At 45.7% G+C, this 72,089-nt stretch overlaps 2 protein-coding genes and 1 pseudogene across 2 annotated transcripts; 2 read left to right on the top strand and 1 right to left on the bottom strand.

Annotated features, from left to right (window-relative positions):
• Positions 1-8,878: 8,878 nt before the first annotated feature.
• LOC150002272 (taste receptor type 2 member 40-like) lies at positions 8,879-9,933 on the top strand. Its single transcript, XM_090286912.1, is given in 2 exon segments — positions 8,879-9,518; positions 9,521-9,933. Coding segments are annotated over 2 exon segments (1,053 nt in total).
• A 31,198-nt stretch (positions 9,934-41,131) lies between these two features.
• Positions 41,132-42,039, bottom strand: OR2A5 (olfactory receptor family 2 subfamily A member 5; annotated as a pseudogene).
• Positions 42,040-64,336: 22,297 nt separating this feature from the next.
• GSTK1 (glutathione S-transferase kappa 1) lies at positions 64,337-67,875 on the top strand. Its single transcript, XM_090287621.1, has 8 exons — positions 64,337-64,506; positions 65,030-65,111; positions 65,296-65,424; positions 65,740-65,840; positions 65,995-66,030; positions 66,816-66,932; positions 67,260-67,353; positions 67,617-67,875. Exons 1-8 carry the CDS (start codon positions 64,435-64,437, stop codon positions 67,664-67,666), a joined length of 681 nt encoding a protein of 226 aa, XP_090143747.1. The 5' UTR covers positions 64,337-64,434; the 3' UTR covers positions 67,667-67,875.
• The last annotated feature ends 4,214 nt before the right edge of the window (positions 67,876-72,089 follow it).

The following is a 72,089-nucleotide window of genomic DNA, read 5'->3' on the forward strand; positions in this document are numbered from 1 at the left end:
TTTAATGGCTTAAGAAACACATGCTCACTTCTTGCTCATCCGAAGCCCCCCGAAGGCCCAAGAACTCCCAGGGTAGCTGCTCTCCACAGGACATCACAGGGACCCAGCATGCTCAGAGCCAGTGCTCCACCAGCTCAAACGAAGCCCCAGGGGTCACCTTAGCAGGGGACACGTCACACTTGCTCTTCTGTGCATTGGTGAAGATGTCACAAGTCTCCTACTCACAGCCCAGGGGCCAGAGCTCATGACACAGCCCCACCTACCTACCAGGGGGTGGGACATGCAGTGACTTCCATGCCGTATTGGTGCAGCGTTCTTATCTCTGCTCCAGTATCTCCTCGAGTTCCCAGTCCCAGCTGGACTAAAACTCTTTCGCAAGATGTGTGCAGAAGGAGGACAAGGGGAAGACAGGTTCATGTCTTCCTTTAGTCCCTCATTTCCTTGCAATCAGCTGCCTAACACTCCAGCTGCCTCCCTACCTGACCCCTAGTCAAACAGAGCAGGTGGCATTGCCTTCTTTAGGGATCGTCTGGATAGGGCCACCCCTCTTCAGAAACGTAGTGGTTTACACTTGTCAAAATAAAAAACCCTCCTGATCCTGGTGGGGGGGGGGGGGGTCATAGACGTGTTGTCTTGATTAGAGAACTCATGAACACAGCATTGGAACACAGAAAGGCGCACAGTGAAGAATGCGCATTTAAGCATTTTTAAATTCCGCAGACATTGATCAACACTCATGCTACACCTGGGTTCTTGACGTTTCATACTGGTGGCTTTATTTCCTTCCACGCCCCAAGTCCCAGCCGCCTTGGAACAGAAAAGAAAGAACCAAGTGCAGAGTGCAAGGCATTAACAGTGCCAAGCACACGGACCACGGGGGAGAAGGAGCCTCCTAGGTGAGGATGAAGAAAGCGGAGTGAAGGCAGGACAGAAATGAAGAAAGAGCGGGCTGCCCGGGTTTCCTGTATTCACTCCTAGAAGGGCAGTGGGTGGCTCTTCGAGGAGAAGGGGTGCTCTGGGATCTGTGCCCTCGCTGGGAACTCAGCCCATCCTTCGGCGACACTGCTGACCTCCCTCACAGAAGAAGGACAGTGGAGACCTCCCTCTGTGACCCCTGAGAAGCTTCCCGGCTTGCTCCATCACAACCCAAGGCCTCGTGCTCCCCCTACAGAGCTCGCCTCCTCTGTAGGCTCTGGGCGCTTCCTGAAGCCGCTGCCTGCGATGGCCGTACAGGTGCGCTGAAAGGCACGTCTGCATTCTGGCCCTCCCTCCTCCGCTCTTCCTCTCCTTCCCGCTTTTCCTTCTTCTCCTCTCCTTCCCTCCGGCCTCCCTCCCTCCCCACGTTCCCATCCCCTACCTCCCTCCTTCCATCCTTCGCCCTTTCTTCAACAAACTACTTACTGCGAGCCTAGCATGTGGCCAGGCACGGTTTCCTTCATTTTAAAAATAACACTAAATTACATGCAAATCCTAGGAAAAAGCACCTGTCCCCAGGTAGACAGCTACAAATACAGGAAGACAGAATCCAGCTTCCATTGGGTCCTTCTGCCCACCCACCTGAGAAAAACAAAAGTCCCCAGCTCCCCAGATTCCGTTCTTGGCCAGACAATCCGGGGTAAGAGTTTGGGCCTGGAGACAGCACGCACCTGCAAGTCAGCCTAAACGACGCCCCACCTGCCAGCCCTACAAGGCGCTCGGAGTCCTTGGTCAAGTTCATTCCTACTTGGCACCTAGGGTAACAGCCCTCACTGCTCCCTGCCCCTCCCCATGGCACCCCGGAGGCCTGGATCACTTCTCGACCCGCGGCTCTGTTGAGGGCTGGGCCCTCTTCTCATGCTGTGTTTCCCAGGCCCCTTTAATGATGTTCCCTTGCATTATACTCACTACCTGCTGTGTTTTATCTTGTCTCACTCACTCCATCCAAACAGACATACCAACGTCTCATCTCCTGCACAAAACGCACATCTAATTTGGGGCTCCGTAATCTCCCACCAAAAATTGTCCCTCACCCCAAACCACTATATCTGTCTTTGCAGAAGAACTGTTAATAGAATATATTTGTCATTATGGAATTCTTCACATGGACATTGTAATTATATATCACATGTAATAAAAAAAAAAAAAGTAGGTATTAATTTGGGTTTTAGCCTGATGATCACCACTCACCGTTTTTAGTTTTAAGCGGGGCCGGCTCTCCAGTGTTCTGGGTCCCAGAAAGGACGGAGGGAAGCAGTCTTGTCCAGCCAACGGGGAGAAACTTGGGTTTAGACATCTAATTGGTGTCCTCAAGAAGCCCATGGAAGTTTTCTGTTATAGTTCAAGGGTTTAGGTAGGCCAGTCACATGTTGGGAAGCACGCTCAAGTCTGACTCAGAGCTGCCGAGACGCTCGCCGCCCGTCCCTCCCCGTGGTGGCCACACGCCTCAGCTCTTCCTGCCAGCGCAGGTTTGAAATGGTGTCCACCTGTTCGTCCCCATGAAAGCGTCCACAGCTATCAGTCCGGGTACTTCCCCCTTTCCCCACTCTCTTCTCTCCTTCCTCTGCCTTTTCCCCCAAAATTTCTAGATCAGAGGAAAATCAGCCAGTGTTCATCGGGAAGTCATGGGCCTCTGAGCTCCCTGCCCCCAGCCACTCGGCTTCCTGGTACAATGAGCTCAACACTCAGCCACCTCTCCCCATCTAGGAAGGGGGATCTTTCCAGCTCAGGGAGTGAAATCCTCTCTCCCCCAACATCACTTGTGCTGGGTTCTACGAGGGACCACGTGGTGGCTTCCTCCCTCATCATTGCCTTCAGGTTCACTGTTGCAGAGTTCCTTTCCCCAGCCGTGAGCAATCCTACAGGCAGGGCCCGGGGCTTTCCAAATGTGTTGGGAATTAATACAGCGTAATTTTTAGTTTTTTTTAAAAAAGTGCATTCCTATTGTGACCTCTCTGCAGCGAGGCCTGAGCCGCTCAACTCCTCTCCAGCTCCAGCTACGGGGGAGCTGGGGGGAGCCCTGCTTTGCTCCCACCTCCTTTCCCACTTGCTCAGCTGCTTCCAGGTCCTGGGAGGAGGCAGGGGAAGAAGGACGCAGAAAGCACAGGTACGACTTGCCGGGTGCTGGTGCATCGGGCTGCTCGGCCCCTCTGCTTGGCACATGCCCACGTGCTGACTGTGGAGGGCAGGCGCACGCCCTCCTCAGAGGTGTCCTCGTTCTGACGTGAGAACCCTGTGGATACATCACCTTCCGTGGTAAACAGGACTTGGCACACGTGATGAAGTTTAGGGCCTTCCGGGGGGAAGACGATGCTGGATTATCCAGGTGGACCCAAATGGAATCACGGGTCTTTGTAAGAGGGAGGCAGGAGGGGTGGAGGTGGAGGAGAGGGGCCGAAGTGCAGAGCGCCCACAGAGGGCCTCACCAGCAGGCCGAAGGCAGGTGCAGGGGGGCTACCCAAGGGGCGTCACTCGTGTTCCCATAGTGAGCTCAGCCGGTGTGCGGCCTTGGGCAGCTCCCAGCACTCCTGACAGCCTTCGAATGGCGAGCTCTCAGGCCACGCACGGGACTAGTGTACCCTGGTATTCTGATGCTCTGGAGTCTTCCGAAAAGGCTCTGTAGTCCACTCAAGTTAGCCTAAGAAATAGAGTTTTTCCAAAAATAAAGACTAACTGATCTGTTAGTAAAAGAAACTTTACTACAAGAAAATGCCTTCTCTGAAAGCTGTCTGAAAGGATTCTGACCATGAGTAGAAAGATTCGGAGCTCTCCCTAAAAGTAGACAGGTAAAACTTCTAGCCAGCTGCCTGAGACAGAGGTTTTCCCCTGTTTCCCCCCAGGCTTGTATTTAGAAGAAAAAAAAAGAGCATGCGCGCCCACTAGTGGAAGAATCGAGCAATTGCTCGATTTGTTCAAGTAGAACTCAAACTCCATCTGGTGGTGGCAACAACGTCCGCTAAGCTTTAGAGCCGTCACATAATGAATTTGCATTAAAGAGATCACTGAAAACTGCAGGTCTACAGAAGCCAGGGGCATAAATGTCTATGGAGTAGCCAGCATTTAACGCAGCATAAAAATAAACGAAGTCCAGGAAAAGAATCAAACCTTGGTTTTCTGAACATTTTTCGTTTGCAACCATTATACATAACGCACATTGCGTGTGATACTGATGATCTTACTTTTAACATTTTTTTTTTCACAATCTTCATATTTTTGTCTTGGGAGCGGTTCTAAGACAGAAAAGAGCTAGATAACTTTCTCCATAACATTTTAAACTAGTTGCGATGCTTCTTCACGGAACTATCCAAAGTGTCGACCCAAAGGCCAGTCACGTGGTAACGACCTCCTGCTTTAGCGCGTGCAGAGGGTTTTTCTATTCACATGATGTCCAGGAGTTGGCTTCGACAGTTCAGCCACCCTGCTTTGAATTTTGCTCTGACTGACCGCGGCCTCCGTGCGGGGAGCAGAACGCTGTGGCATGTTCCATTTTCAACATCCAGCAGAAAGCAGATCTGCGTCCAAGACGCAGAACGCAATTCCTGCCAAATAATGCAGACGGGTAGATGGAAGTCCATGTTCTTACATAACTCGCCAGGTGGAACTTCAGTTTCATCGCAAGCCCAGTCTTAGCAGCATCTATCCCAGGAATACCATTCTCTATTAAACCGTTACAATGCTTCCTCTAGCAGAAAAATGAATTTCTTAATTACGTCCTGGGGTGTGCCTGTCGTGGGCACATTGTCTAAAATATTTTCAGTCATGTAAAAGTCTTCAAAATCGCCGTGCATAAATAGGGCTTCCACCTAAATATTGCTGAATCTGCTCCCGCATTGGCTGCAATAGCAAGGTTACAGTGTTTAAAACTACTCACACAATGTAGCTTTCACTTCCGAGCCGTATTTCCAGTACATTGAGAGACAGTATTGCTGGTCACAGTTACATTTGCACGTGTTTATCTTTTCAGGACATGATTTTCACTACATTCAATAGACACTCTTTTATGACTTGCTATCAGTAAAGAATTGGGTGCCTCAGGCAGTTTTGTTTTTTTTTTTTTTCCGCATAAATACAAAACTGTTTATTTTTTTAAAAACCAAACAAGCTTTGTTGACATGACTCTCTTTGCAGCTCATTAGTTTTTTCTCTTTAAGATTTTATTTATTTACTTGTTTTTAGAGAGGGGAAGGGAAGGAGAAAGAGAGGGAGAGAAACATCGATGTGTGGTTGCTTCTCATGTGCTCCCAACTGGGGACTTGGCCTGCAACCCAGGCGTGTGCCCTGACCGGGGAATCGAACTGCAGCCCTTTGGTTCTCAGGCCGGCACTCAATCCACTGAGCCACACCAGCCAGGGCTCATTAGGTTTTGATCACACATCTTTTCCGCATCTGGGCTTTGTTTTTACTGTCTTTTGTTTCATAATAACACCCAGGCTGTTTTCCCTATTTACGTACCCTGCCAAATAAGCACATGGAAATGGTCGACTTACGCAGTGGAGCACATGACCTCTAGATCTGTCTTCTTTTTCCTACTTTTATAGAGATTTGGGAAATATTTTGCTTTTCTAACACTATAAAGTGGAAGAGATTTTCACAGCCAAAACCTCGGTTTTGCAAAATACGGTGATTGTTTTCTATAATTCAACCTCTGGATCCGGTCTCCGTCCACCTAAGAGGAGAACACAGCCCCTGAGCCTTCTCCAGGAAGCCATTCGGTCACTCCCACAAGGATGCCCGTGCCTGGTTCCTATTGCCCCAGAACTAACCCTACAGCCCACGCTATAATCCAAGCAGGTGTAATCCAAGGGCTCTCCACCCTCCCTGGCTCCATGTCAGAATTGCAATGGGAAGCTTTGGAAATGCCAGATGCTTAGCTTTTCTCCAGAAAACCTACTCAGAATCTTTGAGGGAGGGACCTGGGTATGTGCGTTTTTTAAAGCACTTCAGGTTAATTCAGGCGATCGTAGACAGGGCTGAGAAGGAGAGATCTACAGAAAGTCTGGAACTGGTGATGGATACCTACCCGCAAAGCTTACTCAGGCAGCAACAGCAGCTGCTCTACAACCAGCCACGACCCCAGCATCTAGCTCTGCATTTGTAAAAAGGTAGTGCAGGGAGACAAGGGGAGGTGGCTGGAGTTACAGGTGGCACCTAGAGAGTTGCCACAAGGCCCTCTCAACAACTCACATGTGCTCCTCACCAGACAGGCCCATCTACGAGTATAAATGCCCCCGAGAGCCAGGGAGTGTTGGCTGGAGAAGAAGCAGCAAGCCCAAAAGGGCATATTTACTACAGGAACCAGTAAAATAAAGTGACAGGCTTCCTGTGTCCTCCTTCGACACCAGTATCCCGGAAGAGCCGGAGTTGAAGAGGGAGGATTGGGTGTCCCAGGACCCAGCCCGCCCCCATCCAACCCAAGTAAATGGGGTCTCATCTCAACCTGCGCCTGGGGAGAGAGAGAAGGGAAGACTGAAACCAAATATGAAACTGAACTGAGCTGAGCGTTAATAACCAAAAAAGACTAGAGAAGACGGAACCCGCCTGAGCGATCGCGATGGAATGCAGGAGATGCAACAGCCCAGAGCTGGGCACCAACTGAAGGAAAGAAACTTGCTCGTGTTTATCCCACTGAGCTGGCGCTGCTCCCTAAACCAATTATACCCGTGTTTTCTCAGGCTTGGCCACTGTCATTGCAAGGTTTGCTCAGAATTTCTCCTTCCTGTCCTCCCTGGCAGAGAAGGGCAGGGGGCATGTCTTCCAAGGCCGCTCCTCTGTCCTTGCCCCAAAGCCCCCGTGAGATGACCGCCGGCCCCCTTGGGAATCCACCAGCCCATCAGCAAACATCCAGGCGCTGCTGTGGGCTGCGGAGGACCCAGGCGCCAGGTTGTAGCCCCTCCTCCACCTCCGTGAGGGTCAGCCCAGGTGCGGGGCCCCTTTCACAGAGCTGCTCCTCTGACCCTCCTCTCCAGAAAAGCATGTTCCAGTCTGCAGGGTGGTGCTTGAGAGAGAAGTGAAAGGAACATGGCTCCTCCAATCACAGATTCTCCCAAATCTGTTCCCTCCTGCACCTGCACCAAAGCTTTGACCTTAGTAGCCAAGAATCTGAAACCTTTGGTGTCTGGTACCCCCTACATCCCACACGTAGATTTCCCCTCAGATAAAGTTGCCTCCGTTCACCTCTTAAAACCCGAGAAAGATATGAATGAAACCAACAAAAGATGGTATCAGAACAGTGGAAATCAGCAATCACGTGCGAGAAATCTGGGGAGATGTTATTTATGACCATCTGGCCTACACCGGGACAAACTAAACCCAAAGATGTGTGTGGTGCTTTGGGACCCATGGAAGCTGCTGACAAACACAATTTTCCTCATCAGCAGAAGGGGGAGAAGTTACGGGAGACGCTGTTTCCCGCTTCTAGCCGTTATGAATAAAGCTTCTGGGAACGCTCGTCTGCCAGCCTTTGTGTCCATGCGAACTTCCATTTTTCTAAATAATGCTTTCTTGACTTTTGCAAGTATGACTTAATAATGCAAGACACTTTTCTAATAAAAATAAACCTAGCTTCTTTATTTGGTGGGTTGGTGAAACCTATTTTTATCGTCCTTCCCTTTCTGTTATAGAAAGTATGATAGGGGACACACCGGCACGAGGCATGGGGGTGAGAGGACACAAGGAATGGGTGACCGCTGTGGCAAACTGGAAAGTGCACATGTGTCTGGCTTCAGAAGGGCAGTCACGATTCCATGGCAACTGATTCACCACGCAGACCCCGTATTGTCAAATCTCATTTTCAAGAGAAGAGAGATTATTTTTTACCCCGCATATATGTAATCTCCTAAGTTGAAATGCTGGCCAATAAAAAGTATAGTTAGCACTGGCAGACCAACGCTGCCCAACACTGCACAGTACGAGACAAAACACCACGGCCGGCTCGAGGTGGCCCAGACCCCCTGAAGCCCAGCCGTGACTGGCTCTCAGTCCCGGCCCAGATTCTGATCGACTAGATCAGGAATGAGTTCTGGGCACCCCCATGTTCTTTAAAGCACCAGAGTTCATTCTGTCTCACAGCCAGGGTCTAGTAGGGAATCAAATTCCAAGTTACAGGATTGCCTCACATTTTCCAGTCCCAACACCATGCTCAGAACACTCCGAAGTCTTCCCAGGCTATCTGTCCCTGATTCAGGGCCCGAACAGTGATGTGGGCATCAGTAAATTACAGCTGGTGATATACACACACCCAATGAAAATGTGGCGGTTGCGGCTTTCTTGTGTCTAGTTAACCCAACTGGCATCCACTATTGGCTTTCCTGTGTACCATTTGAGGACATTATAACAGCTGGCCTTCCTGGAGGAAATGTGATTCCAAGTCAAAGATTCTCATGTCTGAACTGATGGGAATTTCTTATTCGTAAACATGCTAACCATAGGAATAAAAACTCCCCGAATAAGGGAGACAATACAAGAAGCAGAAGAAGGCAGATCAGAGAATCTGGCAGCATTTTTACAAGTCATGTAGCAGGTAACAGGTCATGTGAGACAAGTAAAAAGGCCATAAGGCCACGAAGACTCCTCACCTGGGGCTCTTGCCCTGTCAGGTGGGTATGGACTTAAAGTAAATAGGCAGGAAGGTGCTGTGACAGATACTGCCTCCAAGTCTTTCCAGTGAGCTCCTGAAAGCCCAAGACAGATGGTCTTTATGAACAATGGAAACAGCCAGTAACCAGATCCTGTCACCATTTGCATTTCAAGCCTCTAACCTGTAGTTATGTGACAAGCAAATGAAGAAAAATTAGAAACAACCATTAACTGAGAAAAAATTACAATCACATTGAGTGAGGGTCAGAAGACTGCGGAGCAGGTACCAGTTCTTGGCAAGGAAACCCAAAAGCCCGGGCCCAAAAGGATGGCAATGGTGAACATAGATGCCATGAACAAAGGCATATCCAGGGTTAAGGTTGTCTTCACCTTGGTGGTCTCTGGAATCAAGTGCATCACTGACATCTTCGGGAACATCTTCATCATGGCCATCCATGGGGCCAAGCAGGCCAGACGCACAAGGCTCCCTCTAGGTGACAACATTCTGTTGATGCTGAGCATTTCCAGGCTCTTGCTACAGACTTGGGTAATGCTGGAGAACACCTACAGTCTACTCTTCTGGGTCACTTATAACCAAAATACAGTGTTTATACCTTTCAAAGTCATTGTCATGTCTCGGAACTACTCCAACCTCTGGCTCGCCACCTGGCTCACCATCCTCTGCTGTCTTAAAATTGCAAACTTTACTCACCCGTTGTTCTCCATGACAGAAAGGAAAATCCTGATGCTTCTGCCTTGGCTTCTGAGGCTGCCGCTGTTCATCTCCTTAGGCTTTAGCTTTTCCTTCTCTAAAGACATCTTCAACGTGTATGTGAACAGCTCCATTCCTATGCCCTTGTCCAACTCCACTGGGAAAAAGTACTTCTCCGAGACCAGTGTGGTCAACCTGGCTCTTCTCTTTAACCTGGGGACCGTCGTTCCTCTCGTCATGTTCACCCTGGCGGCCACCTGCTCATCCCCTCTCTCAAGAGACACACCCTACACATGAAGAACAATGCCACTGGCTTCAGGGACCCCAGGATGGAGGCTCACGTGGGGGCCATCAGAGCCACCGGCTACTTTCTCATTCTCTACATTTTCAATGCAGTGGCCCTATTTCTTCCTATGTCCAGCATCTTCAATGATAACAGTTCCTGGAATATTGTGTGCAGAATCGCCATGGCTGCCTACCCGGCTGGCCTCTCGGTGCTGCTGATCCTGGGCAACCCTGGGCTGAGAAGAGCCCAGAGGCGGCTTCAGTCTCAAGTTCATCTTCACCTATTAAGACACACTCTGCGACTGGACCTGGTCCAAGCAGCTGTGCTTTTTCCTCACCTGGACCTCTCTTCCTTGCCCATCTTCTCTTTCCTAATCCTGCTCTGACACTCCTCCTCGAATAACTGAATCCTCTCATAAATGTGAAGCTGAATTTTTAACTTTAGATCCTTAGCAGAAATAGCTGAGCAACTCTAAGATGGATTTATGAAAGCTTGATCTTTGCTCACTCCTATCCTGCCCTGAGTTCCTCTCCACTTCCCCCTCCCCCGGGCCCTAAGGAGAGGGTGACAGATATCTTCATTTGCCTGGGATGACCTCTGTTTGTGCCTACTGTGACTGAGCACCCTATAATTCTCAAGTCTACCTTGGCCTGGCCACCCTACTTCAGGCGCCTTACTAACCCCCAGTTAAGGAAGAGGAGGGAAGGGAAACCAGATGCCTACGGAGAAGAGGGCCCAGGGAAGAAAGGCTGGCCAAAACCCTCAGATGCTGCAGAGGTTTCCAGGAAAATGAAGGGTGAAGTAAAAGCTCGGGATTTGACGTCCAGGAGGCTACATACACTCTTAGTGGAGTGATAAAGTGGAATTCAGGCTACAGGCGTCTCCAGAGGTGATGGGAACAGTGAGCGCGTCTGTGAAGACCGGCCATCTCGTAGGTTGTTTGGAGAGAAGGATGAGATCCAAGGTCGCAGGTGGATATGTGGATAGTCCAACGAGTGCTTTATTTTCCCAGATAATAGCGGACAGAGTGAGAAGAGAGAAAAAGGAGAGCAAAAAACAGGGGGGAGGGGGGAAAGGTGCAGGAAGCAGGAAGAAGACAGAAAGAGGCCCGAGTTAAAGGTCTATTTGGCTTCGCTCCTGACTCTGTGACAGCGTAAGTGACACCTGTGCCTCTGGCTTTACCAGTTCTGGGTCACCTCAAAGCAACTGGTGGGGCCGAGGCAGGCTCCCTGGGAGCGGCTGAGGGAGGAGGAGGAGGAAAACAGGCCTCTTCTGTGTCCCTCTTCAGTGTCCCTCTTCAGCACAGCACCGTGAGCACTGCCTCAAAGGGCAGTTCACAGAGTGACACCTCACCCTCCAGGGACCCTGGAATCAGGACGGTGAGAGTTGGGGTTTTCTTGTGGTGGCCATTTTTTAAGTCAGAATCACTGAGGAAAATATGAAAAGAATGCTGCTGATGATACCACACCTGAGTAGCTCCCGAGTGAAAACATAAGGTCAGTAGCGAAGACTAAACTCCGAGCTCCCAGCTCTCAAACGCGGATTTCAGAAAGAGTCCGGGGGCTTACTTAACTGAAAAGGAAAACATTTAAGAAAAGGCACTACTTTAGTAGCTTTCCTAAGTGAAATTTATATGATTGCTTGAAGTGGGTACACTTGTTATAGTAAGACAAATAAGATTTTGAGTCTTCTCCCAATTCCTAAAAATAGAGAAGTATGTATTTCTCCAAATAATGCACACAGACATACTCAGGGAGGGCATTCTAGGCACCAGAGAGAAAATGGAGACTTGACTTAAAGTCACCACGTCACTGATATGAACCACGCCAAGACTGAAAAACTGCATAATCCTTCTGCGTGCTTTTTAAGAGGAAATATTCTCTCATTGTTTCCGAGAGTGGCAGATAGCTATCGAGAACCTCAAGGACGGGATGCCCTTATCAATACCGTATGTGCACTACCTTCATCCAAATGAGGTTTTCTCCAATCTCTCTCCCTCCCTCCCTCTTTTCTTCCCTTTTCCTCCCTTCCTTCCTTTCCTTCCTTCCCTCCCTCCTTCCTTCCGTTCTTCCTCTTTCTTCCTGTAAAAGCTTCCAGAATAAGCCAGTATATGCTGTCTTCAAATTGCTTGGCTTCAGACAGAAATCAGAAGTCCTAAAGGATTCGTTCTGCAAACTCTACGGGACACCCCTGTCCTGGGAAAGGCTGCAGGTTATGCAGTGAAGGGTTGCTTCCGCCACAAGGTCACTCTGGACACACGGCACAGCTAAGAGATGGTTGCCGTGGGATTCCAATGTGGAAGGCCCCTCTGATAACTCAGCGCGCACTAAGCACTCCCCTGGCTCCCGTTTTCCTGTGAGCGCGCTCTGCAGGAATTCTCTTTTATTTTTGACTTGGAGCTCCTAGGGCAAAAACATCTACTGAGGAAGGGAAAAGAAACCCGAAGTTCAAGGAACCAAGTCTGGAGCTGGGGGAGGGCAACCGAAAGCAGAAGCAGTCATGGCGGGAAAGGACGGGGGCGGTGCTGGGAGACTGAGAGAGGGAGCCCCCACATCCCGTTCAGTTCCCCTCTTCCCTCTGGACAGAAGTGCAGTCCTCGGAGGAGAGCGGGGAGGAATGGGGATTTCTGACATCCTCAGAAAGGCTGGGTTGTGGGAGGAGGAAGAAGAATTAACGGGTGGGGAGCCCTCTGGAGCCCTTCGGGAGACAGGGCCGGAGCTGCCTGCTATGGCAAAGGTGGAGGTTGGAGGGAAAGGCTCATCCCCGGGGTCCTCTGCGGGGAGGGGACTGGTTACGTGGTTAGAAGGTTCTGTTGGGAGGAGGAGGACCGAAGCGTTTTGGAACCCGGCGCAGGGCCCGGCAAGGGCAGGCCCGGGCAGAAAGCGGCGACTGAGCTGAGCACAGAAGGCGTGGGGGATGAGGCCGCCCCAGAACGAACTGGAAACGAAAGTGGGGAGGCGCTGAGTTCTGGAGACAAACTCGGCCCGTCTCCGCAGGGACAAGCGCTGCCCTTAAGTTCCTGCAGGGCCTCGGGGGATCATCACCGCCGGCAGCGGAGCGCAGTTCCCCCGGGAGCCCTGAGGACGCCCTCGGCGTGGGAGCCTTCGCTGGGCAGGGTGCCACGTGCAGAGGCGCTGTGGCCGTCAGCCAAGCTAGCCTGTCCGCAGGCCTCGCGGGGTGCGGGTGGATTTGTCTATACGTTTCTGGTTTGTCTCATTTGGTTTTCCTTTTCTTTTCTTAAGTGTCTCAGAAATGTTCTGCCCTCTCTCAGTTGCATCAGAAGAAATTAAAAATGGTTTTGAAAAAACAGTCCAAAGAGAAAAAGAATCAACAGTCCCCTTGGTTGGGTTGGGTTGGGTCCCAGTGCGGTGGCAGCAGCGAGAAGGGTTTCAAGGACAGAATTCCCAGGTGGCATAGCAATGAAAAAACTCACCTGGGCCGGGGCAGCCCCGTCCCTGCCCCCCCCCCCCCCCCCACGCGGTCGCTGGCAGCATCGCGATGACTTCTGCTTGGGTCCTGGCTCTGATACTCGCCGGTGTGTGACACAGGCACGTTAGTGCATCTCCCTGAACCTCAGTTTCCGCTTCTGTAAAATGGGAAGAACAGTAACAATGATGCTACCTGCCTCCTAGGATGACCTGTCCCATGCTGAGAAAGGAGTGTCTGGCCCAGGGGAAGCGCTCAGTAAATGTCAGCTGTGAATACTGCCAAGGTCGGGGTGTGAGGCTCAGAGGCAGGGTTCTGGGAGACTGGAGAAGGTGGGGGCCCCCGCTGGCCTGCACACATAGAGAGCCAGGCCTGACCACAGGCTCAGGGGCCCGACACGGCCATGGATCCCACAGCAGCCCAGCCATCCAAGTCGGGGTGGGGGGGTCTGGGCTCCTGCACCCCTCCTGGCCACATCAAAAGACGTCTAGTATTCCAGGGGTTAACGTCTGGCAGTTATTCGAAAGTGCCTCTTTTGAACAAAGCAGGCGCTGGATCAGGGGTCAGCACACTTTCTGTCTAGGGACACATCGTGAATATTTTAAGTTTTGGGGCTCCGTGAATCCCTGTCACAAGTACTCAGCTCTTCTGTGGCGGCACAAAAGCCCCTGGAGACAACATGTCAATGGATGGGCACGGCTGTGTGCCAACAAACTGTCCTTTACGGACAATGAGATGTGAGTGTCGTGTAATTTTTACGTGTTGCGAAATATTCTTTTAGTTTTTTTCAACCATTTAAACCTGCAGAAAGCATCCTTAGCTTGTGGGCGCTACAAAAGGAGGCATTTGGCCCATGTATTCGGGTGGGATTTGAGCCCCAGGCCACAGGTGGCTGACTCTGCACTCAGCACTCTCTCCAGCCCGAGGAGGCACTGAACCTCCCACCACCGTGCCTGTGACCCCGACTGTAGCCAGACACTTGTCACAACTTTGCCGTGTTTTGAACGTTGCAACGGTCCGAATATTTTTGCCACTTCCCATTTCTCCAGCTTTCCTCTACCCCTTCCCAATCCCCGAAACACCAGCCTTCAGTTCTCTGTAAAACAAACCAACAACGAGCGCCCTGGGCCCCTCTCCCCACCACGAACTCATTAAGGACCGACACAAGGCACCAAATGTGCTTTTACCCAAAGCTTCAAGAGATATCACCCTGAAACTAGTTGATAACAAGGAGTAAAGGTTGGTAAATGGGTCCCCACAGGGTCCTTGGGAATGTTCTCAAGGCCACGACACCTCTAGCCTGAAATGCACCCACTCCTGCGAACACCTGCTGCCAGACTGACCACCAGCCTGTGCTCCTCTTCCTGCGTCTTCCCAGCGGGGCCATGGTTTTTTCTTCCTGCTCCGATGGCTGAGTAACTGGCCGGTTTCTTAGGTGGTGATGGGGAACCCCTAGAGTCATGTGTTGCTTGGGAAGAACACAGACTTTGGTGTCAAAGACTGAGATTTGAGCCCCCACGCCAGGTGATCTTCGGAAAGTCAGGAAACCTCTCCCAGCCTCAGCTTCCCCTTGTGGAAAACAGCGATGGTTATAATATCCACGTCACGGGGTTGTTTTGAGAGAGCCAAAGGAAAACATATATGTGGGCATAGTAAAATAGGAACCACCATACAAAGATGAGTGTGTTTATTCAGTCGACAAAAGTGTATTAAGTGTGTGGGTCACGCACCGTACTGGATGCTAGGGACTTGAAGGCTAACACAACAAAAGTGTCACCTCCGAGAGCTCAGAGCCTGGGGAGAAGTGACTCACTAAATTACAATGTGGGGAACACTTTGGTGGGGGTTTATGTACTGTGGGGTCAGGGACGTACCTCCAACAGCCACAATTAAAGCTCCTCTCCAAAAAGTAAAATAAATAAAATAAAATAATAAAACAAAATAAAATAAATCCTGATCTTCTTGCTTTATCTCCTTCTCGTATGGAAAGGGGGAACTCAGGACAGAACTTACTGCCTGAGCCTCAGTGGACCAGTGAGGAAGGATTGGGGCGGAGGGAAGATGTCCCTCTGAGCATCCTTAGAGAGCCCCTTCACAGCCTGCAGATGCAAAAGAGAAAGGGTCCCCTTACATCCAGCCCTCCCGAGGCAAAGCTGCTGTTTACATCTCCTGCTGAGAGCATTCAGAGACTGCAAATAAATCTGTGGTTTATTCAAACCAGATGCTGGATAATAAACTATGGGTGGTGGCCCTGAGTGCAGCTGGCACCATGAGTGACAGAAATGATTAGCAGGGAGGGGTGGCAATTCAACCTGAGAAGACGGGACAGACACCCCAAGGGATCCCAGTGTAGTTTCTTGTCTCATTTCACTGCTTAGTGGAGCAGGACTTCACATTTACAATTCTACTCGTAAGTGCAGTGAGAAAAATTTCCTTGCCTTTGGTTCCAAGACCCGGGAAAATGCCTTGGAAAAACTCAGACTAGCCCGTTGGAGACCATGTCTCTACAGGGCACCCAGCCACCCCCAACATCTCCTCCTAACCGTGACCTGGTTCCCCAAGGAACATGGTCTATCCACCAGGAGGGTTCTGTGGGGCATGCAAAACAGAAGCTACATTTTGTACCAGTCTTTTTCATTAAAATAAACAAACAAACAAAAAACACACTTTATTGGATACAAGACATAGAAAAAGCTATATATATATATTTAATGGATACAAATAGGAATTTGGAGATAAGTATATACCAAGAAAACGTCACCACAATCTATGCCATAAACATCTTCATCACCTCCAGAGTCCTTTTTCTATTCTAGGGAATTAGAGTAGTTCAACAGAAGGAGGTCTTTTAGTCACCAGTTAAATGTGTAGGCTTGGACAATAACAAGAATAAAAAAGAATTATATTTGCACTATGAAGATCTATGTAATCCTCAAGATACACCCAAAGATGAAGTGGGGCTTGATACCAACTGTCATTTACTTTAACTGAGACGATTCCTTTAACTGATACAACAGTCCTGTGAGTGGGTAATGTGTCTTATGTCTTTTATAATAGCTAATATAATTCTACGTGAAATGGGAACCCAACAAGTCTTTGCTAAATGGAAAAAAGTATCGGTAGTTTGTAATTCATTATCTCTCCCCCTCTCTCTCCCTCTCTTTCTTTCTCTCAATAGATAGATAGATAGATGGCAGGTCACATACTGCATTATATTATATCCACAAAGATTTTTAAAGTATCTCAAGGTCATACACCTGAAAGAGATATAAAAAATTAGAGTATCCAAATTCTTCAATTATTCCAGCTCTATGAATTTATGCTTCTGTACAGTCTTTCTCTATGAAAGCATCTTCTATCATCAGTTTCTACCCAATGAATTCTACTTTACTAGAAAAAAAAGTTCACAGTTAGAATTTAATAGTTTGAAAATTGCTATGAATTCACAATGCCATGAATAATTCATATAGTTTGAATACAATGTTTGTATAGGGCACGCGTGGGTAAGCCTGAAGATATGAGAACCATATTATAACTCTAGTGAATGAAAACACCTAAATGAATTAATTTATGTCTTATAGCTGCTTTTGCAGTGACTCATGAGTTTCAGGAAAATGGCTTTATTGAAAAAATAGCTTACAAGAAAGTAAAATAACCTAAGAAGGAAAGTTGAAGACCCATGTGACAGCACTTGGGACTTTTGCAGGTATCGACCTCACGGAAGTATCAGTTATGAAGACAATGGCCCTTTAGGAACAATGGCTCGGACAAAACTGGGAGAGAGTCCTGGATTCCTGGATTTCTGGAAATCTGATTGCATTTGAAAGGGCTTCCATAACTGTGCCACTCTGCCCACAGGATTCACTGTCCAGAACAACCAGCCTCTTAGAAATAATCTCTGCCCAGGCTGGTGTGGCTCAGTGGATGGAGCACCGGCCTGCGAACCAAAGGGTCACTAGTTCGATTCCCAGTCAGGGCACATGCCTGGGTTACACATCAGGTCCCCCAGGTGGGGGCGTGTGAGAGGCAACCACACACCAATGTTTCTCTCCCTCTTTTTCTTCCTCCCTTCCCCGCTCTCTAAAAATAAATTAGTAAAAAAATAAAAATAAAAATAAATAATCTCTGATCTCCAGACCTTGCGGAGCACGGATCAGATCCCTGTGGTACACATGACGCTCAAGGGAGACCCTCCTTCACTCGGCACATCCTTCCTCGGGAAAACCTGGAGCCAGACTGATGAGGTAAAAGTCTGGCATTTGCTACTTTCTGGTATGCATATAAAAAAGACCGATAATGAAGCTTTCTTCACAGGTTTGTTTTTATGACTGAAGGAGGTATTCCATGCAGAGTACTAACAATGAGCAGTGCATAGCACTGGGGAAGTGATTAATTAAATGGTAGCCATTATTAGTACATAAAAGCCCATTTTGTTTTTATAGTCAGTAAGTTCTGCTGCTCCCAAACAGTAATTAAAAGTTGACTTGACCAACTGATGTTTACAAACCAGAATTTTGTATTTTAATTTTACAGATTTTACTACATGATTTTTCTAAATTACTAGGTCAGGTTGTCAAAGTCAGTGCAATAGCAAAGCTTCCTTTTTAAGAGAAATTGTATCACTTTCCCTCAGCTGTGCAAAGAATCAGAAGTTACACTACTTTTATCATGTTTCATCTTGGCATAACAAAGTTATTTTTTAAATAGCAACTTTAGTTTTTTGTAAATTTTTTAATAGTGTTCCATTGATGTGCATCTCCGCAGTTCCTCATTCATGTGAATTTTTGCAGCAAGCTGTCAACATTCCACAAATGAACAAACAATTTATCTCTTCTGATGGTTTTATTAACCATGGAGAAATTGCCAATTTTTAAAAACTGCAGTCTTCCAGACTTTTTCTGCCAACCTCTGACTCTGAATTCCATGCTGCTTTGGGCCATATACTTGACCTAGTTTGGTTTACTAACGATGGAAAGGTATTTTGATATCATTAACTTTTTCAAAAGATTTAACCTTTTCTCGGCAACTTTGCCATGTTTTCTTTGGGGTCTTTCTCAGCAGTGGATGAGCGCTCGGTCTGTGTTACCGTATTGTTGGGGTGGCCATCCACAGGGAACTCCTGAAGAGTGTTAGGAATTACAGTGAATAGTGGTATTGCCTCTCTGGTACCTGACGGTTAAGTCATTGTCACTTAGCTCTATATGATCAGTTTGGTATTCATTTTTAAACTGTGGAATTAGATGCATAAATTCACCTTTCTACCTTTCTTCTGCACCTTCCAATGTACCTTTTTTTTTAAAGATAGAAAACTATTTAAAGCATTGTTTGACAGATAGAAGCTCATGTGTCTAGTCCATGGGTTATATGCTAGCTCAGTGGAGTGGTATTTAAATGTATTATTTTTTGTTTTCCCTCGGTGTCTTATGTTAAGATTAACACATTACTTGCTCTGTTGATTAATCTCCTGTGGTATTTTAATAAATGAGACAACCTTGCCTTTACATTAGGTGCTGATATTGACTATTTTCTAGTGGGTCTGATCAATGGAATTGTTGGTTTGATGATACATTTAGGCTTATTCGTTGAAGTTTTTGTACTGACATGGCTTTAAAAGAGGGTTTATTTTGTGTGTGTGTGCTTAGAATTCTCTCATTTTGGTGAATTATATGGGAGTGAAGAACAGGAGAACTAATATTCGCCAGTGACTTTTTAAATAGGCGAGGTACTCGGCAATAACACCAGCCAGACCACCCTTACCTTCCTGATTCCAAACATCTGGATGCCTGTTGTTTTATTGTATATATTTTATTTATAATATACTAACTTCTATTGTATAATAATGTAGTAATTTAGGGAACAACTTAGGGGCCATTTTTCCCCAATATCTAAAGTATACATTGACCAAGCAGTGTTACAATTAAAAAAAAAAAAACAATTTCTTCCTAGTCATTGGGTCATACCTGTACATGGGCCAATCCACTAAAATTTGGCCCAGTAAGCTCCCTTCAGGAATCAAAACAGAACAACCCCTGATGGCGTGAAAGTACAAACCCAAAATCACAAGCATAACAAGACCCCAAAGTGGGAACATATAAACAAAACTTGGGTCTGTAATTCCATTATTCCAAACGAGTGCTCGCAAGCAAGTCTTAGTGTGTTATCCCCTGCCAATGGACACCACAAGATGTCCAAGCCAAATACAAATGGCATGAAGCCCAAGTGGCAGGGATAGCCTACCAACCAGTACCACAAGTGGTCCTAGCTGGACCCAGGTGGCACAAAGCCCAAGCAGCAGAAATAGAGGATCCTTGGTGTGCCCGCCAGTTTGACTCACCCAGCCTTAGTGTCCACATGCTCCCCAGAAACCCAGCTCCTTCCACCAGCCAAGCATTTCAGACAGCTGATACATTGAGAAGCGGAGGAAATTCCTGAGAAAAGCTCTCGGTAGCCGCTGGGAAACCCTCACCCCCACCCCCAGTTGGGGTTGGCCTGCCACAAGCAGCTGGGACCCTCGCCTGGGCCCTCCCAGACTTACCAAGGGCCACAGGATTTCCAAAACTGTAACTAAACAAATGAAGTTTTGGCAGCCTGCCGCAAAGGAGGCCAAACCCATGAGGCAGGTATGGGGGCAAAAGGAAAGAGGTTTTATTCAGGTGCCTCACAACATACAAGAGTGGCGGAGTTCTGTCACAAAGACCGTCCGATTTCCTGCTCAATCAAGCTCATTGTTCTTACAGGGATGGGGACGGGAGGTCTTTTCTTCTCTCTCCAATTATCTTGCTAGCTTTGGGTGGGATCAGGGCCTTAGCCATTCGTAGTTCTATCTTTTGGCGCTCTTCCTGTAAGAACCCTCCACTGCCGCCCTCTCGGCCAATGGGAAAGACTCCCCAGCACTCCTAAAGACTGTCTAGGGTAACATCCTGATTATGAGAATTGGGGTCAACTAAGGAAAGTTTTCTTTATATTTTTGGAAAAAAAAAATCCCCTTCACATGGTTCAGTTCTATTTTCTATGATTCTGGGTACCTTGAGCCACATTTTAAAAATATATTTCTCACATTTTTGAAAAGAGAACTGGGGTATCTTGAATAATGGGTATGAGAACTCCTTTACCCCCCAAAAATATATATATCCTTATAAAAGTTGAAATTGGCATCTGGATTACCAAATTTGTGAGAAGTGAAGAAAAGACTTACTTGCCAGGAACGGATGTTGTGGGGCACAGCACCCAGTCATGTCTGGGTGCCGTGTCCACCCCTCTGACCCCTTGGCACCTGGCTGGTGAAGCTGGTGGACACAAAGAAAGTTCACCTGGTTCCAGGCCTCATGGGGACACTGGGGAGATCCCACAAAACATGGGCTCCAGTATAAGCCCTGAGCATGTTCCGGCCTCCGAGACCCCAGGAAATGAGCCAAGAAGCCGCAGAGCTAGTGCCAAAGCAAGATGAACTCCGGGGACTCGGAGGTCTAGCACAGTCCTAGCATCATGGCAATCAAGTACCAAACATCTGCTGCCATTGCAACCTTCCCAGGTGCTAGTAAGCCTAGAGCATGTGCTCGCTGAGGCCCCACCCCATGCCCTTTAAATCATCTCTTCCTTGGCTAGACATGCAGCCTCACCTTTCTCAGTCATGTACCAGAGAAGATGTTACAGGTTTCAGACTAAAGTTATCTGAGACAACACTAGGCTCAAAATGAGCCAAAAAAAAAAAAAAAAGGAAGAAGCTCCCCCAGTGTCCTGCTCTATTTCCATTTGTTCAGTCCAAATCCAGGATCTCACTGGGCGATTTGCTATGTCAGCTTCGAATCTCAAGCCATGGCGGCCATTTTTCACATGGCGGTTGTCACCTGGTCATTTTCCCTGTCAACTACAATAAAGCCCCACCTGGCCCCAGTTACAACGCTGCTCCTGCACCTGCCTCGAGCCATGATGATAGGATGCCATTCTTTCCAGTGATCGTCACCCGGTCAATTCCCCTGTCAGCCATGATGGTGCCCCACCCGTCAGGGATCATGCTACTGCTCCTGTACCTGCTCTGGGCCCAGATCACAGGATGTTCCACCAAAATCAGCACCTTTACCATCTGGCTGTCGCATCCAGCCCAGGAGGCAGTGCCCTCTACCAAAGGCCATGGGATCCTCTCTGGGGATCCTCCCATCAGTGACCTCAAGGACCCTCCAAAGAAATCCATGCTGTCTGCTCCTAATTCCATGATGTGTGGACACTCGAGAACCATCCACGTTGTTCCTCCAGGGCCAACATTTTCTCCCTCTGATTTATCTCGTAGCAGGTAGTCAAGTGTGAAGTTGGGACCATCAAGAATCAACCCATTTCCACCCTAACCATGGACTGAACCTGCAACCTTTCGGAGTACAGAACAATGCAATGCCACTCTGACTCCCTCATACTAATCTCTCACAATTTGGGGAATGATAGAAAAAGCACAGGTGACAATGGTTGGGGCTGTCTCCAAGGTTCCTCTTGGCTTTGTGAAGAGCACAGTGGGAAACTTCATCTCTGTGCTTGCTTTGCATTTGCAGGTATAGATTAAGCCAAGCCCCTGATTTAATGCATAAAGCTGCCAAAGGAAAGACGGCTTTCAAGTTTAAAGCATCCGAGGCTGGTGCCTCTAGCTCTGTCCTCCTGGCCTTTGTCCTAATGCTCTCTTTTAAGCTTGAAATTATTTCTCTCCACAGAAAAAAAAAAAAAAAAAAAAAGAATCAACCCATTTCCTTGCCAAATTATCTAGAAAAGACGGTCCAAGAAGAGCCCCTCAAAACCAAGAGGATCACACAGAGACCAACAGATAAAATGATCAAAAAAAAAAAAAAAAAAAAAACCTAATAGAACAGCGAGCACGCGGTGCAGAGCCCACGGAGCGTCTGGTGGCAGGGCCTCGTGTTTGCAAGGGAGAGAAAAGCCTCCACGCGACCTCCGTGCCTGCATGTCATTGTGTCGGGATGCTCTGGTCCACCTTTGTGCCTGCAGTGACCTAGCACACCATTGTGACATCATTCCTTCCCGTGGGAGGTAACCCAGAGACGAGGCTATCAAGGAGAGTTGCGCTGTGAGGTCTCCAGAGGGCTCTTGGGCCGTTCCACCTGTAGAATGGTCTCACCCCTTCGGGGAAAGCCCGCTTCGCGCCGGGGGGAGACAGTTCGGGTGGAGACCATTCGCTACAAGGAGACATCGACAGTCCACGTGGAGACCTCGTCCCGCTGAGTGGAGACCTCCTCCCGGCAGGCGCGCACCACTTCCCGGCAGGTGGAGACCTCCCAGCGCCGCAGCGAGGGGCTCTCCCCCTCAGGGAAGCAGCTCCCTTGCGTCCTCGAGGTGTCTTCCCGTCACGTGGAAACCTCGCAGCGCACAGAGACGTCCTCCCGCCACGTCACGACCTCAGTGACACTGGCTGTCCCTGAATAGAGCAAGACTTGCTCAGTGGAAACCTGCAGCCGGGGTGCAGACGACCAACTCAGCAATGCTGTGGGTGACACTGACACTGAACTGGATGGTGTCTAAGACCGTGTCCGTCACTGAGTCTCTAAGGCTACATCCATAGATGCTGCGCTCTAAGAAAAAAGTAGTTTCTCGGGGCTGTTAAATGAACACGTGGTTATTTATAAAGAGCCAATAAGGGTACAAAGGGTCCTACCGGCAGCTTCGTGAATCAGCTGTTACACCTAGACCAGAAAAGTGACTTGAATAAAGCGCAAGTTTGAGACATTTTTCTCTCAAACTTGTGTTTGCTTAAAAACAGAGGACAGAAGCTTCATTATCGCTTTTTGACTACCTAGCTATGCAGAAAGCAGAGATGTGAATCCAGTTTCCTTTTTGCAATTAAAAGGTAACCGGTTGGTGATTATAATACACTTCTTGCAATTTAGTAACCCTTAAGTTGACGCCTTCTGCAAAACCTAGATTTTACATCTATAGATATAGATATATATTTTAACTAGCACAGTATTTGACACATCAGAGAAGGAAAACTCTGACTCCAAAAAACCTCCGCTGCCTTGCGGCATACCTCTTCAGGGGAAAGGCTAAGGGAGTAAACCCCGACAGAAAATCCGGAGCCGGAGTCCCTAAGGCGGTTTGACGTTGTAGTCAACACCGGCAACTCCTGCGGCGCACCTGAAGCCAAGCTGTATCGACTCCGTCTTTCCCTTGGACCCTTCAGCTGCGAAGAGAGGGGGGGTCTGCTGCATGGGCAACAGCAGACCCTCCATATCACCCTGCCCAGGCTTTGTAGCTTCACTGGAGAGGACACTCCAGCGTCATCGCAAGATGTCGATTCAACACGGGAGGAGACAGATACCGTGTCACTCCCAAGTCGGACTGCACAGCCATTCTCGGCGGTGCAGATAGACTCTTAAGAAGCTACACCATCGTCTCTCGAGACGGACGGCTGCCGAGGACGACGACGATTTGACACAAAGGAGGCTCTAAGGAAAAAAAAAAAAAGAAAAGGACAGTAAGGTTACCTCCTCCAGAAAACCTGCCTTAAAATACCCCCTTCTACACTCTTACATTTTTAGCCTGTAACTATGGCCCTGCATTTAGAGGTTGTGGGTTCCTTGGGGTAAGAGAACCAGTGAAATGGGATAAGTGGTACAGATAAAGTCAGATAAGGTAGAGCCAGGTCATATAGAATTTTAGCTCAAGAAAAGAGACTGAATCTTATTCTGCATGCAATGGGAAGCCATTGAAAGGTTCTAAGCAAGCAAGTGACATGTTATGATTTACATTTTTAAGAGATCAATTTAGCTTCTGTGTGAAGAATTGTTTTGCTTATGTGCATGGATATTAATGTGTAGTCCTAGCCCCGAGTGCTTATGGGATGTCTGAAGAACAACTGAATTGATCCGCAACAGTGGTTCTAAACTGGGGGAAATTTTGCCCCACAGGGGACACTTGGCAATGTCTGGAAATATTTTTGTCTCAGCTGTGGAGGTTGGATGGTACTGGCCCCTAGTGGGTGAAGTTTTGGCTTGAGCAGTTTGGTGTATGGTGTACATCACTAAGCATCTTACAATGCACAAGTTATCACGTACCCAGCCTCTGACCACAAAGAACCACTGGGTCTGAAATGTTAAAAAACTTAAAAATAATAAAATAAAATAAATACCTTATAACACTTCAGATCTACCACTGACATCTAGGTCCCTAGAAACTATGACAGTTCACACTTCCCGAAAGCACAGTCCTGGGCCCCAGGATCCGCGTCCGAGCACTCCAGAACAGCTTCAGCGGGGATGATGCCCAGTCATCTCCCATGGGCTCCGCCTCCGAAGGCCGGGGGTCACAAGCTCACACAGCCCTGCGGGAGGTGTCCTGCCCTCTCCAAAGCCTGAGGAGGCTGCAGCCATGCCCTCTGACCGCACCCCATGCGGCTCCCGGCTCTGAGACGCACTGGGTGAGGGCCATGCGCCCAGCTTGCCAGGCTCACGGATGTTGGGCAAGGACACGCACCACGAAAGCCTTCAGACCTCCCATCGGGGGGCTATTGTCCACGGGCCCCCGCCAGCAGGAAGCAAACAACAACGTCCACGCCACGTCTGCCACCGCCACCACCACTGCTGTGGGATCAAGAGGAGCTGCCCCACCTCCCCAACTTCCCTGCATTTCTCTGGACCAAAACCTGGTCACCTGGGAGAACACTGAGCGTCAGTGTAACAAGAAGTGGGAGAATAAAACAGAGCATGGCTGACTGCAGTGCCACTCTGACTGTCCCTTCCTTGTCTCCACCACACACACTCTGTCCTTGGTAACTCAAACTGGACAGTGCCTGCTAATAACAACAACGTGGCTCACCTATTTGCCTCCCCCAGAACCTGTCTGTCCCCCATCTTCTCTGACATCAAATATTGATCAGGAAACAAGAGACACGTTCTCACTCTCCTCTTGCTGCTCCCACTGATGTCACTGACGTGGACACTACTCCTCCTTTCTGTGCTGCCTCACTCACATCTTCTCCAGGCTCCAGAATGAGATCCCTCCCACCCACCCCACCCCACCCCACCCTCCCGGGTGCAGTGCCTTGAAGCCAGCACCCCTCTCCGTCTTCTCCAGCAGCCCATCAGCATTAGGGAACACAGCACAATCTGAAACCATCGAACTGGCCAGCAGGGGGACACAAGTTTCCTACCACCCTAAGCATACATCTGGGGCCAAGGATGAACAGTAGGCTAAATACCCTGTAATGTTGAAAAAAGTAGTACCATCAGCACAGAGGTATGTACCTAACTTCTCCCGCAGCCCAGCAAGCCAGAGGCAGAATTAATAGCCACGTGCCCTAACCTAAACCATAGCACTGGCCCCCAAACCACTGCTCAGCCCCCATAATGGGCCCCTGATGAAAAATTCTCAAGCCCATACTCTCATCAGCACCGGACTACCCCTTATGGGTTCTGCATCACCTGTGTTCCAGCGCACAGCACCTCTGCAAAGTCAGTCCTGCTGTGAGAACCTCTACTACAGAGATTTAATTTTCGGGCTGTGATTTTCCATCCTCATCGTGTCTCCAGGAAGAGCCACTTCTGGTCGCACGTGGCACTACTAACTCTGAGAACACAGCACCCAAAGGCAGCATTTCCTCTGCCGATGTCTCCACCCATTGACCTAAAACATTCATCAGGAGAGGGAGTGGGCCCAGAAACCACCTCTCAGCCCACATCTGAAGCCAACGATGGGTGACAGCCTAAAGAGTGTCCAATTTTGGGAAAAATGATACCACGTGCACAAAAATGTGGGCCTAACTTCTCCTGCAGCCCAGCCAGCCAGAGGCAGCAGAGCGCTCTCGGGTAGCACAAGTTTGCAATGGCCCGATCCCACTTCTGATACTGCTGTCAACACCAAGCTTGCTATAGGGGACACATCCACATCCACTGACATGTCCACTACTGCCGGCGTGCTGGTGTTGGCACTGCCACCAAGATGCCTCACACAGGTGACGGCAGCTCACCAGTTGCCAGCGTATCTCTAGATTCATGTGTTTATGGAATCTGCCTCTCCCGTGGATGGTGGGCTCAGTAGGTCCATCCCAGACCAAACTCCTTCACCAGCATCCAGAGCTTTTACATCTCATATGGTCACATAAAGGGGACCCATCTGGCTGCTGCAGGAGGAGGAGCATGCACTACCTCAGTGTTTGGATGCACTGGTAGTCCCGCCTTAAATCCAATCATCTGGAGCCCACCTGTCCATAAAGCAGGAGTGTGATGGGAGGGCGTAACACATATGGCCTTTATTACATTGGTTTGTTCCCTCTCTTCCCACTTTCCTGAGAGTTTTTATTACAAATGGATGCTGGATTTTGATTAATGCCTTTTTTGCAACTATGGATATTATCATATGATTTTTATCCTTCATTTTGGTTATGTGCCACATCATTTTAATTGATTTGCGAATATTGAACCAAACTTGCATCCTAGGAATAAATCCCACTCAATCATGGTGTATAATCTTTTTAATTAATCTATTGCTTAATTCAGTGTGCTAATATTTTGTTGAGGATTTTTGCATCTAACCTATAATTCTTTCTTTTTAGTGTCTATATCTGGTTTTGGAATTAGAATAATTCTGGTCTTATAGAGCAATATTGGTATTCCCCCCACCCCTTGAATTTCTGAACTAGTTTGGGAAGTATAGGTGTTAATTCTTTGAAAATTTGGTACAATTTACCTTTGAAGCCATCTGGTCTAGGACCTTTGTTTACTTGGGAGGTTTTTGTTTGTTTGTTTGTTTTGTTTGTTTTGTATTACTACTTTGATTTCATTGGTTTTAATTGATCTGTTCAGATTTTCTTTCTTTTTGATTCAGTCTTGGAAGATTGTTTCTATAAATTTATCCATTTCTTCCCGATTTTCTAATTTGTTGGCATATACTTGTTCATAATGTTTACTTGCAATCCTTTGAATCAGTTGTTAAATATCTTCTTTCATTTCTAATTTTATTTGAGTGTTCTCTCATTTTTTCTTCATGAGTCTGATTAATGGTTTAGCAATCTTATTTATCTTTTTTAAAGAACAAGCTCTTGGTTTCATTGTTAATTTGTATTTTTTAGACACTTTCATTTATTTCTGCTCTGATCTCTATTATTTCCTACCTTCTACTCACTTTGGGATTTGTTTGTTGTTCTTTTTCTAGTTCTTTCATGTGTAATGTTAAGATGTTGGACAGTTTTCTTGCTTCTTGAGGTACGCTTGTATTACTATGAATTTCCCTTTTAGGACTGCTTTTGCTGTGTCCCATAAATTTGGGGGTTTTGTGTTTTTGTTTTTGTTTTTCATTTGATTCAAGGTACCTTTTGCTTTCTTCCTTGATCACATTATTAACCCATCCATTGTTTATAACATGCTATTTAGCCTCCATGTGTTTGTGCATTTTTCAGGGGTTTTTTTTTTTTCTTTTCTTTTAACTGATTTCTAGTTTCATACCACTGTGGTTGGAGAAGATGCTTGCTATCATTTTAATCTCCTCAAATTTATTGAGACTTGTTTTGTGGTGTAACATGTGGTCTATCCTGGAAAATGTCCCACATGCACTTGAAAAGAATGTATATTCTGCTGCTTTGGGATAAAATGCTCTGAAAATATCAATTGAATCCATCTGATCTACTGTGTCACTTAAGGCTGCTGTTTGTTAATTTTTTGTCTGCAGGATCTACCCATTGATGTCAATGGAATGTTAAAAGTTCCTTACAATCACTGTATTTTTGTGGAGCTCTTCATTTATGTCCATCAAGTTTGTTTTATATATTTGGGTGCTCTTATGTTGAGTGCCTAAATATTTACCAAAGTTACATCCTATGGTTGGATTGATTTATCATTATGTAATTTTCTTCTTTGTCTCTTATAGACTTTAAAGTCTATTTTATGTAAGTATTGCTATCCCAACTTTTTATCGCTTCCACTTGCATAAAATCTTTTTGCATCACTTTATTTTCAGTCCATATGTATCTTTTGATCTGAAGTGGGTCTCTTGTAGACAGCATATATATGGATGCTGTTTTCTTATCCATTCAGCTACCTGTGTCTTCATGGAGCATTTAATCCACTTATATTTAAAGTAATTGTTGATATGTATATCTTTATTGCCAGTTTATTATACATATTTATGTTCCACTTTTTTCTTCTTTTTCTTAAAGAAGTCCCTTCAACATTTCTCATAATACTGGTTTGATGGTGTTGAATTCCTGTAGTTTGTTGTTGCTGTTGTCAGTTTTGTTCTTTGGGGGGGGGTGTTTGTTTTGGTTTTCATCTGTGAATCTCTTTATATCTTCTTAAATTTTAAACATTAGCCTTGCTGGGTAGAGTAGTCTTGGATGTGGATCTTTGCCTTTCATTGTGGGCAACCGCTCCTCGTGGTTTAGGGAATTGTAGACCCAGCCTGAGCATGATGAGCCACCAGTGTCCTGGCCATGCTTGTCTCTAAGTCTCAACATAAGGCTGTGTGAGGAACATAACTGTCAACCACTCAGCGGGTTGCCATGGGAATTACATCAAAGAGTGCTTATTAAGCTCATTGTGCTTTAAAACTTGCTCTGCTTTCCTTATCAGCAATGTAGTGTAAGCTATCTTTAGCAGGGAGTAAATGGAACCCTGCGCCTGGTCCGAATGTTTTATAGACCTTGACTCTCGTCAGTCAGTGTGACTCCCGAATTAGTGTATGTAATCTGTTACTGTCAAATGCCTGAATACAATAGATGACTTATGAATTTTAACCTTGTATTTCTCGTATGTATCCTCCTCAATAAAAGACATGAGGGATGAAGGTTTGGCTGCTGGTCTCCACTAGAGAGGCAGTCACCTTCCTTCCCCCAGACATAATGAAATGTCCTGGGTAAGTTTGTTCCGCTGTGGTCACGAAGCCTCTGCTGGACAGAGCATCTTCCAACCGAGCCTAGGGGGTGCGAGGCACCTCAGCCATATCTCATCACTTTCACTATTTCATGCCAGTTCTTTCTGGCCTGAAATGTTTCTATTGAGAAATCAGTTGACAGTCCTATGGGAACTTTCTTGTGGGTAACTGTCTTTCTCTTGCTGCTCCTAAGATTCTCTCTTTGTCTTTAACCTATGCCATTTTAATTAAGATGTGTCTTGGTGTGGGCCTCTTTGGGTTCACCTGTGCTTCCTGGACTTGGCTTTTTCCTTCATTAGGCTAGGAAAGTTTTCAGTCATTATTTCCTCAAATGGGTTCTCAATACTGTCTCTCTTTTCTCCTTCTGGTACCCCTAAAATGTTGTTATACTTGATATTGTCCCAGAGGTTCCTTAAACTACCCTTTTTTTTTTTTAATTCCTTTTTTCTTTTTGCTGCTCTGATTGGGCTTTTTCTGCTACTTTGTCTTCCAAAATGCTGATTCAAACCTCTTTTTCATTTGATCTGCTGTTGATTGCTTCTAGTATATTCTTAACTTCAGATATTGTATTCTGCATTTTTTACTGTTTTTTTAATGTCCCTTCTTATGCTTACTATCTCGTTTAAGTTCTCACTGAATTCATCCATTCAACCCCTAAGTTCCTGGAGGATCCTGATAACAACTCTGAACGCTATATGTAAAAAGCTGCTTGCCTCCATTTCATTTAGTTCTTTTTCTACAGATTTCTCCCATTCTTTCATTGGGGCATATTTGTCTACCCATCTTGGCTATCTCTCTGTATTTGTTTTTATGTATTAGGTAGGTCTGCTATGTCTCCCAGTCATGGCAGAGTGGCCTTACAGAGTAAGTTTCTCATGGGCCATGGTGGCGCAGTCTTCTAATCAACTGAGCTAGACATTCCAGGAATGTCTCGTGTGTGGGTTGTGTGAGCCCTCCTGTTGTAGTTGAGTCTTAATCGCTGTTGGTCTGTTTTGGGTCGGGTTTGACACTCAGGTTGGCCTACCGTGAGGCCTGACTCTGACCAAAGGGTATGAGCTGCTGGGTGTTGGCTGATTTTGCAAAGCAGAACTTCACCTAGCAGGATTTGGTGTCTGCTGTGATCTCTCTTTGGGTGTGTCGCTCGTGTAGCTTATCGGGTCATGCTCTGATGAGGTCTGAAGCCATCCACTGGGCATGTTGGTTCTGGGCCCTCGTTGGAGGGACTCCAGTGCAGCTCAATGTCAGACACTGCTTGTGACTGGCCCTGCACTACCTACATAAAGCTATAAAGTGACCCACGGTTGGCAGCTGCCTCTGCTGTGCCTGGTGTGCACAGAAGGGGCCAAGGCCGCCTTCCACGAGAACTGAGCCGGGGGCAGATAATCAACTGGCCGAAACCCTGAGATCCAGGGCCACCTTTCAGCTGCCTGTTAGGCTCAGCCGCTGAAGGAGCCTCTGGTGGTACATGAGTTGAGAAAGGCAGGCTCTCACTGAGTCACCAGTTGGGGTGAGCGGTGTTTACCAGGTCGATACAGATTCCAACTGAGCACTAGTTCTGGTTCTGAGGCCACTCAGCAAAAATCTCGGGGTACGCCACAGCCAGCCACCACCTGCCTAGAGCTTGAGGACCTTTATGTGAACCGGGATATCAGGGTGAAGCCAGTAGAGCTCCTCAAGCTAAAACAGATTATGATTTGGGTGTGTGGAGGGAGGACTCTGCACAGGAGTGGGGTCACACAACTTCCGCCTCTCCCTATGTCACCGACACTCTCCAGGTCTGCCCAGATCCTCTCAAGAGGCCCTGAGAAAAGACTGCAAAAACAGTCCCAGGCTGCCCGCAGGAAGGACCCTCCTCAGCAGGGTGCAAACTTGGCAGGACCAGGCTTCAGGAAGTCAGAGGGGAAGCATATCTTCCCAGGTCAATGCCTTGGCGGAAGTAGGGAGGGGGGGTGCTGGTTTGACGTGCAGGGAAAAAAGGCCCTCACCTTAAAACCACACCATTCAGTCTCAATCTGTGCATCTCTGACAGCCCCTGACTGCCTGGACCTCCCAGACAGCCTTCCAAGGAAGACGGAGTGAGCCCAGAGTACGCACAGCTAGCTGAGTCCTCTGCAAGGTGCAAACGTGGTAGGCAGGTCCTCAAGGAGTCAGAGGGTGGGGCCAGTGCATCTCCTCAGGCTGATGCCTTGAAGAGGTATTGCCTGATCCAGGAGAGATGGATCTAGGAGAGACATGAGCCATGTGGAACAGGGACTCAGCGTAGGGACAATGGCAGCCACCCCTTTTAGCCCCTCTCCACAAAGCTTCACAACACAGTCTCTCCCTGTAGGACTCCAGTCTGCTCTGAGCCACTAAGGTAAGTGCCCATGAATGAGATTTTGTGTGCGGGCCCTTTAAGAGGGCACCTGCATATCTATCTGTCTCCCTTCTCACCCTAGCAATGAAATCCCCATTGATTTTCCCAGCCAGATGTTATATGGGCTCCTCTTCCTGGCAGGGGGGGCTGGCATGAGGATGAGACCCCTCACTCCACAGGGAAGACCTTTGTAGCCAAGATATCCTTTCATAATCCCCTGGAGCCGCGGGGTCAGCCCTTTTTGCGTCTCGGCACCTCCTACCAGCCTCAACGTGGACTCTTCTGTATCTCCATAGTTGTAAAACTTCTGTTCATCTAGTCTTCAGTTGGTTACTCAGGATAATTGTCCTATAATTTAGTTGTAATTCAGATTGGATCCTGGCAGAAGATGAGTATAACTTCTACCTACCCCACCGCCATCTCGGAACCCACTGGAACTATTTAAAAGACGAGAAAGGTAGTACCCTAGGAAAAAAGCACAACACCATTTATGTAGTAGGACATATTTTCCTAAATTAATTTGAAATTATACTCTTATGATATACTAAATTCCCATATTCAAAAGTTTCTTTGGAGGTTGTATTTTAACTTATTGGTGCACACTGATACCACAGTTAGTTTTTAGTCTTCACCCAAGGATATGTTTATTGATTTTATAGAGAGAGGAAGGGAGGTGGAGGGGGGAGGAGAGAGAGAAAGAGAGAGAGAGACATCAATATGAGAGAGGAACATCAGTCGGCTGCTTCCCAGATGCACCCCAAACAGGGATCGAACCTGTAACCTTCTTGGGTACAGGACGACATTCCAACCAACCAAGCGACCCAGAGACCCAGTCAGGGCCCAATACCAGTTTTAATTGTAGGTACTTTATTATATGTTTTGCTATATCCTAGGGCAGGCACTCCCTCACTCTATTACACTTTGTTCTCAAAAACTTAACTTAGTAAAAGTTAAATACCCTAAATTCACAGCAAGCATTATATTTAATGAAGACTCTATAGATTTGCTTTGGATCAGGAACAAGAAAGGATACCTGCTGTCATAGCTACTGTTTGACATGACATTAGAGGTCCTGGCCTATGAATAAGAAAATAGGTGAAGATGTACCACAATTATAAGGAAAACTATTACTATTTATAGATGATATGATTACATATCTAGAGAAAATTTTCAAGTCTATTAGACTTAACAAGAGAGAACTAGATACAACACCACCTCACAGAAATCAAGAGCATTTCTGTAGGTCAGTAGTAACCAACTAAAAAATAAAATGAAATGCCAGTTATAACAGCAACACGAATTATAAAGTACTTAGGAATTCCTGCACAGAGAGCATACACGTACTCCATGGCGTGCTCCGCCAGAACTTCCGGTCACCCCAGGATTCCTTACCCACTTCTCCTATTTTATTTTTCTCTATAGCAATTAACACCGCATACATGCTACATATACGACTTATTTAGGCTATTTATTGTCTATTTCCTTTAACGAGAATGTCACCTCCATGAAAGCGGAGACTTATAATCAAGGGATTATAATTACTGCTATTATTATTAATTCACGCCCAGTTATTCTACATATGGACTCTTCAAGCCTGCCCTTCTGTACTTTTAACATGTTTCCATAATTTTGAGTGCTTCCTTATTTCTGATGCATGTTTCACACTCTTCTTATACTTTCCCCACTTCAGCCACGGACACAGATATTTCTCCAAAAGGGTCTGGTTACTTCAGTGAAGAATCATAATCATAAACCACTATCTTAATTTCAATAATTTATACTTTTATCATGACTTTTGCCACATCTTTAATGTCCTCTTTTTAAAAAGCGAATGTATAATTTGGCAGGGAATACAAATCGTTAGTAAGATAACACATCCTGATATCTCTGAATATTAAAAACAGCTTAACTGACTTCCCTTTTATTGGAGTCAAATCTATTTCACTAAATTAACATTCGCATTGAAGAAAATGGTCTTGACATTATTGAGTACTTTGTTTAGACAAATATATTTATAACACCATATTAATTATCAAGTTTATATTATTCTCTTGTTTTATTCCTATTTAGAAAATTACAGCCACAAACATTTTAAATTTAACAATTAAAGTTTAAGAGTGTGGTTCATTGCGTGAATAAGGTGATTCTTACCTTGTATGAGCACTTGGCATCAAGTTTCAAAAGTGACTCAGAAAAACATCATGAAACTGTATTTAAGACAAAAGAGGTAATACCCTAAAAAAATCCACAAGTGAGCGTTGTTAATAATTTGTATATAGTTATACCATTTTACTGTACATTTATTTTCATATATATCATGAATTTAAATATATATATCAAACCGTGTTTCTAGTTTACCTATTTCGCTCATTTAGGAACATATTAGGAACTATTTCCCATGTCAAAATATTTCTATGCAACATGCTGTGAACAGCTGCATACGATTCCCTTGAATATAAAATATCTTAATTCATTTATTATCTCGTTAGGTTTGTGCAATATAATGCTTTAGTGATTACATTTTGTACATACGTATTTTGGTTTTCTCACGAACCCTTACAGCAAATTCTGAGATTTGAAAACGCTCAGGCAAACCAGTCACTCAGTTCATGTGCTTATGTCCAGCTTTATCTCCAGTCATCTGAATTCAAACAGCGAACTCCCAGCTGCAGGAGACTCTGCTCGGTCAGAAACCACGGAGCAGGGGGCATCTGATTCCACAGTCCTGATGCTGCACCCCTGAACTCACCTCTCCCACCTGGTTGGCCCGCTTGGAAGCCGCTCCGACCATGCCGGCAGCCAGGGGCACTGGCTCTCTGCTGATGCTCAGGGGAAGGCATGCTCGTCGGCCCCTTCCTTTGCTTCATTCTCATCTCAGGTGGATCGGAAATGCTGAGAAAGAAGAAAATGGTAAATGGAAATTAACACTCCACAACGCGTAAGTACAACCTGACTTCTAATATGTGTAGCTATTTGGTCACCAGGCTGAAAATCCCTCTTATTCTTATTCGGCCTGCTACCTGGGCTATTTACCCTCTTATCTGAAGGACCTGGCACAGTTTTTTGTGACACTCTTTGTGTTTCTTAACCCCCCTCGTTCATGTAAAAGAAACCATCCTAATGCCAGTATTTGGATTTCCTCTGCAGACTTCGTTACCCCTACATTATTAACAACGAGAGATGCAGATCTCTCATTGGTGTCTAATCTAGTGTTTCCTTCTTCTCCATTTCAGTTTCTGGCTTGAGAGACACTCCTGTTTTCTGGGTGAATGGCATCTGTAAATATACGACTCTTCACTATGTATTAACAAGAGGAGGTGGCTTTCGCCCATGCAGCAATGCAAGTTAAACAGCTACTTTAATGCAGCGAATACCGTATCACTGCACCTTGGTGCATAAATATAAAGCCATTGTATCTCACATGCCTTACAGCAAGGTATCAGCGGAGATGATGGTGCATTCCCAAATAATTATGAGTTTAATGTGTTAATGGATACAATTTTAATTCACACATTTTTTGATGTTTGAGGACAGGATGTTTTAAAACTGTTGGGAACTACTGTCTATCCCTTTGGAGGCTGTCAGGCCGCAGTCCCTGAGAATCCCCAGGCTGGTGTATCCTGAGCTGGGAAAGGCAAATGGGTCAGACACACCCGTGTGGTCACCCACTGGGCTGACCACAGCCTCACTGTGCTCCCACACAGGGTGTTGCAGGGCAGCCAGGTATCTGCCACTGGTATGACATTCTGAGGAGGCATTCACTCCATCTCCCGGTATTTTGACCATCAGGATCTCTATTTCCATATGACTTATTCGCATAAGGTAGTTGGATCCTAACAACAATGCCAATGTCACACCACGTCGTAGTATGGTCATGGTACATTCACTTGCATTACAGAACAAATCTCTAAGAATTACAAAGGTACTGGCTATATCTTTCTGGCAGATTTGGCCTTTGTCCACACACCAGATCATTATTACGAACAGGTCTTATTATAATTAGACAAGATTCACTTATTTCTCGGTTACAGGTCCGCTGGAGACAGAGTTAGCACTGGAACTGGTTTCTACCATGTTGTTACATCGAGGGGCCCAGTCCTGGTCACTCCCACCCTGGCCAGGACATTACGTCATTCAGAAGAACTCCTTTTCCTGCCAGCTGTACTACAGGATATGCCTCCTTCTGATCTGTTCTTGGGAGAGGGCAGTCAGAGCGAATCAGGGAAAATTACGAGCCTCCAGAGAACCCGAGTCAGTTCCAAGGTCTATAAGATCCCCCCAAGTGCAGCCCTTGCGCCTCAGCAGCCAGAACGGAGGGCCATTGCCCCATGGTTACTTTCGCCTCCATGTGTGTCACAGCAGCCAGGGGGGCCTGCTGAGTCAGGACTGCATCCCAGCAGCACCCAGCATCATTTGTTGAGTCCGCCTGACCCAGTTCCCTAAAGACTCAACATAGTCCCAGGTTGACTCCCATCCCATGCCTTCCTCCTGGAAGAGAATTCTTCCCAGTCTGCTCATCCCAGTTACCAAATCTTTTTCCACAGACTGTTACTCCTCATCAAGGGTAAACTCAGCTTGCCCAGTGATGCCTAGATAGGCCTTTATCTCTCCTAAAGCCTTTTTTTTTTTTTTTCTGTTTTGGGGGACAATCCGCCATGTTTGTTATTTCCGTTGTACACCAATGGCATGAACGCAGTTGCAAGGTTATGTCTTGTTACCCCACAAAAAATGGGTCCCCCATATTATTGTTAGATAAGTGGTATCTAAAAGGAGAGGAGAGACAGCACAAAGGATTTGCTTATATACCTTCGTGAGGGTGTGCTCACACTCGCCACAAGCAGGGCCCAGGGAGAGTTCCCACTCACAGGTACCTCCACTTTTCTGGGGGTGTTTGAAGGAAAGGACTGTGGGAGAACACATGTGAAGTCTGGGTTTTATTCCCACAGAAACCTCACTGTCTTCTTCTGTTCCATAGCTTTTCACCCACAAAAGTAAATACATACCTGGGCACAGCACCCCACGGCATCCTAGAAATGCAGCTGGTGTACTTTGTCCATTAAATCAGGGGCCTTCTAAGCATTTGATCATCGAGACGTATGTTTACACTGTGCTCAGTCAGCTGAGAATTGTACAGCACATGGTCCGATGGCCACATGGAAAGTGGTTCCTGGAAATTTCTTCCCAAAAGAGAGCCGGTGTAGCAGAAGTAACCTTAAAAACAGGAGTGGAACGTTACTACTACCTTACCAGAATTCCATTCAGTCACCAGTTTATCGTCATATCACACGACCAAAATGTGTCCCAGTACAATGCCACTCAGGATTGCATGCTTCCATTCGATCTTGTCAGCGTCCAAAAGCAAAGTTGGTTTGCGCAGACATGTGACGTCACTGTTTTGTGCATCTGGTATCGTTCTGCTGGGAGACAGTATTATTCTGCAGCTGTGAGCCTTTCTTGAGGCTCCAGTGTAATATGAGATTTCCTTTACTTCCATTTGTTTACTCTCAGTGAGTATTTCTCCTTCTCCCCATTTATCCCTGATTGTCACTCAGATTTTCGCCTTTGGAAGGGTTATTAGACTCAGCCCTGTGCTGTCTGCTGACAGTTGAGTAAGTGTCTCTCAGTCTAACCCTATTCACAAAGGGCGGGGTGACACAGGTGCGGAACTGGTGGGTCACCTCAACCACTAGGCAATGCCCCGGCATTCACCGTCACCCCAACTTTGCCAGATGGGGTGAAAACACAGGCATCAGCAGCCTTTAGGAATACTGGCATAAATGTTTTAAGGTATAACTACAGTTACTTGCTTAGGGATCATCCCTGCTTCTGGGCCAGGAAAACAGAAAGTTGGGACCATGTGAGGAAGGACTGCATAGCGGTACCAATGTACTCCCTCACCGCTTTCCCTCAGACACCCCCAGCAAAGTGGAGGCGCCTGTGAGCGGGGACTCTCCCTGGGCCCTGCTCGGGTTGAGTTTTTTCCTAGATCATAGGTCATACTTTCCTGCTTTTTACATGTGGCATATACACACATGCAAAACACAGTCAGCTCTTAATTGCAATGAATGTGGTCTCAGATATTTACATTATCTGTCAACATGGGGCATTTTCTGTACAGTGATCCCTCACTCATTGCGGGTATTACGTTCCAGACACCCCCCCCACCCAAGGAAGTAGGAACCTTACATTTATTCTACACTCTTAAACCTACATAACTTTAACAACGTACGTGTACGGTACTGCAAAATCCCATGATATAGCGAAAAATCCACGATAAATAATCAAATACAATATTTTTAAAAATCCTGCAAGACAGTGAGGCCGCAATAAGTGAACCACGATATAGCGAGGGACTACTGTAATTACAGATCTCATTTCAATCTGCATTTTTAACTCTTATGGTTATAGCCAGGTCCTCTAGAACTTGAATGTACTTTCTATTTAAAAGTAGAATGAGTAAAAATCAACACGCTGATCATTTAAACAACTCCCAAACTAAATTACCTGAAAACTAGTTTTCAAATTGTTGGATTTTCACTGATGTAGTAACTATCCAACTCAAGGGTGAATGGATGTTCAGAAAAGTCATGGCATCATGTAATTGATGGAAAATAATTATCAACTGTTATTAATTGTATTCACGGAGTAATTGCGTGTTGAAAGGTCCAAAGTTCGACGTTTCACTCGGAATCTTGAGAACTGAGAAGATCCGCAGCCCCGGGGTCTGGCTGTGGGAACTGTGACTCATGGGGGTCATTTTCCCTGCGGTTTAGAGAAAACACCGTCCCTATTGTTCAGTTCCGTTATCTCCGATTCTGGGTTCCCTGAGCCACATTTTCGTTTCTTATACATTTGTCAGACTTTTGAAGAGAACCAGGACCCCTGGGATGAGGGGGGTGAGGACTCCTCTCCCTGGGAAGAAGTGTCCCCCTTCCGAAGGCAGAGACGGGCACCTGGAGGACCAAGGCGCTGGGAGGAGAAGAGAAGACCCCCTGCCCGGAAGGGACGTCGTGGGGCGCAGCGCCCGGCCAGCTCAGGGCGCCGTGTCCCCTCCTGACTCCTCTGCCCCGGGACGGTGTCGCCGGCGGCCACATACCACGTGCGCCTGGCGCCAGGCCTCCCCGGGACGCTGGGAGGTCCCCGCAGGCCGTGGGCCACTTCGGGAGGGGCCTGGTGGCTCCAGCGCGGGCTCTGAGCGCGCTCTGGCCTCCGGGACCCCGGGGAGGCGCCGAGGGGCCGCACGGCCGGCGCCCAGGCCGGGTGCGCTCTGGGGAGGGGGCCTCTGAGGTCTGGCACAGTCCCCGCGTCGCGGGCCATCGAGGGCCAAACACCTGCCACCACCGCGGAGGTCCCGAGTACTGGAAAGCCCAGAGCCGTTGGCCGCTGTTGAGGCCCCGCCCCTCGCCCTTGACCTCTCTCTGCACTGGACTTGCGCGCACCTTTGTGGGTGCCCAGCTCTTTGTTTTATTCACTTACCTAATGTTTTTTTCTGTTTCAAATGTCATTGTCTCCTTCTCCACATTGTTTCCCACCTTGTGCTCGCTTTGAATTTATTTTGTTCTTCTCTTGCTAGGTTCTTGAGTTAGGAGCATGTATTATTCATTTGATATTTTTTCCTCTTTTCTAACGTATGCTTTTACTGATGTGTTTCCCTCTCAGCACTTTGAAATGTTGTATTTTCATTTGCAGTCAGTTCAATGTACTTTTTTATTTCCCTGGAGACTTCTTTGACTTATAAATTATTTTAAAGTGCTTTTTTTTTTTTTTAATTTCCAAGTGTTGGTAATTTCCATATCTTTCCTATATTGATTTTTAGCTTTGACTCCGTTGTAGTTAGAGAACCCATTCTGTATGACTTTTATTTCTTTTTAACATTTTTGAGATTTTTTTTTATGGCTTAGAACGTGTCTGTCTTGGTGTATGTTCCATCGGCACTTGAAATAAATGTGTATTTTGCTGTTATTGGATGGAATATTTTATAAATGCCGATTAGATTCTTTTGGTTGCTGGAGTTGTTGAGTTCAACCACATTCTTGCTGATTTTCTGTCTAGTTGTTCCATCACTTGTTGAAAGGGGGTTGCTGAAGTCTCTAACCACGTGTGTTTTTGTTTATATCTTCTTAGAATTCTAGCCGTTTTTACATGACATATTTTGAATCTCTGTTGTTTGGTGAATACCCGTTTAGGATTGCTATGTCTTCTTGGCAGATTAAACTTTTGTCATTATATAATATTCCACTGTTTCTGATCATTTTCTTTGCTTTACCTGATATTAATGTAGCTATTCTTCCTTTTCTCTCACTAACGTTTGTCAGATGTACCTTTTGCCAACCTTTTATGTCAGTCTACCTATTTGATATATTTGAAGTGAGTTTCTTATAGACAGCATACAAGGGATAGAAGAAAGGGTCATGTTTTTTAATAGACTCTGCCACCCTCTGTCTTTAAATTGGCTTATCTAGACATTTACATTTAATCTAATTATTGATACTTTAGGGGTTAAGTCTGGCATCTTAGTTTTTGTTTTCTTTTCCAGCTCTAGTTTTTGTTTATTTTTCTTGACATCCTGTGGATTAGTTGAACATTTGTCTTACAATTCCATTTTGGTTTATCTATAGCGTTTTGAGAATATCTCTTTGTAGAGCTTTTCATTGCTTTGTATTGTAATTCATTTGTTGTTCTAGCTAGTGTACGCACATTTTCACATTCAACTGATGTTATTCTTTAAACCAGTGTGGGTGAAATATAAAAATCTTCTCTTATTATGTCTCTTTACTCTCTCCAATTTATACTGTCTCCTGTGTTTCCCCTACATAAATTTACAGTAATACCAGAAAATTCTGGGGTTTTTGCTTGAACCATCAAATATAATTTAGAAAACTCAAGAAGGTAGGAAAGGCTATATAGAATTTACTCATCATTTTGTTTACTGTGTTTTTTCTTCCTGATATTCCAACTTTCCTTCTTTTATACTTTTTTTTTTTTCTGTTTAGAGGATTCATTTTTAGAGGACAGTTTCATTGTGTGCAGAATTCTGTGTTGACAACTTTTGATTTTGGCTTCTATAATGCTTAGTAAGAAGTTAGCTATAACCTCATTGCTGTTCCTTTGAAAGTAATTCCTTTTCTTTTTTTCCTAGCCAATTTTTGGGCTTTTTATTTATCTTTCATTTTCAACAGTTTGGCTAATATATTTCCAGGGAGGTAGGTCTTCTTTATATGGTATCCTGCTGGAGTTTTTCTAAGCTTCTTGAATCTGTATTATTGATACAGCTTGTCAAGAAGTATATAAATACTATGGAAGTGAGGTGGCTGGGGAATAAGTCTGCCTTTAATTCTGTATGTTGTAAAACATAGATGGGAGGTGAAAATAAAAGCAATAGCCAGGGAGAAATGGCAACATTTCTATAAGGAGTTGTAAGGTAGTAACATCTTATTTTTGTTCAATACTAAATATGTTTCAATGCTTGTTAGAGCACATGGAAATCATTAGCTGTCCCACAGTGAATCTCAGTCCTCTTCACTTGACTCTCAGCTGGTATTATAGAAATATACAGCTCTGCAGTCATTGTTACCAGGCGATATGAATGCTTATGACTGAACTGGTTACTTGGGGAAATGTGTTAGCATTGTTCCCACAATTAGCAACAACAAAAAGATGTGTCCTTAATCACGACACTAATCTATTTCTTGAAGAAATTGGCTCTATAAATTTTTATAGCATTAAGCATATAACCCATAATCCAGATGCTTCATCACTGAACAAAACTGTTCAGAGACTATCCTTGCACACCAAAATTTTCCCTACTTTCAGGTAGAATCTTAGACAATTCACATTCTCTTATCAAATTTTACTCTTAGGCAATTTTTCTGACTTTTAAGTCATCTTCAAACTGCATCTCAAAGAGAAAAGACTCTGCTCAGCCAAAAGGTCTATCCACCCTTCACCTGGACCTCACCTGCAGCGCTCAACACAAGGCATCCTTCACCTGCACATCCCTTAGGCTGTATATGAGCGGGATTAACAGTGGATTGAAGAGGCTGCAAAACAGGGACAGTATTTTGTCTTGTTCCTTTTGATGACTGGAGACTGGGACCATATAAACCACCATGGGAGTGCCAAAGAAGAGCCCGACCACGCAGAGGTGGGAGGAGCAGGTGGAGAAGGCCCTTACCAGACCGGATCCTCAGGACGGCCACAGGGATGCGTGTGTAGGACACCAGCACCCAGCACAGGGGCCCCACTAGGATAAACACACAGGCAGCCAAGATGACAGCTTCACTGACCCAGGTGTCAGCACAGGCTAGCCTGAGGACAGACAGGAGCTCACAGAAGACATGGTCCACTACCCGGGGCCCACAGAACGGCAGCCTTAGCAGGAGAGTCACATGTATCAGAGACAGGATAAATCTGCATGACCAGGAAGTGGCAGCCAGCACCAGGCACACACTCCAGTTCATGACAACAGTATACTGGAGGGGATGGCAGATGGCCATGTACCGATCATAGGGCATCACCACCAAAATCAGGCACTCTGCATAAGCAAAACCTAAATACAAACATGTCTGTATAATGCACAGGACAAGGGAGATGGTTTTATTCTGGTTCACTAAGTTTGTCAGCATCTTGGGGACATTGTTGGAAGCACAGGACATGTCAGTGTGAGAGGAAGAAGTACATGGAATTGTGTAATCTCTGGTCCAGACAGATGAGTGCAAAGATCATGCCATTTGCCAACAGACTGAAGATATAGAACAGAGAGAAAATCCAGAAGAGGAGCACTTCCATCTCTGCATTGAGCTGGAATCCCGCCAGGACAAACTCTGTGACTCATGACTGGTTCCCCCCCATTTCTTAAAGACAGTCTTTCTAAAACAGAAGGTGAAAGAAAGATCAGAGCTAAAGAATCTGTAACAATTGAAATGATTTAATACCAAAGAAAGTATATACATATGCTAACCTCTATTGTGTTCCAATGATTTTCAGTCTCAATCTAACAGATATTTCAAAACCACATTTATAAAGGAAAGACAAACTATTTGGCATAATATAAAATTGTATCATTGGGAATTCTTCATTCTAAGACCTCTACTTTAGCTTTTCTGACTCCTTTTAGAAAATCTAATATAGTTCACTAATTTAACAATATTTATATTAACTGTTATTTATATTTATTTTTAGCTTAAAACTTTTTACAATTCTAGAACTTTATTTTAGCTATCCACTTAATTCCTTTGCTTATTTTTCTTTCCATATGAAAAATTTGCTGACACTTGACAATTTTAAGTCACAGGTCAAAGTTTCAAAAGGTTTATTCATAGTGGATAAGAGTTGTGTCTTACCTGAAGATGTGACAGTTTTCTACTTCTTTATATAAATTTTTTTTAAAAAGAAACATCAAGTAAATTACAAAAATCTATGTTTTTAAGTAAGCATTTTAATGACTTTGGTTTTTGAATGTCTAGCAATACATATATATGCACCTGCTATATGTTAGGAAACTTTTAAGTGATAAGAAACAAATACTATATGTATCCTTTGACTTTTCTTTGGCAATAACATTTTGAATCTTTCTTCATGTCATACTCTTCTATGACATTTATTTAGCCTTTGAGTGTTTTGTTTGTTTTCATTTCTTACACATATTATAATTTCGTGAATCTTGCTTTCTGACAATTAGATTATGGAATATGTCCATTTTACTTACCATGTATTATGGGGCAGTAAATACACATGCATATGTGTGTACATAGGCAATATGTGTATGTGTAAATATATTATGTATATATATATATATTTAGCCCTGGCTGGTTTGGCTCAGTGGATTGAGCGTCGGCCTGCGAGCTAAGTGTCGCTGGTTCGATCTTCCAGTCAGGGCACATCAGAGAAGGAAAACTCTGACTCCAAAAAACCTCCGCTGCCTTGCGGCATACCTCCTCAGGGGAAAGGCTTGGGGAGTAAACCCCGACAGAAAATCCGGAGCCGGAGTCCCTAAGGCGGTTTGACGTTGTAGTCAACACCGGCAACTCCTGCGGCGCACCTGAAGCCAAGCTGTATTGACTCCGTCTTTCCCTTGGATCCTTCAGCTGTGAAGAGAGGGGGGGTCTGCTGCATGGGCAACAGCAGACCCTCCATATCACCCTGCCCAGGCTCTGTAGCTTCAGCTTCACTGGAGAGGACACTCCAGCGTCATCGCAAGATGTCGATTCAACACGGGAGGAGACAGATACCGTGTCACTCCCGAGTCGGACTGCACAGCCATTCTCGGCGGTGCAGATAGACTCTTAAGAAGCTACACCATCGTCTCTCGAGACGGACGGCTGCCGACGACGATATATATATTAAATTATTTTTTAATGAAAATCTTATGATACATTCCTAGGAGTGAAATTGTTGATCAAGGACAGTCCTTTCATTTTTCTCATGAATAGAGAAATAAAAGCAAGCAGAAGAGATATTTTAAAGCTTAACTCGGGCCAGAGTCCCTCGGTGGGGAAGGCGGTGGCTCTGCAGTTCAGACTTTATAAACCCAAGTTCAGGCTTCCCGTGCGTGTAGTTACCCTACCTGATGGGCACTTCTTTAGGCTGGACGCGGAGAGGTATCTGCTTTAAAGCTCTGGCTCGAACTGGATTCGTCTTGCCATGCTTGATCAGTGTTAACTGAGAAAGCAACCACCAAGGGAAAAGAGAGGCTCCTCAAACTTGAATTCCCACCAAGTGATGGACGGGAAGAGCCCCGGCTGCCAGGACCCAGCGCCCCCCGCCCCCAGGGCCCCCAGCGCCGTCACAGTTGCCTCGGAGGCAGAGATGCCCACAACCCATGCCTGACTGTGGTGGGGACACCAAGGCCCTGCCACTGTGGCCCAGCACGGGGAAACGGGGGTCATACGTGCTTCACAGCTGCCTGTAGGGTTTGCTCAACCCTTCTTGCCCTGAGATCGCAGGTTTCCTGCCTGCGCCTGCCTCCTGCAAGTGTTGGTCCCTAAAAAACACCATGCATTGCAAATGCCATCACAGTGTCCACCTCTGGGGGATCCAAGCTGGGACAGTCAAACACAGCAGCCCCCCTCCTCCCATCATTACCAGCCTTAGGGCCGTGCCTCGATTCTACTGCCCTCCAATCCCCAAGGGTTAACGCCTTGTTTCAGTTCCTTACTTTCTAGGTTTTTCAACTTTTCTCAATGGCAATTCCATCATATACGCCACCCTTTTTAATCCTCGTCCATAATACCCAGTGGCCACAACACAAGAGATACCCTCCAAGCCCTCCACGCCGTATACAGAGAGGTACATTTTACACTCACCAAGTCAGACGTGGGGACAGGTCACCCTCGCGCATCCGTGGCCGTGCCTTACGGGACACGCGTTCTCAGAACACAGCAGGGGGGCAAACGGAAGATGCACACCTGCTCAAGCCACCTTAGCTGGGAGATGACGCACATCACTTCTGCTCACGTTTTAGGCCAGAAACAATGCTATGTATTCGTTCTAAGTTAAAGGAAGGCTCGTAAAAGTCTAGGGAATTCAACGGACACTCAACAACCTCTGCCACTCCTGAACATTTGGTTGTTCTCTCTGGCTCGTTAGCTCTGACTGTTCTTGCATCTTTCCCACTCCATGCTCAGTGATTGCTTGAAAGTGGCCCTGGTGCGAGTATTTGTACCGTGGACATTGGCACGTGCTATAAATAAGGCTCCCCTCCTCCTTTAGAAAGCATATATTAAGCATTTACCAGTGCTTATATATAATATTTTTTAAACTCTGCTCACTGTGGTTATTTTTCTCAGAATTTTAGGGTGTAGGCTAAAAATTACTATCCTTCTTTATATAACTGACCTCAGAAGTAAGACTTTTCAGCCCAAACTTCATCTCCTACACAGAAGAAAATAAATGTATTATGTAGTGTTATTCAGCACGGCATCATAGCATTTAAATACACATGGGAGCTGTCATGTTATCCTGCACAATCACAGGAAATTTTCCACATAGATAATAAGTAGTTTTCAGTCCATTGTAAGTTAAATTTACTTTTGTACTAAAATTATAATTCTTCCTATATATGATCGCTTTTGTTTTTTAAGACCCATGCAAGTGGTGCAATCTGAGTAATGAAAACATTTTGGCAATGGTCGTATGTTCTTCAGTGGATGTGAGCTAAACATACGTTGACTGGAGAATGCTGGGAGATCCATCTTGGACGTACATACAGATGCTCACGGGGTGTATCCACTGACCTATTTACAGACATTCAAAGGGGTACCTTAAAGTGCATGAGGGCCCTGTGACTTCCTGAGAATCCTTACCCTCGACTTGCTGTTTGATTAAAGAGTTCTCTTTGCTTATGCAAAAACAATTACCATAAAGAAGAGAGCCAGCCAGCTCATCATTTCTGGGCTCAGTCAGAAGTCTGGGTAAAGATGAAATGGCTCTTTCCACATTGGTTTGTTCAAGCTGTTCTGGGCACTAAATCAGTCATGAATGGGGAGTCCGTATAAGCTGATATTAATGCAATCCTGGTAAAAGTTTTTGGTAAAAACACTTATATTGTCACTGTAATTCTCTAGTTATTTTTAAATACATAATCAAGAATGAAATAGTGAGGAGTGTGATACAGAAGGCCTCTCAACTGAATCCAAATGCTTCCAGCATAAAAAATGTATGCTGGAAGTTTGTATTATCATATACATCTTTCTGCCTTTTTGAGTGAAAACTATGATGTTTTTGTTAAATGAATGTCAGACCCAATGAAAAACACAGACATTGAGAACTAAATACAGGGTTGAGCAGAAGTTGGTATACAGTCGTAAGTGCATGAAACAGTTTTTTCTTGTATTATTATTTATTAATTATTCTATTATTTTCCATATGAACAACTGTAAACCTACTTTGACCCACCCTGTAGGTATAGATCCTGTGTGTGTTGATTTATTTTTGCTTTGAATAAATAAAATTTTTACCGTTAGATGTTAATGACGTGACGATAATTTTAGTATGTAATATTGGACCGTTGTGAACCTATAGAAAAATTATAACACTCAGATGCATTTTCCAGTTTCCGACTGCTTTGCACTCCTAATCTGGAGAAATCTGAAGCAGAAGTTGTATGAATCAAAAGAAGAACTGCTTACAGAAGTTTTGAAATCATAGTTCAATGCACAGCACAGCTTTGAAGTTTGGAAATTAAGAACCTGAGAGAAGCATCGGTTCAGACTGTGGCATCTCTGAGAAGTAAAATCTCACGTGACCTCCCAGATGTTTCTTTTCTGTAAATAGGATCAAGCCAGGGAGGATTCCACAAAACAGTGAACTAAGTATGGGATATGAAATTTAGCCACAAAAGTAAGTGTCTAGAGTTCAGGATTGGGTAAGAAACATCAGGACCATAAAAATCTTTTTAGACACCATTAGAAACAACCAGCAATGATTTAAATATATTTAATCTCTAAGCTGAAAAGTTAATAATTTAAATAAGGATACCCTATTACTCCTCATTAGGAACATTTGCCTATTCTGCATCACAATCTTATTTCCCAGACTATTTCTTTCGACTGTGGTTTTTTATTCTAAATTATTTGATCACTTATTCTGCATTTTAGTTACCATTATATTAATATTTTTTAATTGGCCAAAACTAAAAAAAAATTAAGATATCACAGAACACTCAGTTGTTATAGCAACGGAAAAGAGAATAAACGTGAAAGCATTATATGGCTGAACATCAATTCAATTTGTCGATCAATGTAATTAAAATGCTATCAGCTTATGGAAATAAAAAATATTGTCAGTAAGAGCCCTTCCTCACATGGGCAGAGGTTTCTTGTGAACATACAACACAGGAACCTCTAAAGTATGTTCCTTGGTCTAAGGAATGTTATTAAAAGTCTCCAACTAGATGGTATTTTCAGAAAATCCAGCAGTATTGGCTTTCATCCTGTCCTACTCTGGGGCCAGGAAAATATTTTCCTAAAAGACAGATGCTGTCAGAATATGAAATATTAATAAACTGGTAGACTATAACTCAGAAATAACCATAATCATGTTCTTGTTTTATGACAGGCAATAAAATTCTGCTTAGAAACACTATCACTAGGACTTTGGTTTGTTTTTAGTGACTATGGCTAGTCACTCTGTGATACCAAGATTAGTAACAACTGTTATATTGAAAATTTTACTGGTGGTAGTATACATATTTATATATATGGCTCTCTTTATCTTTCATCTAGGTGTAGGATGGCCTTTCACCTCTGTGGCCAAGTTCAGAAAGCCATGGGCAGAGGCCGCAACCTGGACAACAAGTTTCACATTTTCTTTGTCTTTCTACTTATTTTTACTTTAGGGCAAGTTCTGGTCTCCATTTCTCATTGCATTATTGCAGGTGACATGGGGAACAATATCAGATGGAGTGAGAAGGTCCATGCTCACATCCCAGCTAGGAAGAGCTACCCACGAGAATTTCTTTCTTTGCCAGCCCAGCTGCCCTGACCATGAACTCTGACTCAAGGAGACAGACATCTCTTACCATAGCCCAGGTGATTTCTGCTGCCTCCTTGTCCTACTGCAATAATCCTCAACACAAACTATCTACCTGTGCAAATAAATCTCTTTTGAGCACGGTGGTGTTAACTCTCGCTGTGACCTTAAGATTCTACTTCAACCTAGAGGCAATTCCATAGAAGGCAGACCTATTCCTCCTTCTAGCAGTCTCCATGGTGAGAAATCCCAGGGCTGAAAATATTTACTTCCCTTTATGGTGGTGTTGGAGGGTAATATAGCTGTTGTTCTCTGCTCCCCTAGGAGCACAAGATAGTATTTTTGATCAGCTCAATCCAACCAATTGGACTCAAGAATTTAGATTTTCCAACAGAGCCCCATATGTAATTACACCTACATATATCTTTCCTAAGGGAGAAAAAAAAAGTTTTGCTGAACATCTGCTCTGGGGAAAGACAAAGCTCGCCTGTGTTTCATTGTCCTTGGAGGAAATATTTTTGGGAAGGGCAGGAGCAAATAGATTCTCATAGGGTGCAAATAGATTTGCAAACTAGAGCCTGAGGCAAATATCACAATTTATTATTTGGACATATAATAGTTTTGTTAATTCAAACTTCTTGTCCCCCATCCCTAATATGTAATAAATGGGTTCCTATAGATTCTGGGCTACCACCTCTAAATGGAATAAAACCTCTCAAGAAGACACATATCACCCTGACTGGTGTGGTTCAATTGGTTGGGCATCATCCCTCAAAGCGAAAGGTCGCAGGTTCAATTCCCGGTCAGGGCATGTGCTTGGGTTGTGGGTTCAGTCCCTGGTCAGGGCACATGTGAGAGGCAACCAATCGATGTTTCTCTCATTGATATTTTTCTCCTTCTCTTTCTCCCTCCCTTCCCCTCTTTCTAAAAATAACTGAATAAAATCTTTAAAAAAAAAAGAAAGAAAGAAAGAAAGAAAGAAAGAAAACCATAAGGGAGAGAAAATACAGGTACAGCATCTACTGAAAAAAAAAAATGTAGGTATAAGCGGACCTGCACAATTCAACCTTATATTGTTCAACAGTCAACTATATATACATTTTACCAAAACTTTTTCACGTTTTTTAATAATTTTCCTTTCTCTGTATATATTTATTATTAATTTTCTGTGGACCATATAAAAGTAAAATGCAGCTGTAATGCCAATTTACCCCTAAACATTTAACTTTTTCCCCAAAAGCAAAGATGTTCACTAATCTATCCTCAGTAAAATTACCAAAAGCAGCAGATAGAACATTAACTTAATTCACTATCCTGAATAAAGCATTTTCTGCCCCTCCAGTTCAAGATGCAAATCCAGTATCACATATAATATTTTATCTCCTCTTAGCTAAAACAGTTACTCAGCCAACCTTTCTTGCCATGACACTAATCTTTTTGAGGAGTACAGACCACTCGTTTTATACTATAATGTCTCTCAATGGGGTTTCCCATTGATTGCTCATGATTTAGTTCAGATTATAAATTTTGGGGAGAAAAACATGTCCTTCTTCATGCCTTTCATTAATACACAAATAATGTTAATTTTTCCCAATATTGGTGATGCCAATGTGGATGGATCACTTGGTTAAGGTAGTGCTTCCAAGTTATCTCCCTTGTAAAAGTATTAATCCATAATTTTTAAGCACTGTGTTTCTTCTGAATTAACAAATTACTCTGGGCTCATCTCATACATTTCCCAGTTCATCTTGGAATCAGTTACTTCACTAAAAATGTCTGGCTCCTTTTATTCGAGAATCATACTTTCAAAACAACATCTGATTTTGCTGGGTGTTAAATACCATATTTTTCGCACTATAAGATGCACCTGACCATAAGGCACACCTAGGTTTAGAGGAGGAAAACAAGAAAAAAAATATTCTGAACCAAATGGTGTACTAAAATATTTAATAAAATACAACAGAATAATATTTCAACCATGTAAAGTGAACAGCAGTCAACAGCAGTATTAAGAACCATCATCACCGTCATTAACAAATGAGGAGAGACTTGAAGGTTCAAGTGCTCTTCTAGTTTTCTGGGAACCCCAAGAACTCATCATCGCTAGTGTCAGAATTTATGAAGCTCAGTTGCTCACAATCACTGATATCCCTTTCTTCGCTATCTTCATAGATGATACTCTCTTCAGTTCCATCTAAGGCATTGCTAATGCCACCGTTTTTGAATGACGCCAGTGCCTAGTATGGCTAGTGGTACCCCTTAACCCTCTCAGTGCCTGTGTTACTACTAGAATAGTGACCCCACCATAACTCCCTTTACATACCACAAACTTCAGCATTCATGGCTGCTCACCCAGTTACCGCTGGCCTCCTCACACAGAAATCTGGGGTGCACAGGAAACAGTATGGAGGTAGACGAGACAGCTGGAGCACCTAAGGGAGCCAGCAGCCAGCTGAGAACATGTTACTTCAGCTCCGCCCAGCTGCCTCTCGTGATTGGCAGAGCCTAAGACGCAGTGATTGGTGATTGGAGGCGGTTCTACTGACACAGACCCCGCCCAGTGTCAAAGACAATTGGCAATTGGCGCTGTGCCTGATACCTGTTATTAGCCCCAGCTGATTCCACAGGTCAGTGGTTGTAGCTGGGAGCGTCAGGCAGCTCCCTGCACTCTCCCAGGTGAAGTGTTAAATATGGTCAGGGACGCTGAGATAATTCCAGCAGGCAGGATGAATGGCCAGTGCACTCGGAGGACTGTGACTCGCTCTGTGACTCGCTCAGACCATCAGCGGAGAGCGGGAAGCCTCATCCTCCTTTTATTAGGATTTCAAAAGTTACTAAAAATAGATCGGGGTGTGAGCTTTACAGCCAACAATAAAAGAATTTTTACAGGTGAAAGAATTCTTACAAAGTATCATTAATATGTAAAATACAACCAGGGTAACTTCTGGTTTTGATAACATCTATCAGGGAAACAAAGCAGATCCACTAATCATCAAGGCCAGCCCCAATTTAAGACTTTATCTTCAAGGAGGAAGATGGAGTACTCAACAGACCTCTTTGTCCTCAGGATTCCATGACCCAGTGGCCTTGACAGCCTAAAGCTGCAGGCGGAGACAAGATTAGCCCATCATCTCCTGAGTCACAGGACACCTGGGCGGAGGGACAGGGGAATGCCCCTACCCAGAGATCTGTGTTCCTGCAACACCCAGGTCCTGGGTGCTGGGCAGAGGCGGATGACAATTGACCAGACACCCTGAGATTCAGCAGTAAAGTGGGACATTTAAGCATCCCCAGGGGTTTCGTGTGGGCCCACTGCTTCCTCTTCTAACAGCTGTTGCCACTGCTCACAGGTCAGGGAGTACACATCACAGTCTGTGATGCAATATTTGCTCCATAAGATGCACAAACATTTCCCCCAACTTTGTGTGTGGGGGGTGGGTGGGAGGGGAGTGCATCTTATGGACCAAAAAATACGGTATATTGCTTGATTTTCAAACACTTCAGGATTTTCTAGTTGTCTTTATTTTTCTATAAATTAAATTGACTGTGATCAGAATGCATACTCTGACTTCGGGCCTTTGAAACATGTGGACTACATTTTCTAGGCCACACTTTACATCCCCATGACTATTATGTAACTACTTAGCACTATATTCAGATTTCAAGCATTAGCATTACCTTTCAACCACATCTACGGTATTTACTCCAGTTCCATTCCTTTATGAGCAGACATACATTCACTCAAACTTCACACACATGCGCACATGCACCTGCTTAAAATTCTCCAGTGGCTTCCCATTACTCACACATCTTCAGGTGGCCATGCAAAGCCCTCCACACGGCCTCATGGGACTACCTTTTCTGACAAATCTTGAACCTTTATCTTATTCATTTTACTGAATATAGTCATTTAAAAAGCCTGATGACTTGGTTCTTTTTTGAAATCTTAATTATGGAAAATTTCCAACATATAGAAAAGTAGAAAATCAGTTCAATGACCCTCTATGTATCACAGTCTCGACAACTATCAGCATCTTGCCAGTACTGTCTGTTAAAGGCTTTGAAGAGAGTTCGAATACAGGGCAGGGCAAAAGGAGGTTTCCAGTTGTTCATACAGAAAATAATGCAATAATTAACAAATAATAACACAAGAATAAACTCTGGGTTTCACGTATTCACAACGGTAAACCTCCTTTTGCCCCGCCCTGTACTTCCCGTAGCTTTGGCCTAAAATACATCGTGGGGTTTAAATTAGGAACTCATAGCAACGTTTTACATTTCTCCTCAATGCCATGGCCATTCTAGGTCTGTGATTGGATCGCCTTCAAATTGTCATACATGCGTTTGGTCTCTAAACTTTAGTTCTTCCAACTCTGCTTTGCCCGGTTCGACAATGTTTAAGCAGGTCCTGCTGTATTTAGCAAAAGTTCCTCTAAAAATGGTTCTGCTCGTTTTTCCTGACTCATCCGTCTCTTCGACCATTTTTAACGTGCCCCGCACAACAAATCCTGCAACTCTCGTTTTCTCTCCTAACGCAGCAGTTGATCAACTTCACATTACTCTTCAACAAATCTCTAGTTTAAGATGTTCTATATTCGTCATAAACTACCTGTTTCTGTTCTAATCCCAAAAATCATGAAGAAACCTCTTAAGATCACTTTACCCTCTGCCCCGCCCCCAAACTAGGCTTTAATTACTTTCCAAATCTCTCTTTCCCAGCGTCTCTAAAGAAAGCTTAAGGCTCTGTCTCTGAATCCTCAGTCTTCTTCACCCCGGGTGTGTGGGGAAGAGATGCGCACCACCCATGCTCCGTCGCTGGTGTAAGGCGACCCAGCACACCAGCCCCTCTTCCTCTTGAACAAGGTAACAAAGAGATTGAACGTCCAGGTTCTAGAGCCACACCGCCTAGATTTCAACACAGTATTGGCTCTGTGACTTTTGAGCAAGTTGCTCAGCTCCTCTAAGCTGCAATGTCCTTACCTTCAAAATACGAGTAATACGTATCTCTGTCCAGTGGGGTTTTTGTTGTAATGTGCAAAATTCTTAGAATAGCGCCTAACATCATAAGCACCGTGTTTCCTTTTCATTACTTAGGAGTGAAACTCTGACTCCAAAAAACCTCCGCTGCCTTGCGGCATACCTCTTCAGGGGAAAGGCTAAGGGAGTAAACCCCGACAGAAAATCCGGAGCCGGAGTCCCTAAGGCGGTTTGACGTTGTAGTCAACACCGGCAACTCCTGCGGCGCACCTGAAGCCAAGCTGTATCGACTCCGTCTTTCCCTTGGGCCCTTCAGCTGCGAAGAGAGGGGGGGTCTGCTGCATGGGCAACAGCAGACCCTCCATATTACCCTGCCCAGGCTCTGTAGCTTCAGCGTCATCGCAAGATGTCGATTCAACACGGGAGGAGACAGATACTACCATGTCACTCCCGAGTCGGACTGCACAGCCATTCTCGGCGGTGCAGATAGACTCTTAAGAAGCTACACCATCGTCTCTCGAGACGGACGGCTGCCGAACTTAGGAGTGAAGATCCAGCGATGTTGTTTGAACATATGGCCACTAGATGGCAGCCTCCCCATTTCTGTAGCACAAGCCTTTTCCCGCAGAGGTATTTGCAATTCAACAGTCAACGCATTATTAATTCGATTATATTAACTGACAACATTTTCCCCCTCTTGCACCTCTTGGTTTAAGCTCTATATTTTCCTTTGAAATTCCAGGAACCCAGCTATTGATCCATGTATGTAGCCACCTCTAAAGCTCTATGCTGAAGCTATTCTTAATCAAGAGTTGCTAATCTTATTTAGTAATTACCAGAATTAAAAGCAAGGCACAGTTTGTGATGGAAGGGATCAATTCCCTGATCTTTGCTCTCAGTTCTCTCCTCTGGCTCGAAAAAAGACAAGCTGGCTTCACATGCGACCTCCATTGTAACATCATTTGCTTCCTTGCCCGCTCACTGAAGAGAGGACCATAAGTCAGTTGAACAACAAACACTTCAGTTCTATCAATATTTACTGGGACTCTGTATATGTGAGATACTGTGCCAGGTAGTAAGACTATAAAGGTAAATAACCATATAGAAGCAAAAAATTTACCTATTAACAAATATACTAGAAATAAAATATTAATTTTTTAATGAATTCAACAACTTACTCTAAGACATATAGAAGAATAAAGGTCCTTGAATAATTAATCTATGCCACATATTAAGGCATACTCCTAAGTTATAGTCAGACTAATAGAACAGGAAAATAACCATTAAAATATCTATCAGAACTTACAATATGATAAAAAAAAAAGTGCACCATATATAAGTGGGTAAAGGATAGATTATTTATCAATTCTGGAAGTGAGGCTCACTCTGGAAAAGAATTCTGTTGGGTTCCTTTCTCTTACATACCAAGGAAAATCTTTTTCATACAAAGGTAAATCTAAATGGAGAAAAGACCTAAAGGCAAAGGTAAAATGACGACGTTCATAGAAGAAAATACAGGAGAGGGGAGAGGTTTGTGACTAAAGACTAGGGAATGGCTTATTGGACAAAATCCCAAAGGTTAAAAAATTGATTGGCATTCTGTTCCATGAAAGGCACAGATGACAGTCAAAGAGAGACGTTTACGGCACCTAAGCGCTCCGGGAGACCAGTAGCTAGACCATGCACCAACCACCAGTGTGCGCAGACACAAATAGGAGAGAAGACGCAGATGGCCAGCAAACAAGAGAGGTGCTCATCCCTGTTTTAGCAGAAATATACACATTAAAACAACAATAAGATACTATTTTCTCGTTCATCAGAATAGCCAAAATTACCCCGTGTTGGCGAGGGTGTGAAGAAAGGAAAACCTGGGTGCTGCGGGCAGGATGGTGAAATCCTTCCTCATTCTGCAAAGCTATCTGCCGACACTCGGTGAAATGGGGTATTTACATGCGCTGGGACTCAGAGGTCCACTCCTGGGTCCGCGCCCCCCAGGGGAACCCTAGCACAGGTTCATGCGGGGACAGGGAGGAAGGTGGTCCTTGCAGCGCTGTTTGTGGAGGTGCGCAGCTGAAGGCGCCCTGGACAGGGAGAATGGGTCAGTGACGTGTGACAGATGCTCAGTGCAGAACACCAGGCAGCACTCGGAATCGGTGAACTCGGAGCACAAAGAGCACATGTGTGTGCAGAGACACCTCACACACAGCCCAGCACTGTACACGCCAGGAGGAGACGTTCCTGTCTGTGGTATTTATTAACCACAACAGCACACGTGTCTGGGAGAGCATATAACACAGCAGTAAAGCCTGGGCAAGTCTCTCAACCTCTCTGTTTGTTCAGCCTCTTCATCTGAAAAATGGGAAATAATAGTAGTCATTACTCTATGAGGTTGTTGTGAAGATCAGCTGAGTCACTATGAAGTGTTTAAACAATGCTTGGTGGTGAGTACTCGCTAAACAGTGTTGTTATTATTATCCATAACAATAAGTGGGGGGATCGAGAGTGGAATAGAACAATAAAATTTTTAAAAAACAATGGTGGGGCCCTGCTCAGGTGGCTCAGTTGCTTGGAGCGTCACCTCATACACCTAAAGGTTGCAGGTTCGATCCTCAGTCAGGGCACATACCTAGGTTGTGGGTTCAATCCCCAGTTGGGGTGTGTATGGTAGGCAATCAATCTATGTTTCTCTCTCTTGGCAATGTTTCTCTGTCTCTCTCTGTCTCTCTCTCAAAAAAAAAAAAAAAATCAATAAACATATCCTCAGGTGAGATAAAAAAAAAAACAATAACAAAAACAGGTGGGGACTTGTATGCATAATAGTGAGCTATGAATTGAAGGGATGGATTAATTCAACCCTCTCTGTACCTGAGGTTAAAGCACACACACACACACACACATACACACACACACTTCCTCCCTGCAGTTTACAATAGAATGGGAGATACAAAAAATTTCAATGTACTGTGGTAAGAACCAGGGCAAGAGAACGCACAGTGGCACAAGAACCCCAAAGAGGGATCCTTAGCTTAGCCTGCAGGTTCGAGGACAGGAGTCTTGGGGGACAGGATGGCTTAGGGCTTAAGATTTGGGACCTGAGTTAGGATCACAGTTGTGCCTCTTCCTAGTCAACATGGCTTTTTGGCATTATAGACCCAGAGTCATGACACATAGAAGGACAAATCCCTAGAACTCAAAGACCCCAGCAAAGCCTCACTATAACTTTACCTATGAGAAGGCCTCTCTCAAGGGAGTTCATGTCTCTTTCAGAACAACCACCAAAATTGCCTATTCGTGTATAAGTTAACATGAGGCTAAAAACACGTCTCCACGCTGGTTTGCGCAGAGCCTGTCGGAGAGCAGGCGGTCTCGTTCTTTCACACACCTCGGGAATGTCGGGGTGCAGAGGCTAGCGGTCACATCAGATCCTGGTAGCAGAAGGGATTGATGAATGGGCTGGCCCTTAAAATCAGGAAGCAGTAATTACCAATCAGAGAAAAGGGTTTTTTAAGCAGTTGGCCCCTGAGTGCCTGAAAGGCGGCCCACACGCCGTCACTGGCATGTGCACTGGGTGCTACCAACTGCTGCCTGACAAGGAAACACCAGGCACACACGTCGCATCAGCAGCTAGAATGTTATTTTGTCCTAAGAAGGGGGGGACCCAGTCCAAGGAAGTGGTCACAGGACAGTTTCCAAATCCCAGCTGCAAACACTCATGCGGTTTGTTCGTTTTTCTCAGGAAAGGAACATGAAAATAAAAATACTTGCGTGGGCTGAACTTTATTTCAGGAACGACCTTGGAGGTAAAGAAGGAGAGGGATATCACGGAAATTCTCCCAAGCCCAGTTCCCATGGACAGAACTGAATAACATGTTCTCCAGCCATATGAAGTCAAAATCCAGTGAGGAAACGTACACCAGGTTTGTTCTTTGACACTGAGAACAATTTCCAACCGAGGAAGGGCCACCAGAGTTTGGTGTCAGGTTCTCAGAGGGCGCTCCAGGCTGCACAGGTTCAATTCCCACTTCCACCACTTACAAGCTGTGTGACTTTGTACAAACTTCTGAATCTCTCTGTGCCTCTTTTTCCCCATCAATAAAATCAGCACCGTGGTGGTAATAGTACCTACCTAAGCAGGCCACTTTAGAAACAGTTTGTCAGTTCCTTAAAAAATGCAGCCCAAACTTACCATTAGACCCAGGTATCCACTCCCAGGTATCTACCCAAAAGAAAGGAAAATATATGTCCACACCAAGGCTTGTATGCAAATATTCATAGCAGCATTGTTTATAACGGCCAAGAACTGGAAATAATCCAAACACCCATCAAGTGATTAGTGCAGCAATTTTCAACCTTTTTCATCTCATGGCACAAATAAACTAATTACTAAAATTCTGCGGCACACCAAAAATACTTTTTTTTTTTGCAGATCTGACAAAAATAAGTATAATTTTGATTTACTTACACTCGATGGCTATTGTTGAGGTGGCTGTTACCATTTCTTTATTTGGCAACCTAAAGGAAAAGAGATCAGTGCCCCTGACTAAATAGTCAGGTGTTATGCCCTGACTGGTCTGACTCAGTTGCTTGGGCATAGTCCCACAAAGCCAAAGGTCACTGGTTCGATTCCCAGTCAGGGCACATGCTTGGGTTAAGGTTTCAGTTTGCTTGTCAGGGCATGGATGAGGGGCAACCAATCAATGTTTCTCTCCTTCTCTTTCTCCCCCCCCTTCCCCTCTAAATAAATAAATAAATAAATAAATAAACAAATAAATAAATAAAATTTAAAAAATACTCAGGTATTGCATGTTTTAAAAATTCTTGTGGCACACTGGCCAAAAGTCGCTGGGTTAGTGGATAAACAAAAGGTGGAACATCCATACAATGGAATACTACTCAGCAATTTAAAGTAAAAAAAAAACTACTGATACATGCTAAAACAGGAATGAACCTGAAAAACATCATGCTCAGTGAAAGAAAGAAGATGCTATTATATAGGTACCATATTGTGCATTTTCCAGGGAAGACGAATCTATAGAGACAGAAAGCAGACCCGTGGCTTCCTGTGAGCTGGGGGTGGATAGAACTGATTGCAAACTGGCATGAGGGAATTTTTTGAGCTGATGGAAATATTCTAAGACGGGATTGCCGTGATGATTGCACAACTCTACAAATTTAATAAAACTCATTGAATGGTACACTTACAATAAGTAAATTTTATTATTCATAAATTAAGCCTATTGAATAAAGCAGCTAAAAAAAAAAAAAAACAGTACCTACCTTGCAGGGTTGGTCATGAGGATTAAATGAGTTAATTTTTTATAAAACACTAAGCTCTAAGTGTTCTGTGTATTTACTAAATAATAAAAATACGTTTGTGGCTATGTGATTCAACGCGTGATTAAATTACTAACCGTTCTTGCACGCTTTCCTACACCACAGGAAGCACTCCTGCGTACTTAAGCAATGGAATCCCTTTTCTCCTCCAAAATGCGTGTTAGAACATCACGCTAAGCGTGAGGTCGCCAAGTAGAGATGTTGAGACGTCTCACGTGGCCTGGCCTCTCACCACCACCTCTCGAACCTCATCCTCTGCCACTGCCCGCCCCCAAATCCTTCAGCAGAAAGGAACTTCTCTCCGTTTCTCCAGACTCCCGGCAACAGAATTCCTACACGTCACTGACTCTCGCTGGCTCGGGGTGGAAATCCACCTGCTCTCCCTCCCAGAGGTCAAACGCCTGCCCATCTCCAACCGACCCTTCAAGTCTTCATTCAGGGCCACTTTCAACGGAAAGCTTTCCCTGATTCTTTCTCATTGCCCCAACACCCCCCTAACACACAAACACACACACGCGTGCACACACACTACACACGCCACATTATATTTGCCAGCAACGTTTTGCCTTTTGAACCCCACGTCAGAGGATAAACTGAGTTCTTGTGTCCCCGAGCACTCAGAGAAGCACGAGGGACGTACAGGGGACTGAATAAACACTAGCGCAGTGGCTCTCCGCCAGGGGTGGTCCTGTCCCCGCTCAGGAGCCGTCTCGCAATTCCATCAGCTCAGAAAGTGCCCTGGTGCCCCTTTTCAGTCAACCCCCGCTCCCGCTCCCAGCCCCAGGAGAAACCACGGATGGGCTTTCTGTCTCCTCTGGAAATTTGACGTGAATGGAATCATATGATACCGCGTCCTTTGCACTTGTCTATCACTTGGTCTATTTGATTGTCGCCATGGGGTCGGAGGGTACTACTGGCTTCCGGTGGGCAGAGGCCAGGAATGCTGCTAAACACCCTGACATGCACAGGATGCCCTGCCCCCCAAACTGAGAATGACCCAGGCGGACATGTCCGCACCGCCGAGGTTGAGAAATCCCGCGCAGTGTGAATTAATGAACAGATGAATCATCCCTGGACCTGAATTTCAAGATTGTTCTCCCTGTCCTTTCAAATTCTTTTTTTTTTTTTTTTTTTTTTTTGATCAAAGTATTTCAATGCCCCTTTCCGTTCCACAATTTGACGTTTGTTTCTCTAATGATATTGTTTTCAAAGAACTCCCCAGGATGGGGGAAATATCAGAATTATTACATCAGGGGCAATGTGATGTGTGCACAGGTGCCCCCTTCAGACATGATTACCACGCCCCCAGACAGCCTGCTGCTTGAAAAGTCACCTTAACCAAGGCCAGCCGTCCTCCCAGGGCAGCCCATGTCCTGTGACTGGCATGTGAGGGGACAGAGGCCCAGCCCACTCACCTGCCTTGGGGAGACTGCAGAGCCATCCCAACTGCAGAATTCCTTGTGGGCCTGCCTGAGGCCTTGGCTAAGACAGCATCACGGCCCAACACCTCCTTCAGCCCCATCCCTTTTCTCCCCTCTCCTGTCCTTCTCGTCCTTTCCTTCCCCCAGGTGGCGGTCACAAAACCCATCCCTGATAGAGCACCTCCTCTTCAACCTCCAGGAGTCCACCTCCCAACCGGGACACCAGGAAACAGCGCCTCTGGCTTCTAACATGTACTTTGGGACATGAAGATTTTATTACATTTAAAAAAATCTAATCTAATAGTGATGGAAAGATTGGGTCAAACTAACCTCTAGTGACAGAAAAGATCCCTGGAGGGCAGGGAGGGCTGGAGGAGGGCTTGCCGAGAGACACCAGGAGACTGGGGGATGATGGGTATGTTCATGATCTTCATGGTGGTGACGGTTTCATGGATGTGTACATACGTGAAAATGTATTAGTGTCCACTTTAAATATATGCAGTTAATTGTATGTCATTATATCTCCATAAAGCTGTTTTATTAAAAAAAAAAAAAAAGAAATTGTCAAAGCCTGAAAGGGAGTCTGAGAAATTAAGAAAAAGTGTATATAACCCCAAATACAGCTATTTTCTTTTTTTTTTCTTTTCTTTTTTTGTCCACATGGCCAATGTATTTTGTACATATTGTACAAGGATATAGTGACAGAATATATTAGTCGTTCCCAGCTGCGATGTTGTCACACTGTAATGTCTTGATGAACGGTGAGATGTTCCAACTAAATTCATTAATCATATTTAACGTACCCTGGATTGCCAAGGCTTACCTCTTTTAATACAGCACAGCATAGCCAAGATTAGGATCCTGATAATGTCAACCGCACTCTCTCACATTTTGGTCTGGTTTCTTAAATGCAGAAGCCAGCACACAACATTTCACATAACCCTTGGTAAAGCCGTAGGAAAATGTCAAGCATTTAGAACCAGTGACATAAATGCTCAGTTGCATCTTGACAAATATTATATCTTAGAGCTGCATCACACGTGTCCCAACATGGCCTGAATCACTGACATTTTCCTGAAATCTAAGTAAAATACACACATGGAAATACACCATATAAATAAGTCTCCTTGCAATCCCCTCTCCATTCTGCCAGAACAAATTCCTAAACAAAACTTTCTTTCTGTCTGAGTTTTTCTTCCTGTCTTCCTCCCTCTGTCCTTCCTGCCTGCCGGTCTTCCTCTCTGGGTAGATAATATACTCGCACAGGTCAAAAAAAATCAAAAAGTGTTCAACGTTACATACAACAAAACTCTCTCTCCTGCTCTGCCCCCAGTCACCTAGCTTCCCTCCCCAAAATCAACCGACTTTAATCACCTTTTTGCCTCACTGTTCAGCATATCAACCAGCATGTATGTCATGTGTACACCCACACACTTAAGAGAGTACTTCAATCCCTGAAAAAAGACAGCAAACATATGCACTGCTTTACACCTTTTCACTTAACATTCAATATGTAGCATATCATTCAATATTAACATACAAAGAGCTTCCAGGTTATTTTTAAAGTTGAAAATATCATAAATATTAGTGTTTGGAATTAGTCCCACATTGGTGAACATTTAGGTGGTTTCTAATTTTTGCCATTACAACCAAGGTTGTAATAAATAAACTCATAGCACACCATCCTGAATGTAGGTAAATGTGTTCATAGTATAAACTCTTAAAAACAGAATGGCTAGGTCAAAGGGTGTGTGCATTTGTAAAACAGAAAGATATTGCAAAGCTGCCCTCCTTGGAAGTTGTACAGATTTACACTCCCACGAGTTACATAAGACAGTGACTTTTCAACACTTTGAGTCATCCAACTTTTTGACCTCTGACAACTTAATAAATGAAAATGTATCACAGTATAACTTTAACTTGAAATGTTCATAGGCCATCTCTATGTCCATTTCTGTGAAGTTTCTGTTCATATCATTTTCCCATTTTCCCACTGGGTTTCTGGTGTTTTACTTTGTTGATTTTTTTTCAGCTCTTTCCACACTAGAATAATTAGCTTTTTAACTGAAATGGACCCAAACATTTTTCCATTATTTTTTGGCTTATTGGATTTGGCCAAACAGATTTTTTTGAAATTTATATAATTGAATGTATAAATCTTTTCTTTTAAGATTTCTGCATTTAGTATTACAGCTAGAAAATCTGTCCCTACTCCAAGAATTTTTTTAAAAAGGTTTTTCCCATAGTTTCCCGAGTACTTTACTGGTTTATTTCCTTAACATTTAAATATCTGATCCATCCAAAGGTGTTCCTTGTGTAAGGTGGGAGGTATGGGTCCAACTAGATTTTGTCTAAATCTCCCAGTTATCCCAATACCATCTGATGAATAATCCATCTTTTGCTGGGCAACTTAACGTATTTCTGGTTTTAGACATTTAATTCCAAATTACATGATTAAAGCTCTCGAGATGGTTCAGCTGCAGACAATATCACTGACTCGTCCATGAAAGATGAAATTTGGTTTACATTCCCATTTCTCCCTCCTCCAAAGTTTGTAACTACGTGTTTAGTTCCTCTAGTAGTTCTTTTGCTACTTTAAATCATTGACTTACATACTCTTTCTTGTTCCAACAACTCTGACCAGTGCCTAAAGACTCCTCTCAGCAACACGAAGAAAATTGTGCACAGAAGTGTACATACCTGTTCTCTGTGGTCGTCCCAGTTCATATTATCTACAAGGCCCAACCTGATGATGATGATGATGGTGGTGATGATGATGATGATATATGGAAGCAGGATATAGAGACTCAGATCAATGTTTCACCAGTCTATGATTCTTAAAATAAATATCATCCATGAGTCCATACTTACATAAATGATTGAATGAATAAATAAATAAATGGGGCGATCTTTCTTTCAGGAGAATTCCAATCAATAAATGTAGAGAAATGAGGGAAATAGAAAATCTCCATTAGGACACCGCCATAGTAATTGCTGCAGGCAAGATCCATCGATGAATGAGAAAATTGGTTGGTGGAAGTTTGAGGAGGAACAGGACATTTGCAGAGCCCCAAAGTATCTCCCCTCAAAAATATTCTAATTACCATGGTGGCTTTAACACATATCCACAAATTCTTGGCTGTTCTTTCCTCCAGGAGGCGGGTTCAATCCTCCCAACCCTTCCCCTAACCTTGAGTGTGGGCCGCACTTAGTCATGCTCTTCCAAAGAATAGAGTAGGAAAAGAGGAAAGTAGTAATTTTTATGGGAGAGAAACTTGACGGTTCCTCCACCTTAACCAAGGGATCGGGTAACATCACCAACAATAAGTCAAGTTGACACCGGGACCCTCTGCCCCATACAACTTGAGGAGAAGGGTGCTTTACCTGTGTTTATACAGTACTTCCCAACAATCCACAACCCCAGCCCAGCCGTGAGCAAACATCAAACTCACATAGAGGGAGGTTGTACAAAATACCTGACCGACACTTTTCAAAAATGTCAAGGCCATGAAACGTAAGAAAAATGTGAGGAACTTTCAGGTGGGAGGAGACTGAAGACACAAGACCACTAAACTCTGTGGGGTGTCCTGGGCTGGATCCTGGCCAGAAAAAGGACATTAGTGGGAGAAATGGTGAAATCTGAATGAAGTCTGTAATCCAGTGAGTAGTAATGTACCAATGTTAATTTCCTGGTTTAATCATTATATCAAGGTTATGTGAGATGTTCACTGTAGAGGAAGCTGGATGAAGGGCATGCAGAAACTCTCTGTGTTATCTTGACAAGTCTTCTGTAAGAATGAAATTATTTCCAGATATAAAAGTCTTAAAAAAATAATGGATTCATTTTTAAAATAAAATCCTATTAGCAGGCTAAATTAGCTCTTGGATACTTTTAAATTAATATTATAGAGAAAAACAAAGTATAATTTTGCAGTTTCAGTGATCATCAAGCAATTAATTTGCAAAGTGGGAAATGACATTTCTTATTCCATTTTGTATGTTCTACCCTTTGTAAATGTTTATACTGTGGCTTTATATTCTGATGGCCTGGGTTTTTTCCTAATAAATACTAATCGCAAGATGTCGATTCAACACGGGAGGAGACAGATACCGTGTCACTCCCGAGTCGGACTGCACAGCCATTCTCGGCGGTGCAGATAGACTCTTAAGAAGCTACACCATCGTCTCTCGAGACGGACGGCTGCCGACGACGACTAACGAGAAGTGGAATCTTTATTGTTATGTGTTTTCCAGTTATAAAATTAGTGATATTAAAATAATTTTAATAAACTTATATGAAATTTTTTTTAATTCTGGGGTTTTTTTTGTTTGTTTTTTTTTTTGCAGTAAGTGTTATCCCAATATCAGACAATACAGCATTCACAAATACAGACAGGACAGGCCATTCCTCATTACCACTCCAATTATCCTTGCAGTGAGGCCTCAGACTCTCCTTCACTCATTCACAAAATATGTATTAGTGGTCAAATATGTTCCAAGTGCTGCGCTAAGCTCTGAGAAATACAAATATAAATATAAATATATACATGCCACTTCTCTCTCGCCCCAGTCTCGGGAAGTTCATGCAACTACCAATCTGAGTCTTCTCATTCCTTCCAAGAGGTTATCTATCTTTAGCGTCCCCTTTTTATGACGGACGAGGAAACTGGGGTTCCGAGAGGCTGAGTGGCTTACTAGGGGCGCAGAGCTCAGTGAGAGCCGCAGCGTGCGCCTGAAACCACGCCCCTTTGCCCCAGACTCCGCCCCAGGGAAGGGCGGGGACCTGGGGGTGGGCGGGTCACCAAGCCAGCTGGCTCGCTTCGGACACTCCAGCCCCCGCCCCGGCTCCCCGCGGCGCAGCCCCTCCCGCCCGTCCTGCGACCTGAATGCGAGGGGGCAGGTCCCCTCCGGGAGGCTGCGCGGTGAAGGCGGGGGGCGGTCCCCGGGGCGGGCCGGGCCCAGGGGCGGTGTCGCAGCGCTCCGGAGGAAAGGAAACGTGCGCCGCCTCTCTCCTGGAGCGCCTCTCGCTTCTGCGCGCTGCGGCATGGGGCCCCTGCCGCGGACCCTGGAGCTCTTCTACGATGTGCTGTCCCCCTACTCCTGGCTGGGCTTCGAGGTGACGCCAGGGCTGGGACGACGAGGGCAGAGGGAAGGGCGAGCGCAAGACGCGGGGCCCACAGTCTCGTGCCCATTCCTGGCGCTGCCGTAAAGGGTTTAGGACATGCAGGCAGAGAGCCAAGGCTGAATGAAGGTCACTTCGTGTTTGTAAAACGGAGACCGTCGCTGGCTCCAGGTCGAGGCCTTACATCCCAAGACAGCGGTTTTCCACAGTGGTTTGGAAGAGGGGCAACTCCAAAGAATCGAGGAGAAAGCCATGGCACGCCACCTCTTACCCCAAGATTCCGGGGGAGGCGGGGGGCAGTGCAGAACAAGATGGAAACCGCCCACAGGAGCTAAGGCCCTGGGATAGATGTCTAGGAGGGAGAGTTTTGCCATTTCAAACCAAGCCTGTCCCCTCCTTTGCGCTTAGAGCCTCTGGCTAATAATCAGCTGCCCTGAAACAGCCTTCCCTTTCCCTGTGCCATGTTCACGCTTTCCCTCTTGCGCACTGGCCGGGCCCTTCGCCTCTGCTCCTGCAGATCCTGTGCCGTTATAAGAACACCTGGAACGTCCACCTGCAGCTGCGCCCCAGCCTCATTGCAGGGATCATGAAAGACAGCGGTATGAAGGCAGGGACTTGAGGGAGGGCTGACCTCAAAGGCCCAGCGGGTGCTGCCCTCAAGTGGGTCTTGTATGTGGGCCCCAGCGACTTGTCATCTGCCCTCTACCGAAAACCCAGTAGGGGTCCCGGAAACCTGGGATTCTTAGGTCGCTTCTCACCAGCGAGTACAACTTTCCACTGCAGGAAACAAGCCTCCAGCTCTGGTTCCCCGCAAGGGCAAATACTTGAGAAATGACATTAGGCTCCTGGGACAGCATGTCCAGGTTCCCATCCAGATGCCCAAGGATTTCTTCTCTGTGATCCTTGAAAAAGGTGAAGAGGGGTGGGACACGGACGGGACAGCAAATGGGAGGCAGAGCCTTGGAGATCGCAGGGCCAGGAAGGAGGGGCAGGGCGACCCACTGCGATGAAACAAACCCTGGGAACACTGGGGAGCAGAGCTGAGCCACCAGAAGGTTGTGGGGACATGAGAGGAGAAAGAGCATGACAAATCGGTCAGTAGACACTCGGGTAGGAGGCTGGCGGCGACTGAGCTCTGGGGGAGGTCCGAAGCCAGAAAGGGCCGGCAGGTCCTCGGTGGGGAAACGAGCTAGGGGAGCCCTCCCTGTGAGCGCCTGTGCCCCGCAGGAAGTCTGTCGGCCATGCGCTTCCTCACCGCTGTGAACATGGAGCACCCGGAGATGCTGGAGAAAGTGTCCAGGGAACTGTGGATGCGCGTCTGGTCGCGGGTGAGGGCAGGGCTCTGGGAACCCACCTGGGAGACCCTGGATGACGTGGTGGCCCTCCCCTCTGCCCGCTGCCAGCCCTCCCCTGTTGGACAGGACCCACTGTCCCTCCCGCTCCTCACCTGGCCACCCTCTTCCGGCTGAGCCTGTCTTCCAGGATGAAGACATCACGGAGCCTCAGAGCATCCTGGCAGTGAGTGCCCGGGCCCCGCGCCCATCCCACCCCCTCCTCTGGTAGGGAAGCTGAGAACAGCTGACATTTGGGGGCGGAGAGGACATAGTTTTGCTACTAGATGGAAGAGGTCACTGTTCTTTGGGGGGTAGGATGTCTGTGTTTGAGAGGCCAGATTACTGAAAGATTGGAACTAAAAGGACTCTCAGAAGTATATCTCAGGGTTGAAAGAGGGAGTGCAAAGTTCTACATTTGAATTTATTTGATGGAAGAAGTCAGGGGGAGAGAGAGGATAAACATTAGCGACCCTCCACAGGGACGGATGAAGCACCAGCCAACACTCCCACAGAAGTCTCACCAGGAAATTCCATGGGAATTAAGAGCCCAGCCCTTGATTCAGAAAAACACCAGATAGTCAGGAATTCTGAGAAGTGGGGAGGCGAGAGCCCCAGACTTAACATCAGGGACTCAGATTCCAGCTTTGGCTCTGCTACTAACAAGCTCTTTGAGGCTGACCAAGCCGGGTACCACCTGGACTTGCCTCCTCACTGGTTACTGTAGAGGTCAGGGGCTGTCTCTCAGGGGCCCTCTGGTGTTAAATTTATGCACCTGTAACTCTTTGCCACCTGCTTTTTCCACCAAACTCAAGGTTTTGAAGGACGAGAAGAGCCCCTCTTGGCAAGGATAGACCTCTGCTCGTGGGTGGGAAAACTAGGGGGCAGAAAGTAGAAAGGCCCACGTTTTCTCCTGAGATCCCCGCTCCCACTAATGCAGACATGGTTGTGCTCCCCATCCCATCTGCTCAGGCTGCAGAGAAGGCTGGCATGTCCACAGAACAAGCCCGGAGACTTCTGGAAAAGATTTCAACACCGCAGGTGAAGAACCAACTCAAGGAGACCACCGAAGCCGCCTGCAAATACGGGGTGAGCCGCTCGTGATGTGTGTCCCCAACCCCAGTGCTGAGCAAGCAGACTCCGAGAGTCTCTGCCGGGTCCCCACACTCCTGTCCGAAAGCTGCCTCCTACATGAGTCCGACCTTCCTGTCCCTGAGCCCAAGGAAAGGAAAAGGGGGAGACAGATCATGGTCAAAGAACATCCGAGAGTTAGAAAACCCCTAAGAGCCCGGCAGTCTCTCATCAGACACCTCTGGCTGTTTGCTTCTGGGACCTCAGACAAGGGTGGCTCATAGCCTTCAACCCCAGCCTGGTAAACGCCTTCCTGCCCGCACACACTTGTGCTGTTTTCCCTAGGCCTTCGGGCTGCCTGTCACCGTGGCCCACTTGGATGGCCAAACCCACATGCTCTTTGGCTCTGACCGGATGGAGTTGCTGGCGCACCTGCTAGGTAAGGGACAGGTTCCCTCTGAGCCGCCCTGACCTGATATCACTGCCCGGAAGGACAGGTTTAGAGCCAACAGCGTTCTAGGCATTTCCAACAGTGAAGCCTTATACAGACGCAGGGTGCGTGAGGTCCGGTGGGGAGTGGCCCCCTTCACCGCCATGTGAGAGAGGGAGCCTCTGTGCCCGGAAGCCAAGCTCAGCTCCTCGGAGAGAACCCCTGGGGGCTTGTGGAGTCCACCTGTGACTCGCGTGACTTTCTCCTTCCAGGAGAGAAGTGGATGGGCCCTGTGCCTCCAGCTGTGAGTGCCAAACTGTAAGGCTGCCCCGAGGAAGCAAAGCTGTCTGCTCGGCCCTGCTGCACCCGGGGCACTGGGATGAGGCCCCTCGTGGCCCTGGCTGGGTGCATCATCTGTGTTTCTCCTGTGGCTGCTCTTCTGCACCTCACAAGTGCCTTTCGGGAGCCCCAAACTCTGCCTGCCCCAGAATAAACCTCCTGCCCTGAGATGCAGGATCTCTGGGTCTGGTCTTCTGTGGTGTTTGTGTGCTCTTGTTCCTGCAACCACGACCTGTCTACTCCAGGTGTTTGAGAAGCTCAGCTCTCCCCTGTTCCGGGCCCGCTGCCCACCTCGGGGTGGCTAGTGTGGAAGGAGCAGGAAACAGTCCCTCTTCTTCTTCTGCGGAATCTGCCCAGGGTTCTGCTGGGGACAGCAGGCTAAGCCAGGTGTAGTTGGGCATTTACTGTCGTCTGACCAGCCATGGTGTCTGAGACGGAGCCGGAACCGGGGCCGGCCCCGTGGGGGTGGGGGCTGGAGAGAGCCCGAGTGTGGCTGAGCTGGTGCCCAGATATGTAAGCCGGGTCCAGCTACACTGACCAGCAGGAGCAGAGCAAGGCAGCGCAGGGAGATCGCCTGGAGTGGCCTTGGCCTGGGGAAGTTGCTCATCTCCGCATAGCTCCCTCCTCTCACCCACATACGGATCCTGAGAAAACCCCAGGCCGCTCCCTGCCTGCCGGAAGCCTGTTGCTCCCACACAAACCTACAGCTCTGCCACTGCCCGGGTTATATATCCAAAGCCCTTGCTCTATCTGTGCCTCCGTGCAATAATGAGAATACCCTGTGTGTCAGCAGTTTGGGGGCTTCTTTGAGAGAACCATTCACTCAGGAGCTGAAACCACACGGGGATGCCTGGTGGGAAGCAGGTGTGGAGCCCGCGATGGCCTGGCTCCATTGCCCCTCCCTCTGCCTCTTCCTCATCTCACACCCCACTGTCCCCTTTTGTCCCCTTCCTTCTCTCTCCCCCTTTTCCGTTATTCCAGCAGATCCCAGGATTCCAGCTCATCCTTCCCAGACTTATCAGGGAAGTGGTGCCAGAAGTACACTTGCAAATAGGCACTCTCTCCTTCAAAGCAGATTTCACGAGATACTTGCCTCAGAATCATTTGTGACATCAAATAACTTAAAAATAACAGGAGGAGGATGCTTGAATAAATTATTATATATCTAAGATGCAATGTTTCGTAGCCATCAAAAACTATATGTCTCGGGAATTACAAAGAACATTGGAAATCACAGGATATGATATTGATTGGGACGAAAGATGAAACAATATTCAATAGTATGATCTCAGTTATGTCTTGATATATTAAAATATATTAAGTTACAGAGGACATTAACATATTAATCTCAGAACAAAATATGTCAAAGTGTTTCCATTTCCTTTGTATACCTTTTTAAAGGATCTTAGTGTGGTAAACAAATTATATTTAAATGCGTACAAAAGGAGGATTTGTAGATTCACATTTGGATATAATTGTGCATTTCTCCCCTTGTTTTCTAAACCTCTCAATTGCTTAATTTAAGCCTAAATCTTATCATAGGCGAATGTGTGATAATCTCTTATCACAGCTGCACTTTTCCCAGATCTGCCCAGTCGTCTTCAAAGACTAGCATCCTCTGTTCTTAACCGGATAGCAGAACTGAATGTTCTCCGGAGGAAGGAGACAATTTAATCCTTACATTCAGGATCTAGATCATAATTTCTGAAAAACTTCAGCCAAACAGAACCCAAAATGAGTATTTTGGTCAGGATTTTCCAAAGACACAGAACAAATAGGATAGTTATAGAGAGACGTTAGATTATGAGGAATTGGCTCACGTGATTAAGGGGGCTGAGGGGTCACACGGTACCATCTGCGGTTCCAGTGGAGTCCGAAGGCCCAAGGACCAGGAGCGCCGCTGTCTGTGGGCAGAGAGGGACATCTCAGTTTGAGCAGAGAGCACACTTGCCCTTCCTCTGCCTTTTCACTCTGTCTGGCCCTCAGGGGCTGGGACGAGGCCCATCCACAAATCATGCTTGTTTGCGCTCTGCACGGTTCCCTTGAGGTCCACCCACGGTGCTGCATGAGTTGTAGCTCATTCCCACTTATTGCTGAGTAGTTTTTCATGGTATGAACGTGCCAGTGTGTTTAACCTGCCGAAGGACATTTAGGTGGTTTCCAGTTTGGGGCTGTTACAGATAAAGCTGCAATGAACATTCATGTACAGATTTTTGTGTGAACGTGAGTTTTCATTTCTCGGGCGTAAGTGCCCCTGAGTACAATCGCTGGGTCCTATGGTAAGTGCCTGTCTCGTTGTAGAAGAAACTGCCACACTTTTCTGCAGTGCCTGTGCCATTTTACCTCCGCACCAGCAAAGTGCGAGTCATCCCGTTTCTCTGCATCCTCACCAGCATTTGGTGTTATTACTATTTTTTATTTTCACCTTTCTGATAGGTTTGCAGTGATAATGCGTTGTGATTTTAATTTGCATTTCCCTAAATGGCTAATGAGGAACATCTTTTCGTGTGCTTACTTGACATTGGGTATCCTGTTCAGTGAAATATCTATTGATGTCTCTTGCTGATTTTCTAATTGGATTGTTTTGATAAATGTCCATATTGGTTTTAATAATAACTTTTATAAGAATATACAGCCCTGGCTGGTGTGGTTCAGTGGATTGAGCATTCACCTGCAAACCGAAAGGTCACCGGTTTGATTCCCGGTCAGGGCACATGCCTGGGTTGTGGGCCAGGTTTCCAGCTGGGGTGTGGGAGAGTCAACTGAATGAGGTTTCTCTCTCTCTCCCTCTCCCCTCTCTCTAAAATAAATAAATAAATAAAACATGCAAGTTTAAAGAAAAAGAATATACAAACTCTAAGAACACATCTTTGAGACAACTGGAGGAAAATAACATGGACGTGGGTATTAAGAGATTATTAAGGAATTAATGTTAATATCATTAACTGTGATAATGGTGAGATGGCCATACACACACACAAAAGTTTTCATTGGTTGGAATTACATTCTGAAATATCTAGGGCAGAGGTGGCAGGATGCCTTTTAAAAGGTGGGAGAGGTGGAAGGAACAGATGAAACAAGAGAGACAAAATGTTGGCAATTGTCGCTGTGTGAAGGCAGCCAGAGAGGGTGTTCAGAGCAGGCTTACGAAGCGGTTAAGAGCCAGGGTTCTGGACCGGGACTGCAGGTTCAAATCTTGCCCCCACCCTTGATTTTCCACGAGGTTCTGACCTCACCTATAACGTGGACGTCATAACAGTATCTCTTATTACGTTATACATATTTTAAGTTCCTTAATTTGCATCAAATAGAATATTTAGCACAGTGAGCAGCACACACAAAATACTGCACACATGTTGGCTACCACGGTACCAAGCAGACCCAGAGGCAGAAACAAACTCAGGGAAACATAAAGTCTTAGAGAAGCGCTCCGCGCCAGACCCGCCTCCGCTCCGCGCCAGACCCGCCTCCGCTCCGCCGCGCTGGGAGTCGGCCGGCTCTGCGCTTCTCCGCGTCCCCGTCCGCGCCCTTCCCGTCCCCGTCCTCCCACAGACGAGGCAGGCGAGTGGAGGTTGCGCTGGCGGTGGAACAAAGCGGTGCGTTCGTATTTTACTGAGCATACTTCATGGATAAAGGAAAAAGAAGTCAGAGCCCTGGGAAACAATTCGGCCGCGAGAATTCAGGGATGCAACAACGTTCACGTTGCTTGTCTCAATAATGACCTTTCCTAGGACTCAACAGGAGGAAACAGCCGAAAGAGAAGGAGAAACTGCATGTTAACAAGACGTTGTGGACCGAAAAGGGATTCCACGGGAAGTGACCGCACGGGGGGGACCTGACCTGACTTCCTAACTGGGCAGGTCACGCTGGGCAGGTGCGCCCCACGTCCTCCGTAGGGACAGGCTATGAAGCCAGCTCTAGGCGCATCTGGGTTAAATGCTCCTTCCAAACACCCGAAGCCATGCCCTGTGAGGACAACAGCCACCCTCAAAAGAGCACAGAGAGTTAACTCTCCCGCAGCCCGATCCCCGCCCGCCTTGCCTTCCCCACCTTCGGCCGCTCTTCTCCCGTTCCTGCCTTAATGTCAGACGCATGAAAGGAACCGCAGGATCGCCATTCTCCGGAAAGTTTTAGATCGAGCTTCCCCGCGACTGTCAGTTTTGGCTCAAAAAGACGCTTATAAAAATCCTCTCCAGGTTTCGATGTTCTTAGGAGTGCACTCATGCATACCAGTGACTGTTGACCCGTTTCCTTCCATGAGTATATTCACCGTAGACTGAAATTTTTCTGATCCCAGCCGCGCTTGTCCCCTAGGAGCCGAAGAGTAAGGGAACTGGTGGAAATGAAAATAAGCAGCTCTCCTCCTGCTCTCCATTCCCGCTTCTTGGAGAGGCACCTTGTTCCCA

Source organism: Furipterus horrens, unplaced genomic scaffold (assembly GCF_987537825.1).
Source record: "Furipterus horrens unplaced genomic scaffold, mFurHor1.1.pri manual_scaffold_9, whole genome shotgun sequence".
Classification (NCBI taxonomy): Eukaryota; Metazoa; Chordata; class Mammalia; order Chiroptera; family Furipteridae; genus Furipterus; species Furipterus horrens.

What these genes read in the sequence shown, in the direction of transcription:
- GSTK1 (XM_090287621.1), top strand. Translation starts at nt 64,435, where the DNA reads ATGGGGCCCCTGCCGCGGACCCTGGAGCTCTTCTACGATGTGCTGTCC. An exon ending in AGCCTCAGAGCATCCTGGCA is followed by an intron (nt 66,031 to 66,815) that starts GTGAGTGCCCGG and finishes CCATCTGCTCAG; the next exon opens with GCTGCAGAGAAGGCTGGCAT. An exon ending in GTTGCTGGCGCACCTGCTAG is followed by an intron (nt 67,354 to 67,616) that starts GTAAGGGACAGG and finishes TTCTCCTTCCAG; the next exon opens with GAGAGAAGTGGATGGGCCCT.